The sequence below is a fragment of the Heteronotia binoei genome, chromosome 10 (genome assembly GCF_032191835.1).
Source record: "Heteronotia binoei isolate CCM8104 ecotype False Entrance Well chromosome 10, APGP_CSIRO_Hbin_v1, whole genome shotgun sequence".
NCBI classification, from domain to species: domain Eukaryota; kingdom Metazoa; phylum Chordata; class Lepidosauria; order Squamata; family Gekkonidae; genus Heteronotia; species Heteronotia binoei.
The window spans coordinates 31,773,590-31,845,678 of record NC_083232.1 but is presented as its reverse complement, the minus strand read 5'-3'; the positions used below and the strand labels follow the sequence as shown (position 1 = coordinate 31,845,678).

Sequence of the window (72,089 nt, the reverse complement as noted above, 5' to 3'; positions counted from 1 at the left end):
ACAGGATCCAAAAGTCCAATAATCCAAACAAGGTCCTGGTGTTACTTTGTCTCATTTTGATACTTCATCAATGGAAAATATTCTTGTGCACATAAAGTACATATCAGACTTTCAAAACCATGCCTGGACTACATTTATAAGTTGGACTGTCAAAGTCAGAACCAGCAAAGCCTGAACTGGACAAAACTTCGTGCGGAGGACAAATATCTTGACCGACTGCCAAGCCTTCTGTTAGGGAGTGAAAGTCCTCTTCAAAAAGTCCTTTTTCTTTCTTTTTTTTAAACTAATACACGTAGAGTCATTATTGTGGACTACTATTATTATAGAGTTGCATATATTAGTCCTTTGTGGACTTTTGTTCTATTGCCAATTGGAATGAATGTGACATAGTCTTCTGGATGTCTTGTATATATTATGGTGATGTGTATGTGAGGGCTTGTAAAGTTATAATACGCATTGATTATATAGTGTGATGCACTATTTTTGAGCTAGCACAGTATTTTTTCTTCACACTGGGGTAACTCTCAGACCAGCAACTTGGGCTGCGGTGCCTGGGACCGGGACCCCATGAGGGCTGTCGCTATCCTTGACCCATAGATCTTGCAGCTGTGGTGCACCTCCCTTGAGCCTACAAGACTTGGCCCAGAGGAGCAGGAGCTGTACTCTGCGATGGCTCAGGGCTCCAAGCTGGTAGCCTCCAAGATGTGCAAAAGGGCAGGCCTGACTCTGATGCTTCCCACCCATTCCCACACTGCAGTTGTTTCTGGAAAGGGTTTTAGCAGGCCCAGGTGGCTGCCCTGTTGGCAGTCAGGGGTTCCAGCTGGGAGTCTGGCTGAAGCACTTGGCAGGACATGGGGGGCTACAAGGGTTGCCGTGATGGTTTGGTAGGGTTGCCAGGTCTTACTCAAGAAATATCTGGGGATTTTGGGGGTGGAGCTAGGAGCAAGGGTGTGACAAACACAGCTGAACTCCAAAGGGAGTTCTGGCCATCATGTTTACAGGGACCACATGCCTTTTAAATATCTTCCCTTCATTGAAAATAATGGAGATGGGGCACATCTTCTTTGTGGTCTCTGTGCTTCACACTCATGGGATAGAGCGCCTGCGCTGATCCCCGAATCGGTACCTAAAAAGCCCAGGATTTTTTTGCGCTCGGCACCAACAGGCATGCGCGGGCGTCCCAGTGCATATGCTCGCCGGCGCCAGTGCAAGGATCCCACCAGTTCCTTTCTGACCGCTGCACTGAGAGGATCTCCTTTCATGTCCCCGGTCGGTAAAGTAATCTGAGGATTGCCTTTCTTGTTGTATATAGCCCATTTGTTATTTTCTTAGTGTAGTTAGTTAGTTGTTAGTGTTGTAAAAAAAAAATTGTTGGACTTGCCCTTTGGGGCCCAGTTTTCCCCCGTTTTTCCCCTCAGAGACTTTCTTGGGTGGGTTTTTTCCTTGGCGTCTATGGAAAGACGTTGGGGTTTTTTTAAGAAGTGCCGCTCCTGTGGGAAGAAGATTGCCCCCCCCCCAACGGCCATTGCCTCTGTCTCCTTTGTTTGGGCGAGGGACATTGTGTGGATTCTTGCTCACACTGTCTGAGTTTTTCCAAACAAACTCGCAAGAATCGAGCGACGAGGCTTTTGGCTGCATTGGTTGAGTCGGCACTTCGTCCTCAAAAGATGGCATCAGGCCCATTGGTACCGATGGGAGAGGCCACAGCCCCGATGGTCACATTGGCTGATACATCGCCGATCAGGACCGAGATGCCAGTCGAGTGTGGGCATTCCACAAAGTGACCTTCTGAAGGGTCAGTGGACACCCCAGCTAAGAAGCTCCGGGATGACTCGGGGACCGATCATCCGCACCGAAGAAGGTGAAATCTAAGGATAAGAGGAAGAAGAGATCATTCCGCACTCCTTCCCCGTCTCATGACGCTTCGACATCGATGTTGGCCGCTCCACCGAGGAAGATCTTGGTGTCCCCACATCATAGCCCTTCGGTGTTGAAGGCAGTGCTTCACAGCAGTTGCGTCTATCGGCATCGGAGCAAGAGATCGACCTCACTCAGCACTCCCATTCTTCAGGGTCGAGGCGTTGCAGTGAGAGTGACTCTGTCTCAGAGGTGGAGGTGTTGGCACCGATGGAGCCGTTGGCACCGCTGGATCAGGCAAGAGGTCGGAAAGAGCTGGAACCGACCACCGTAGCTCGCTGCTTCCACCATGGGAGCAGCGCCAGTGGCCTCTCTACGCCTATCCATACCCACCATACCAGTGGTACCCCCCTTGGGAGTTTGCAGACTGGGACCAGCAATCCGAGACATCCCATATGTCGAGGCTTTCCCAGCATTCTAGGTGGCGTCCCTCGGCATCGATGTCCGTCCCGCCCGAAAGATGTGGCATGGTGGTGGAGGAAGTCCAGCCTTGGTCGTCGGTGTCGATCCGGTCACCCTTCAGAGAGTCAACGCTGGTGCACTCAGAAAATTCTTTGAGGAGAGAGTCTTCATCATCGGACTCCGTGGTCAGAACCAACGATCCGGACAGGGCTTTGGAACCTTTGCCAGTGTCTCATACCGCTGAGGATCTTCCCATTTCACCATCAGAGGATCTAAAGTCATATGGGGACCTGGTGAAAAGGATGGCACTCTCCCTCTCTCTCCCGGAGACACAACCACAACCCGTTATAGATGCCACCGTATTCAACATCATGCAGTGGGATATGTCTACAGTGGTTGCCCTGCCTGTTACGAAGGTCATCTTACAGGCAGTGAAGGAGCCCTGGGTGAAGCCTGCTTCTACACCTGTGTCATCAAGAAGGTTGGACCACATGTACCGCGTCCAAGAGGCTGGTGCTGAATTTCTCTTCACGCATCCAAAGCCCAATTCAGTGGTCGTATCCTCCTTGTCAAAGTCCCGCAAGACGCACTCCTCTGCACCAGACAAGGAGGGAAAGAAGCTGGACAACGTTGGGAGGAAGTTTTACTCTGCTGGGGCGCTGGGAGTAAAGGTATCTAACTATGCCGCATGCATGGCTAGATACCAATACTCAGTGTGGGAACAACTTACCCCCCTCTTGTCTTCCCTGAGTGAGGAGAAGAGGTCTGCTGCAAAGAAGTTGCAGAAGGAAGGCTTTGCTGTAGCCAAACAACAACTGGCTGCAGCAAAGCATATGGTGGACGTCTCAGCATGAACCATCACTTCTGCTGTCTGCCTCCGCCGCCACTCCTGGCTCAGGTCAACAGCCCTCCAGCAAGACACCAGGGCCTTCGCTGAAGATCTGCCCTTTGAGGGCGAAGGCCTCTTCAGCTCGACCACCGACAATGCACTCCAGGAAATGAATAAAAACATAAAAACTTCCAGTAACCTGGGTGTCCCGGCGTCTTCCAGAGCTACGAAACCAAAACAGTGGAACAAACCTTGGTCAAAGAAGCCATATCAAAAGTTCTCCCCGGAACAGCAGTGGAGACCTCGCTCTGCCCAACCTGAGAGTAGGTCCCCATTCAGGGGGAATAATAGAAACTGCTACGCTTCTGCACAGACCACTGGCAAGTCCAAGGGCGCTCGCCCTCAAAAGCAGGGCCTTTGACTTTCTGGTAGCACGCGTCACCGTCTCCACTTCTTCTTCGTCTAGCCGCCTCTGCCCATTCCTGTCGGCCTGGGAGTCCATCTATATGGACAGGTGGGCTCTTTCCATTGCCACGGAAGGCTACAAAATAGATTTTGCTCTGATTCTGAGCCAATCTGTGGTAATCACCATACCCCCTTCCCCACCTCTGCTGGCGGAGGTGAGCAACCTCCTACAGAAACACGCCATAGAACGGGTCCCGGTGGAGGCCAGGACGGGAGGCTTCTACTCTCATTACTTCCTGGTTCCCAAGTGGGACAGGGGTTTGAGACCAATCATGGACCTTCGGAATCTGAACAAGTTTATTCTGTACCAGAAGTTCAGAATGTCCACTCTGCAAACAATTCTTCCCCTCATCAACCAAGGGGACTGGATGGCAACACTGGACCTCAAGGATGCCTACTTCCACGTCAGCATCCATCCTGCGTTCAGACGTTTCCTTCGGTTTGCAGTAGGTTCTCAACACTTCCAGTTCAAGGCCCTTCCGTTCGGACTGTCCACTGCACCTTGGGTGTTCACGAAGATGATGAGCGTTGTGGCTGCCCACCTCTGGCTTCAAGGGATAGTCATCTTTCCATATATCAACGACTGGCTCCTTGTGGTGGAGTTGAAGGAAAGTTTGTCAAACCATATTGCCACCACTCTTCATCTTCTTTACACCTTGGGTTTGCAGGTCAATTTGGAGAAATCACACCTTACTCCATCACAGACAATTCAGTTCATAGGGGCTTTGCTGGATACGAACCTTCATTGCGCTTTCCTGCCTCAGCAGAGAGCGATGGACATTATCAACCTGGTCGAACTTCTGCAGAGTCGAAAGTGGGGCACGGCGCAGCAGCTGCAGCAGGTGCTGGGGCTGATGGCGGCGACTACAAGCATGCTGATCTTTGCGAAGCTGAGGATGAGAGGCCTACAACTTTAGTTTCTTCATCAGTTTCGACCATTAAGGGACTCACCTCGAAAGAGGTTTGTAATTCCACCTGTGAAACTTCAAACACTGCAGTGGTGGAAATCAAAGGACAACATTTGTCAGGGAGCTCCCTTCCACCTACCTGTACCAACAGTGACGATTACAACAGATGCGTCTTTATGGGGTTGGGTGGCCCACATGGACGCTCTGTGTGTGGGGGGCCCTTGGCCTTTGAAATTGACTCACTGCCATATAAATTACCTGGAACTGCTGGCAGTTCATTTTGTTCTTCGATCCTTCTGCCCCATGGTGGCGGGGAAGGTTGTTGCTCTGCTTACGGACAATACCACTGCCCTGTGTTACATCAACAGACAGGGAGGGACAGTTTCTCGATGGCTCTGTGTGCTGGCACTGGAACTGTGGTTGGAGTGCCTGGACCACGACATCTTTGTGAAGGCTGCGCATCTCCCAGGGGTGCTCAACCTGCAAGCAGATTCCCTCAGCAGGGGTGCGGCTTCCCCGCACGAGTGGGAGATACAGTGGCGCTTCCTTCAACCCGTGTTTCAGCTCTGGGGGTATCCTCAGGTGGACATCTTTGCCACAACCAAGAACCGGAAGTGTCCTCTGTTCTGCTCCAGAGGGGGCTCGGATCCAGAGTCGTTGGGAGACGGTCTGCTGTTCCCATGGGAAGGTTGGTTCCTATATCTGTTCCCACCTCTGCCACTATTGACAAGGGTGGTCAACAAGATTGCAAGAGAGAGACCATGCTGCATCCTGGTGACTCCGTGGTGGTCTCAGCAGAACTGGTTCCCGATTTGCTCCAACTGGCGAGGGGGGTCTTCATTGGTGGACAGACAGTTTCTGGTGGAATTGTCTTCTGTCAGCTCAGGGCGGTCATGTATTCCATCACAACGTGCCCCACCTGAAGCTGACAGCATGGTTCATCGACTCTGTGAGTTCTCCAGCAGAGTCCAACACGTTTCCCTGAAGAGCAGGAAGCTGTCTACCTGCACTTCTTATGATAGGAAGTGGCGGAAGTTTCTTCAGTTTTTAGTTGATCCTACAGTTTCGCCCCAGAGGGTGGGACTGCCGGTTACTTTTGAGTTTTTGTTATCGCTGGTGGATGCTGGCCGTGTTTTCTACTCCATTAAAGTTTATCTGGTGGCAATATCTGAATTCCATGAACCAGTGGAGGGGCATTCAGTTTTTGCACACCCTCATTCTAAGAGATTTTTGAAGGGTTTCCTTAGGCTTCATCCTCCTTCAAGATCACCCCCACAGTTGTGGGATTTGACTCTAGTGTTGGACAGGCTGACTCGGTGTCCTTTTGAACCGATGGCCACATGCTCATTACAGCTCCTATCTTGGAAGACTGCTTTTTTGGTAGCCATTACATCAGCATGCCGTGCAGGGGAGCTCATGGCTATGCGTTGTGACTACCCATATTTAGCTTTTCAGGAGTCTGGAGTATCCTTAGCTCCTGATATTTCCTTTCTCCCCAAGGTGGTTTCTCAGTTCCACCTTAACTTAGAAGTTTGGTTGCCCACGTTTTATCCTACAACTTCCTCGTATGAGGAACGTAGGTTGCATGCTTTAGATGTTAAGTGTGCCTTATTGTTTTATTTGAGTCGCTCCAAGAGTTTTCGTAAGGACCAGCATCTTTTTGTTTCTTATGCTGCTCCTAAGGTAGGTTCCAGAATCTCGTCTCAGCGGCTTTCAAAATGGCTCACTGAGACTATTAAACTATGTTATTTGTTGTCTAAGAAGCCGTTACCTGGGCCTATTCGCGGACACTCTACAAGAGTGATGGCGACGTTGGTGGCGTTCCTGAAAGGTGTTTCCCTGATGGACGTTTGCAAGGCTGCCACCTGGTCCTCTCCACATGCCTTTACGAAGCACTACGCGCTGGACATGCATGCTCAACAGAGGACTTGTCTGGGAGCTGTGGTGCTGCAAGCTGTTTCTTCTGGTTGACCGTCTTCCCGCCTCCAAATATGTCTTGCTTCCCATGAGTGTGAAGCACAGAGACCACAAAGAAGATAGACAGGTTGCTTACCTGTAACTGTAGATCTTCGAGTGATCATCTGTGCATTCACACTACCTGCCCTCCTTCTCCACTGCTGACGGTCTCCCTCCAGTAGGGGCTTCCAGTGGTCAGGAAGGAACTGGTGGGATCCTTGCACTGGCGAGCATGCGCACTGGGATGCCTGTGCATGCCCATTGGTGCCGAGTGCGAAAAAATCCTGGGCTTTTTACGTACCGATTCGGGGATCGGCGCAGGCGCTCTATCCCATGAGTGTGAAGCACAGATGACCACTCGAAGATCTACAGTTACAGGTAAGCAACCTGTCTTTTCTTTTGGGGCTCATAGAATTGGACCCCCTGGCCCAACCTTTTTGAATCTTGAGGGGTGTTTTGAGGAGAGGCACTGGATGCTATGCTGATAATTTGGTGCCTCTGCCTCAAAAAACAGTCCTCCTAGAGCCCCAGATACCCACGATTGATCCTCCATTGTACCCGATGGGAACTGGTCTCTGTAGGATATAATGGAGCGCCCAGCAGACATTTCCCTCTCCCTCTCTGACTTTCTGACAACCCGGAAGCAGAGGGAGGGCCTCTGAACCAGGGGATTCCCTGCCCCCAACTGGGGAATAGCAACCTTACTGGGGGGGCTTGATGTAGCTGCCTTCCTGCTTGGCTGGCTGGGACCAGCATGGAAATCAGCGGAGGCATCTATCGGCAGCTGGCAGGGTCCAGCTGGAAGTGTGGCAGGGGCACCTGGCAGAGGCTGGCATAGAGAGGCTGCATCTGAAGGGTCACCTACTGATTTGGGGCCTGATTGGTTGCCTTCCTGTTTGCTGACTGGCTGATGGATCCTGTCTAGATGTGGGCCACTCTGCTTCCAGGGGGATCTGTGGCATGGCCTCTGTTGGAGGGGGCTTATGGAGTGGAGGTGGACCGAGCAGCCAGCCAGTCTTCCCCTTTGTGGCAGTAACAGTGCAGGATAAGTTGATTGAATGGTATACAGTACAGCTTAGGTGAGTACCCTGGGGCATCATTGGGACGATTAAGGATTAACCCTCAGACCAGGCCTGGGGCCTTGAGGACAGCAGAGGCCTCGGACAGGAAGCCCTTGAGCAGTGTCATTATCCTTGACCCATGGACCCTGCAACTAGAAGGACAGGAAGTGGCACACCTCCTTTGAGCATCATGAAGGCTTGGCAAGGAGGAGCCTGAGCCATAGATACATGACAACTCACAGCTCGGAACCAGGGTGGTCTTGCCCATAAATCCAGGGATGTGCAAACAGGAGACCTGACTCTTCTGTATCCCATTAGTGTCCTGCACTGCATTTGGGTTGGAGTGAGGTTTTCTGGCCTGCGGGAGCTGCAGATCCCCTTTGATCAATGTCAACATATAAATAGTTGGCTTTTTTACTACCTGAAGGAAGGTGTTGACTCTCATTCAGGGGTCTGCATGCAATGATCTTTTCCCACATCAGATGCCACATTTCCTGTGTGACTTGTTTCAGGCATACCAAATCAGCTGGCCGGACACCTAAAAAAAACCTTCTGTGGAGAAAGACCTACTTAACTTCTCAGCAGTGTCCTCTATCTAAAGTTCAGTCTCATGTTTGTGGGCACTAGGGGAAAACAACCTCTCCTTCCACCGACATTAGTGGTGATGGGCTGTGCCATGGTCTGCAGTTCACCGGGGGGCTTGGGTGGAAGTAAAAGGGAAAGAATTATTGACAGGCTTTTAAAAACCATCCAGAAAGGCAGTCTGCAGCCAGACCAGTTCAGCACATAGGAAACAATTTATGAACCTATAATGTTCCCATCTTTAGCTGAAACTGAACTCTGCCTGTCTGGACAAATCTCTGATTTCAACCACACAAACAGACCTCTTGCTGTGCTGAGAACCGCGATGCACTAAACAGAAAGCTTGCAGACTTTTAAAAAAAATAGGAAACGGAGGGAAATTATTTAAGCAGAGAATCCCTTGTTTACAAAAGGGCAAGTCTGGCAGTCTGAGTTAATATTAGGATTCAAAACAGCATAGATTTAAAAGAGCACTTAAGTGCATTTTTTCCACTCTGAAGCCACTTTGAAGCCTGACTCAACAGATATAGAAATCAGAGATTAAAAATCATAAAAAGTTATGTTTTAGAGGGTTAATTTGGTATATTTATGGTTAGTGCGCTACATCAGAGTTACAGCATTGCTATTAGGGATGCCACAAACTTTGCAGTGAACATGTTCAGGTGAATGTACCATGTTTGACAATCACAATCTCCTTCCTGTACATTGCACTTCTAATCTGTTCTCCATCTGCTGTCTGCCTGGAATGCCTGCCAAACAGCTTTGCAGATGTGCAGGAGCTGCGGTGGTTGACTTTCATTTCCTTGTGGTGGTGGAGTTTCTTTTCCTTGCATTATGCGTTTGCACAGTGGATGAGATCAATTCTACCTGGGGTCACAGACAGCTATAGAATCAGAATCACAGAGTTGGAAGGAATCTCCAGGGTCATCTAGTCCAACCCCCTGCACAATGCAGGAAATTCACAAATACCTCCCCCCATATTCCCCCAGTAAGCCGTGCTCCATGCCCAGAAGATGGCAAAAAATCTCCAGGATTCTTGGCCAAACTGACCTGGAGAAAAACTGCTGCTTGACCCCAAAGTGGCAATCAGCATTTCCCTGGGTGTGTAAGAAAGGACCATGAGAACTAAGCTCCGATGCAAACCCTCCTGTCCTTCTCATGATCTACCTAAGTTCACAGAGTCAGCATTGCTGTCAGATGGCCATCTAGCCTCTGCTTAAAAACCTTTAAGGAAGGAGACCCATTCACCTCCAGGGGAAGCCTGTTCCACCAAGGAACAGCTCTGTCAGGAAGTTTTTCCTAAAGTTTAGCAGAAAACTCTTCTGATTTAATTTCAACCCACTGTTTCTGGTCTGACCTTCTGCAGCAACAGAAAACAACTCTGCATATCCTCTATATGACAGCTCTTCGAGTACTTGAAGATGGTGATCATATCACTTCTCAGTTGTCTCCTCTCTTGGCTAAATAGTGGAAGACCTCCTTCCCTGACTCCTGCTGCTCCTACTAAGGCTTGGTGGAGCAAAACTGGTGGAGCAGCATCGTGCCAGCACTGAAACATCACTTCGGGTGTGAACCTGGCAGTGACATTACTGCTTCAAGGCAATGCTCTAGGATTCATACCAAACTATGATTAAATCATACAGTTTCAGGTAAATCTTAGCGCCTCACCCAACCTCACATGTCACTGCCAGGTATACATCAGAAGGGATGATATGGTGTTTTGTTGCCTTCCCTCCCAGTGTCTCCAGCAGTTGTTAGCACTTGGCTGGTAGCCCTGTGGTTGGGTCAGGCAATGAAATGAAGTGCGGAGGGAACTATGCCTCCCATAAGACTGTGCAAAAATGTGGATGCACAAAACTGTACTGACAGCATAGACTTAACTGAACACTACACAGTATGGCTGTTTTAAGAACACATGTTTATAACTGCTGATAGACTGAGCTGCTCACTGTTCATTTATACGAATGGTTGCTGGGATAGGCATATAAAATTCACTCATGTAGCCTGTTCATGTAAAACACAAATGTTGATGTGAGACGCAATGTACACATTGCTGTGAGTGCTGCAGTTATTGCTGTCTCTGTAGCTACTCCCATACAATCAAGTAGAATCTACACCTTCTGCCTGTATCACAAGTGTGAACTGCATGGTTAGGTACCACCAGGGCTTTTTTTGAGCAGGAATGCACAGGAACACAGTTCCAGCTGGCTTGGTGTCAGGGTGTGTGGCTTAATATGCAAATGAGTTCCTGCTGGGCTTTTTCTACAAAAAAGCTCTGTGTGAAACAATGGTGCTGTCAGGGGGTGTGGTCTAATATGCAAATAAGTTCCTGGTAGGTTTTTTCTACAAAAAGAACCCTGGGTACCACTCTAGCAAAGTCTGCTTCACTAGGAGTCAGGCCATCGTTGTGAAGCATAATCACCCTCTCTGCCCCCAACCATGTCAGTAAAAGATGTAGATCTAGATAGGGAACCAACCAAGAAGAGACTGATTAGCCTTCAGGTGGGGCTTGGAGGTTCCCTGGAATTACAACTGTCCTACAGATACAGAGGTCAGTGACAGTTTTCCTAGGAAAAACAGCTGGCATGCAGGGTGAAGTCTATGACTCTACTGTGCCCTCCCCAAATCTCACCCACCCTTGGCCCCACCCCTAATCTTCAGGAATTTTCCAACCTGGAGACGGCAACCCTAGGTGGTATGGTATGAGCTTTCAGGAGTCACTGCTCACTTCTTCAGATACAATTCTGGAGCAGTGGCTCCTGAAAGCTCATACCCCATCACAAATTTTGTTAAGTCTTTAAGGTGCTGCTGGAGCCTTACTCTTTTCTGCTGTAAACCATCCTGTTTGAAAAGGACTTTGGCTTACTTTGGGGTCTCTAGTTAGAGCTGACCATCCTAGCTTTGTCACCAAATGAGGCAACTGGCTTAATAGAAATATGGTGTTTTCCAGAGATTAATATCTTCTTTTCCAGTATGGTTTTTCTCAACACATTGGGTGCTGCTTGAATGTTTGGTCCAAGTTCAATAGAATTTTCCATTTTTATTTTGCTATCAAGTCACAGCTGACTTCTGGCGACCTGTGGGGTTTTCAAGGCAAGAGACATTCAGAGGTAGCTTGCCTCTGCATAGCAATCCTTGACTTCCTTTGTGGTCTTCCATCCAAATACTAACCAAAGCTGACCCTGCTTAGCTTCCAAGATAAGATGAGCCTGGGCTAGCCTAGGCCATTCAGGTTATGGCTTTCCAGGGGTTGTTTTGTAGAAAAATAGGTGGTGGACCTCATCCAGGGATTGTTATGCAGCTGCACCTACTATTCAATGGACAAGATGGGAAGGAGGAGGTGGAACTCTAATAAAGGTTCAGGAGCTGTGCTCCTGTGAGCTCCTGCTGAATCCGAGGCCTGTGGCTTTCCATTATTAGACTTCAGCAAAAATTTCTTGGCTAATAACTACAGCTCACTTTTAATATTCTGTCTTATCTGATCAAGACAGATTCCGGTGGCTGACCTCAGCTTACACAGAACTTTTTTTTTTGTCCTCTCACACACGTTTCTTGGCTTCTGAACTTTGCTTTTACAAGTCATGCTATTGCCTACAGCCTACTTGTTATCATAAACCTGGAAATACTCCAATTTGTAAGTATAAACCGGAGCATCTTGCTTAGTATTCCAAGATCTCTTAGGTTCTGGTGGACTGAAATTATCAGGATTCTTCCTAATTCTATTTTAAAGAAAACTGGGAAAATATTTTTAATATTAAAACTAGAGCTACTTTATCCATCCTTTCCTTATATCCTGAATTAAGGTCACCTCCTTTGGACTAGAAGACTATCAGTGTGTTCTTATGCAATCACTCCAATTTAAGGTCACTGGAATCAATGTGCTTAGACGGGTATAACTCTGTACAGGATTGCACTGTATGTCAATGAATGAGTAATCCCTCAGTTCATTAACTGTGCTATCCTAAGGAGAATTACATCCTTCAAAATCCATTTAATAGAATATACTGTTTATTTCTGCCATGGTCTTAGCAGAGTCAAAAGAGTACTTAAACTCTTTGTTTACAATGGGCCTAAGTCTGCTTAACTCTGTGTTGGATCCCAATCTTGTGTTTTTAAGCCTAAATATATATTCTAGTGGTGACAGGGACAGTCCTATACAGGGTTTCCAACTCCAGGTGGCATCTGGACATCTCCCACTATTACAACTGATCTTCAGATGACCAAGATCAGCTCCCCTGGAAACAATTAACAACAAAGTGGGACCACAGAGGAAATACAATATCAATCTCAGCAAGAAATGCCCATCAATGTTCCCTTTAAACTGAGTTAGTGTGAGCTAGCTCACAGCTTTTTAGCTTCCGGCTCATTTTTATCTTAGTTCAGGAAAAATGGCCCCAGAGCAAACTAATTTATGTGTTAGCTCATAACTTTAATGCTGTTAGCTCATAAAGCAGAATTTTTGCTCACAAGACTCCATAGCTTAGAGGGAGTATTGGTCCCTGTGCATACCTTCACTCAATATCCAAAATCAAACATCAATAATCAATCACTTATTTATGTATAAAATAATTCAATAATGAATATAGAGAATAATTTATGTACAGAATAATCTCAATAATTTATGCATAGAATAATGTATAGAATAATCTATGTATAGAATAATTTTAACAATAATAGTAGAAAACATGTATATATATCAAAATCTCAACATATCTCATATCCCATATACTTGCTGTATAACAGTATCAAGACTGCTCAAAACAAAAATCTGACTGTCTTTGGTAGCTATAAATCCACAATTTCAGTCCAATGCTACTGGGAGATTAACAATCATGATGACATCAACTGACCAGCAATCGATATTGGAGCCTGTTTCAATGTTTTGTTCAATAGCTGATTCCACTGAAGAGTAATATCCTCATAATCTGTAAAAGAATTTCAGTTTGAGAAACAAATTTGTAATGGAACACCCAAGCCTCTTGCATTTACAGAGGATCTCTCTAGTTAATTTCTATAGGGTGTGCCTATGGCTGTGTTGGAGAGTGGACGCTATGGCATTATATTCTGAGGTCCCTCCCTTCTCCAAACCCTACTCCCAAAATCTCCAGGTATTGCCTTATCCTAGCACTATTTCATACTGCTAGCTATTTTGAGTTTGTGTTTGAGATATATATTGCAGACAAATGCTTTTGTAGCATTACTTGTGCAATCAGTTTGATTCACATGTTGCTTTTGTTTGGCAGATGTGGGAGTCATTTGAAACCTCCACAGAGGCAGAGACATGAAAAGGTAATAGTCTCTTCCTGAGGAACAGCCTGGCAAAAATCTAAACCTGGGTGTGGTAACAAGTCAGATCTGTGGGTTACTGTTCTAACACTATGAAAACTGGGAGAGCTGAAATCTAGAACAATAAATACCTCTGAAGGCTAGCAAATACTAATTTTTATTAGAGTATTTAACAAAACATCATCAAAAAATATACATAACCATAAACATATTGGTTCTCTTCATAAGAGAACCAATCAAAATTTTTCTGCAACAACACCATACCATATATACATAGGATATTTAAGTCAAGACCTGTGACATCTCTCCCGGCAATTTTCCCTTGTCACAAGTGGAGGTGCTTTCCAATACTTCTGCCTTAGATCCTTCTACTGAAGATGCTGGGAGTGAACCTGGGACACTCTGCTTGCTAATACAGGTTCTATCACTGAGCTATAGCTTCTCTTTACCTGAAAATCCACGGTTGTATGCACCTAGTATGCAGCATATTTACCATGCATTTATATTTATCCATGTTTGCTGTTCTCACACTAATCATGTGACGTGGAAGCTAGTTCTGCCAAAAGTCAACAAGGCTTATACCCATGTAACCTGTAGGTGCACAGCTGTAGTTCTAATTTAGGTTCTGTGGCCTCTCTTGTTTGTGGGAATAACTGACAGCTAAAGCTGCCAGATTTGCAATACATAAGCAAATATAAGACACAGGTACATGTACAAGGCAAAGGAAAGAACAACGGATCATTGTGAAGAAAATGGAAGTATCGATCATCACGACATCAGGAAAGTGTTATTCTACTGCTTTCAAACACATAGCTGGCCATCTTGTTTCTCTTACTACGATGGCAGCTGGACATCTGGAAATAGTATGGCTTGTGGCAAGCATTAATAAAGTATTTTTTTTTAAATGCCATTAAAGTAGCAGTCTGCCAGAAACACAATTAAGGAAAATTAGCTGAAACTAATCAAAAACACATAAACCTGAAATAGTAGATTGCCAATGGAAAATTCTGGGAACACACTTATTATAACAGAATAGGAATATATATTTATACATTTGTGAATATTAGACAAGCTGTATTGTATTACCTGGAGTATATAAGGAAAACATTTGGATGAGGGAAGGAAAGAAGATGATTAGAATGTTAGAGAAGGCAGGAAATGATTCACAATGCCGTGCTATGGAATCCCAGATCAGTTGCACTGGCAAATGTAATGTGTTTTCTAATGAAGAGATGATTTAAACATTAAACATATCACTAAAACAACTGCTAATGCTGCGGATTTATGAAAAACCTCAAGAAATAAGAAATTCAACCAAACAGATCTGCAAAGATGCTTCCGTGGATCAATGTGTCTTAAGACACTGTAGCAGGTAGCTGGAACAGTAGAATTAAGTTCACCAAAAATGCTCCCATCTATGTGTAACTGAATCATACATAGGAGGAATAACTATTCATATAGAAGGGTGGAACCCATAAATGTGGAAGGATAGATTTTAGCTCACACAGCATGCTTTTTTTTTGGCCTCCCTTTCCCGTGGCGCAGAGTGGTAAAGCAGCAGTACTGTAGTGCTGTGGTCTGAACTCTCTGCTCACAACCTGAGTTTGATTCCGGCATAAGCTGGATTCAGGTAGCCGGCCCAAGGTTGATTCAGCCTTCCATCCTTCCGAGGTTGGTAAAATGAGTTCCCAGCTTGCTGGGGGGAAAGTGTAAAAGACTGGTGAAGGCAATGGCAAACCAACCTGTAAAAAGTCTGCTGTGAAAACGTTGTGAAAGCAACGTCATCCCAGAGTCGGAAACAACTGGTGCTTGCACAGGGGACCTTTCCTTTCCTTGGAGCCCACAATGCTGTTCCTGAAAGTCTCCTATTCCCTGGGTATACCTTCACAATATTCCACCAAGAAGCAGCATTTTGTTAGGGTTGCCAACCTACAGGTGGTGACTGGAGGTCTTCTTAGATTACTAATGATCTCCAAGCAGCAGAGATCAAATCACCAGTCACAAGTCCCCTGCTTGCACAGGGGACTACCTTTACCTTTTTTATTTTCCAACATGGAGCTCTCATTGTAGCCCTATTTGGGCTACAATGAGAGAGGGAAGCAAGAAACTGGCACTCAACATGTAGCAGTCTGTCCTTCCATAGAAAGCTCTCAGTGATTTCCCTCCCATAAAGATGTATAAGCAGGACTACTCAAACACTCTGCTGAGATACCTAAAACAATAACAACCTTGTAGCTGAGAACAGGAACTTTGACTCTCAAAAGCTGATAACCTGAAAATCTTGTTGGTCTCTAAGGTGCTACCGGACTCAGAGCTTGCTTTTCTACTCCTGACCAACATGATTATCCTCCTGAAACAACCTTGTAACTCTTTTCACCAGATGGTACAAAAGACTGGCTGCTCGTGACAAAGAACCAACGGGAAACTGAACTGGCTGCGAAGTAGGGAATTCAACAGAATACCTCTACAGTCAGGAAACAGCACAGGAATCTGTACAATGTCGCTGTTCTCTCATTTGCAGGGGGTACATAATCTATTCAAGCTGTTGTCCAGAAGTACTTCAACCTGAATGTTATTATGAGGCAGCAGGGAGGTGGTGCTGCACACGGTGGTGATAGCCTGGCCAGTCCCCTTCCCAGTGAGGTGCTGGGTTTTCTGGAGCACAGCTGATACAGTTGGGGGCTCACCTAGGCCCTAACAACACTACCAGGGATGTGAGCAGCTGCCAATCTCTGATAATGTCCAGAATGCATGGGGGGTCACCCTTTTCCCCTTGCCTTGCAAGCAGAAGCCAGCCCATTGGAGAACGGATGGGGAAATGTTGGGTACAACAACAGTCATTTCATGGCATTCTGCTTTTAGACATTACTAAGGGGATGCAGGGAACAGTTGTTGGTTTAGGAAGATACTGTTTCCCCATCTCATAGGATTATATATTAATTTCTGAATTGGAGAGGGAAATTACACTAATATTTGTTTAGATAATGAAAAGTGGAAAAAAAGCAATGGGGGAGTGCATGCCTTTTCGTATTTTGGCACCTGGTGGTTTGGTCTGGAGAATTCTCCTTTTCTTCACTCTGCTTCCTTCCCACCACTTACTGCTGTAGCTGTGCCAGGCTTGGGGCAAGCAGGCATTTGTGTTGCTGTAGCATCCAGTCAGCCAATAATCTAAGAGAATCTCTTCTCTCTTCTCCTGTGTGTTGCTCTGTTTTGAAGCTATCCAAGAAGCCACACCTTGAGCTACCCTGGGAAATGTAGTCCTCCACGTGCCTGAGACTATACAATTATATTCAGTCTCAGCCTTGAGAAAGGCAGTTAATAGTGCCCTACACCCTTCCAAATCCACCAGAGCCAATGGATTCAGAATGGTGTAACTCTGCTTAGTTTTGCACTGTACGACATTTTAATAAATAAATGAATAAATGCTAATTTTTGTACTGGAGTCATCTTTTGCTACTTAGGTATCTAAGCTTGCTACTGAGGCAGCAAGCTTTGAACCTTCACTCTTGTTTACATCCTTCAGCTCTTTAATGCTATCGTTACGGGAATGATCTTTGCACCATCAGCAATGTCCCTTGTTGCATATCACCTCATGTGACAGTCTGCTATTGGTGCATGTTTAAACAAGGTATGTGTCTTCATTATTTTATATAACGTTATTGTGGTTATTCCATTGAATTATTGGTTGTCACAATCCTTGAGCATAACATGTATGATCCTGAAGTTAGGAGAGGAAAAATTTCTGGAAGTGACACCAGTGTGCATTTCTTTGCAGTTACCATATTTATCCTTTCAATGATTCACTGAGAGATTTCAAGTCAAACTGGACTATTTACCAATGAGGAATAACTTTGGAGAGATATGTTCTGATGTGTGCAAAAGTTAAGAGTCCCATGCAGTGTGTGCAAAAGTTAGACTCCTTCTCCACTTTGTTACCTCTGGCTGACTTTTAGCCTACATACCAGATGCCATTCATTAGATCTATCAACAAATGAAACAAGACAGCCTTGGTTTCTGAACACATGTTGCAATGCAGGAGTCCAGGGACTGAACAAGACTGTCAAGACAGCCAGAGGACTCTGTCGCAAGCCAGAGGGCTATATCTGTAACTGGAAGAATTGGGTGCAATTCCATGTGGTGAAACTATAGTCTGTGTTGCAAAATGTCACTGTTATCTGTTCTTAAGCTTGTACTGGCCTCAGGAAGTGTAAGGACAATACAGATTCTATGTCACTGCCTATTCCCACACACTGTTAAAGGGGGGGGGGGGAGGAAAAGCAGAGAGAAAATGAAACATAAAGATATGGGTGGGAATTGATGGGAAATCTCTATAGGAACCCATTTGGTCAAAACTAGAAATTCTCTCTTCTAAGATTGCCAGTAGCTCTAGAAGAAAATGCCCTATCCATTTAATAGAAGGGTACTGTGTAGAAATAAGCAATTTAAACTTTTCATGGCATGAAGGTAAACAGTATCACCTTGTACATTAGCCTGTATTAAAGAGATAGAGATATATTTTCCCCAGCCAACACCATGACCTCTTGCTAAGACTGCCAGGACTCCCACTATGTAACTACGGGGGGAGATCTCCTGGCCCCTGTGCTTCAATAGCTGCTTGGTAGCAGGGCCGGATCTAGGGGGGGGCCGGCAGAGGGGAGTGCTTGCCCCAGGTGCCAATGGATGGGGGTGTTTGTGCCAAATTGGGTATGGAGTCCATTGTATTCTATGGAACCATAAGACAGAATGGCGCATAAGGGGGCACCATTTTTTAATTTTGCCCCCCCTCAAAAACCATGTAGATCCAGTCCAGCTTGGTAGAGCAGCAGGAGCGAAAATGAAGAAAAAAGCAGCATCACAGAAATGCCACTTCTGGTTATGTATTTGAAAGTGGTGTCACAGCATCTATAATATAGGAATTTCCTGACCTCTATGGTTTTTATCACAGAGATTTGGAAAATTCCTAGAGCACCATCACCACAATGTCACTTTCAGATATGTAACTGGAAGTGACATCACCCTGCCCCACCTCTAAAACTCCTGGGGTTTGCCAGCCATCTTCCCTTCCTAAAGTTAGAAAAGGGAATCAATTGCAGTGGGAAACTGATGCATAACTGGTGTGGATCAGAAATGGAATGAGGAGAGAATTTCAAGCACTGAAAATCTTTTCCTTTTCAATCTTCTCCCTTCACACTTACCTTTTTGGTCCTGATTTCCAAGGGATGCAAAATCAATGCTGTTGATCAGCAGTGAGTGAGAAGGTAATGAGGCAAACAGGTAAAAGAGGTGTAGGTGATCCTTTGAGCTTATAGCTATATTAAAGATGTTCTCTTCTACTCTGGATCAATCTCAAAAATGCAGCGGTACAATATACACCAGCCTTCCAAGTGACAATATTCTGCTTTGAAATAGCAGGAGGATATTACCATTCTTGTTAAAATCTAGCTTGGCCTAAGCAATATCACAATATTCCCTTTTTATAGAGTCCTCTTTTCTTTGCATTTATTTTTCTTCTTTCACCAAAGTATGCTGCCCATTTTTCTTCACCTACCTCATACAAGGCAAATTCACTTGTCAGTTCCAGCACAATACTCCAGCTTTGTCCTCAGAATTACAACCTATATTTGTTGGGAACTGAAGGCAAATTAGTACATTAGCTCTGCTACAAACTTTCTGAATGCAATAATCTTATTATTATTTTTTTTTTAAAAAATAAATCTTCAATGCTTTCATGAGACAAGTTGCCATTATACTGAGGACACAGTTTACCTGCAGCCTGCTTGGATCCCAAAGTTGTCAGGTTTGGAACACAAAGTCTCAAGGGCTGAAGTATTATCAAGTCACAGCACTCAGCTGTTCACAATGGTTACAAGTGACTGAACATTCTGTGCTGTGTGCTCTAGCACAGCCTCCTCCCTGTCCAAACAAAACATTTTAGAAAATGCCTGACTTTTTCAAATATTTGATTCCAGAGGGGGTAGTTGTGTTGCACTGCCATCTTCAGGAAAGGGCTGTAGCTCAGCCTTTGCTTTGCATGCAGAAGGTTCCAGGTTCAATCCCTGGCATCTCCAGTTAAAAGGACCAGGCAGTAGGCAATGTGAAAGACCTCAGCCTGAGACCCCAGAGAGCTGCTGCCAGTCCGAGTAGACCATACTGACCTTGATGGACCAGGGGTCTGCCCGTCTGATTCAGTATAAGGCACTACTCCGCATAAGTGTACTGCTCAGAGCTTAGTAAAGTCGCCAAAATTGCAGTATAACTCCTACACCCCTCCCCAAGCTGCAAAATGAGTATAACAGAGACTCTCTATTATGCCACAATATATCTGCTCGCCTTTTAAAGGGCGTAAAGCGTATTAAGAACATTCCGGTTGTCTGCCCTGAACGTATTTAAAGATTTCTGACACGTGCAATACAGTCCTGGACTTTAATCAGTACAAAATAGCAATCAGCGCAGTTATTCTCTCCAGGACTGCGTTTTGACACACCTGGTTAAAAGAGCCGGAGACAGGCCTGCATCCTCCGGTTATCCGCAGCCGGCTAGATTACGGCTCCGGGAACACCTGGGAAAGGGGCGGAGTTACGATCAGGATGGGCAGGCCCGCAGACGCATGCGCGCTGTGGTGTCCGAGGAGGAGCGGAAACGACTGGAGAAGGGACGCATGCGCAGAAGACGTGGCAGCCTGCGTAAGGATTGAGGAGCCGCTGCTGCGGATCGAGTTAATTCGGGCTGCTGTCGCCGGGTGGTCAAGATGGAAGAGGACATTTTGACTACTCTGAAGATACTCATCATCGGCGAGAGCGGCGTCGGCAAGTCCAGGTGAGCCTTCTAGGCCGTGGCCTGCCGTCTGCCGGCCTTCTCCGCTCCACTTCGGGCAGGCCTCGTCCGACTGCCCCGTATGGGCGGGGGGGGGGGGCCCTTTTCTGAGGGGAAAGAGCGCGCTTCGCGGCTTCTCCGCGGTTGGGGTTCGGTGGCTGAGGGGAAGGGAAGGTGTCAGGCCCAGAATGTGACTGGAAGCCACGCCCTCTGCCTTGGGAAGCTGGCCTCTGATGTCACCCTCCCCAAGTCATCAAACAGAAGAATAGTTTTAAATCATGGAAGCTTTCTCTTTTGGTGTAGACTTTGTGGAACTATTAGTAATAACTGCTGCCATGTACTAAAATTTTGTTTACATTTTATTGTTGTTTTATATGGATATGCAGTTTAGTAGTATACCTTTGACAGATTTGTACTTTTTATTACTGATGGATTTGTGCTTTTTATCTGGTCTATAACTGTTACAATAAACACTGACTGATGTCATCCTGGGAGGAAGGTAGAGAGGCCTTGGTGGGTTGGGTGGAGCTCGTTGCCCTTTGTTGGTCACGGGTGGTTCTGTCAACCCTCTGCTGCAGTCGTTTCTCCTTTCAAAAAGACGCTCAGGGCAGCGTTTCCGTCTCTGCCTACTTCAATTCTGTCCACATAGCAGCCCCGAGAGGCTGCTTAGAGAGGGACTCTGTGTGTGGATTTGAACTGGTACGCCCCCTCCCTGCCCCGCAGCCTGACATTCTGATAATAACCCCCCTGGAATGACTCCCCTCTCCCTGACTGTAGTGCCCCACTGTTCAAAACAGGATACAATGCTTAATTACTATAGACCAGGGGTGGCCAAATTGCAACTCAGGAGCCACATGTGGCTTTCTCACACATATTGTGTGGCTCTTGAAGCCCCGCTGCCCTGTCAGCCAGCTTGGAGAAGGCATTTCTCTCTTTAAATTCCTTTGCCAAGACAGCCAGTGGCCTAGAGAATTTATTTAAAGTTGCTTCCTTTTCACCCCTCCTTCCTCCCGCATCTATTTGCCTTCCTTCCTTGCAGCTCTCAAACTTCTGATGTTCATTTTTGTGGCTCTCAAATACCTTATGTTTATTCTATGTGGCTCTTACATCAAGCAAGTTTGGCCACTCCCGTTATAGGCTCAGATGCTGCCCCACACTTTCTGTATGTTTCTCTGGGTTATGAGAGACTTGGTTTTGGAACTAGGGCCAGGTTTTGTTCCTTGCTCTAACCTTTGTACTTATTTCTGGGTTGTAAGTCACTATGTTTAGAGAGCCAGTTTGGTGTAGTGGTTAAGTGTGCGGACTCTTATCTGGGAGAACCGGGTTTGATTCCCCACTCCTCCACTTGCACCTTCTGGAATGGCCTTGGGCCAGCCATAGCTCTCATAGGAGTTGTCCTTGAAAGGGCAGCTGCTATAAGAGGTCTCTCAGCCCCACCTACCTCACAGGGTGTCTGTTGTGGGGATGGAGAAGGTAAAGGAGATAGTGACCGCTGTAAGACTTAGAGTATAGGGCGGGATATAAATCCAATATCTCCTCCTCCTATGTGCTATATCTTATATGTGAAAAATTGCAGGTAAAATGAAGGGAGCTGCTTGCCATATGTGTGATGGAGGTGAATTTGGGAAACCAAGTTTCCAGCCCAACAATCTCCGTTATGTTTTCTTTAATCATTCTAGCTTGGAAACAGTTGGAGGATGGAATGTTGCCTTATTTTCTGCAGCAATCTCAGGCTCTAGACCAGGGTTTCCCAAACTTCTTCTTTCCCGTGGCCCAGTTATTTTTATACTTCTCCTTTGTGGCCCACTAAAATTCAGGGGTGGAGCCAGGAATTATGTCATTTCCTGTGGTGTCACTTCCAGATCAAGGGTCAAGTGATGTCACTTCCAGAGCACACTGAACCAAAACTCCATCAAAACCAAAACTCCACTTTTTCCTGTGATGTCACTTCCATGGTACTCCCCCAAACCTGCCTCTTCTTCTGAAGTAACTTCGTTTTCAGAAAAATCTCTCTGAAACTCATGCTGAGCCAAAATGGGGGTGGAAAGTGGGTGGTCTGCAAATTTTTCATACATTCCCAGGGTCCTCTCTTTCCACCCTCACACCTGCATGCACCTATCTGTTTGTGTGTTCTTCTCCAGCTTGCAAGAACTCCTAATGCCCATGTTCAATTGCCTGCACCACCTACACACCCCTTCCTCAACAGCACTGGCCAGTGTATGCAGTTGGAAGTGCTGTTGCCATTGCCATCAGGAATGCCAATGCTGTGTACCACCCACAATGGGCCCTGGCAACTGCTGTACCTCAAAATATGTTGACACATTTAGTAGGTCTTCCTTCAGCTGCTACTACTGAAACCCTTCCTCAAGCTACAACAAAGCTTGCTTGGTTTCAAGAAAATCTTTTGACAGGTATTTTTCATACTTTTCCTTGACTGAAACACTGGGAAATTGCTGTGAAAGGTAGCAGAGAATTGTACTGCAGTGAATGAATTAATTTCAAGTTATATAAAGTTCATACAAGCTTTTCTGCAGTTATCCCAAAAAAAGATGTTTATGAGGGGCTTGCAGCTTTTTACTGGCCGTGTTTCCCATGCCTTTAAAAGCAACCTGTTGTGCAGATATTTAGCCAGTGAACTCCTTTCATAGCTACATAACTCCTTTCATAGCTACATAACTCCTTTTTCATAGCTACAGGAGGAGTTTAATTTTGGTGTCAAACAGCTGTTAAAAGCAGGACCAGTAAAATGCCAAGTTCATAGTACCATCACTTCCAGGGCTGTTGAGATATACAGCAGTAATCTCCAATAATTTCTTTCTGCCCCACATCTCTCACTCATTCACACAGAAATCTCATAGAAAGGCCAGCTGGTTACAACTGCGGGTGCCAATTTTTCATTGACAGAGCTCTTATGTCTGCAACAACAGTAAAATGAACAGAAAAGTTTCATCCAGTAAAAATAGAAGGAAAGAAAGGGAAAGAATGAAATGGAAGGAAAGGAAAGGAAAAGAAAGACATGAAAAGAAAAAACATAAGAGAAGCCATGTTGAATCAGACCAGTGGACCATCCTGTCCAAAATTCTCTCATACAATGCCCAAAAAGCACCAGAATGTCCATCAGTGGGGCCAGGGCACTAGAAGCCGTCCCACTGTTGCTTCCCCGCACCCCCAGCACCAAGAATACAGACAGAGCATCCCTTGCGGATAGAAAACGAAAGAAGGGGGGACAAAGGGGAAAAAAGCCTTACTCACCATCAGATTACCCCAGCCAGCAATAATTCTGCCCAGGGGTCATTTGGAAAAAAAATAGCTACTGGAATGCCCACTCCCTGCCCCTCCCAGCTGAAAAAAAAAACACACACCCCTTCTTTGCCACCCAGGCCTCCTGGAAAATCTCCCCAAAAGAACATACTGCAAGGCACATGAAAGCACATACCTTGAAGAACACTTCATGGATCTAAAGTGCCAGTGGACTCCAGCTTTTCTCTCAAACACTGGGAGAGGGGGAGAAGGAAGGAGAGGCAGCCCAGCTCCTTTCTGCACAACACAGAGATGGGGGAAGGAAGCCAAACAGAGCTCAGGCTTTGCAGCCTGTGTCAGTCTTCAAGGCTAGCTTTTCTCTGCACAACAGAGACAGGGGAAGGAAGCCAAATGGAGCTCAGGCTTTGCAGCCTGTGTCAGTCTTCAAGGCTAGCTTTTCTCTGCACAACAGAGAGATGGTGGAAGGAAGGAAGCAGAGCAGAGGACATGCTTTGCTGTGGATGGGGCTAGCTTTGGCTTTTCTTGTGACTCGGTAGTGAGGCTTTCGTGGCCCGGTACCGGGTCCTGACTCTGCAAATGGAAAACAGTGCTCTAGACATTTGAGTTTCTCTCAGAAATAAGTACCAAGGTACCATTATAATAATTTTAGTGCCACTGCTGAATAGTGGGATGGTTTCTTAAGGAAACAAAACAGTTTGCCACTTTGGATAGTCTTATCTGCTGTATACTGAGTCTCAGTTCTTTGGATATTTTGTATTTAATTCATTTCATTGATCCGCACAAACATTCTGTCCTTTCAACAATTCTGTGAGGTAGGTTAGACTGAAATGAAGACTGGCTGGAAGTTAACCAAAGAACTTCATGGTTGAAGGGAGACTTGAACTTGTGTCTCCTGACATTCTAAGCACTTCATCACAATGGTTCATCAATATATTATATATACTATGACCGTGAATGTTTGGATACAGTTCATGATGTAAAGTAAGATATATAGCAAAGTGCACCCACTGGAAACCGCTGTTCTATATGGGGAGTTTGGGTTTTTTTGCTTCATCTAAAAATATTCACAACTCCCATCCAACTTATTTGCCACATGCAGCTGAGTCACTTGTTTACTGTCAGGCATATTTAATTTGTTCTAGTATTTTGGAACTTTTTGTGGGGCAGCATTATATATAATTACTGTTAATATAACACTGAATTTGTAAACCTGGTGATGATAAAACCACACTTGTGGCATATTGATACTTTACCCTTTGTACCCTAGCATTTTGGAACTCTAAGATGTTGCAAGAACTTGGTGCTGGCAGGTGTGATGACATCTTCCAGATGAGGTCATCTCTTTAGTATGTGATCTTGGGAAGCTTCACATTCTTACAGCTGAATATTGTTTACTTGTAGTCAGCCAATGCAAGGAGATCATCTTGAATTTTACTTGCCAAACAAAGCAACTGTAATAGTTGTAATTGTAGGGGAAACAAGTTAGATTTGTACTGGCTATATAGATAACTACTCAGATTCTTGGCTGAGACATGGTATGGGATTAGAAGGGAGGGAAGGTGTTGCATTTTATTCAGACATCCTAGTAATCCACTCACCCCCAATAAAATCTGCAAAAGAAAAAAAAAACAGGGCATGTAGGAACTAATAAGAGCAATCTAAATGATCTATGTAGGATATCTCCTACTAGTCCTTTTTTTTAAAATCACTGTTTCTTTGATTTGTTAAATACTAGAGCAGGGGTGTCGAACTCATTTGTTATGGGGGCCAGATCTGACATAAATGAGACCTTGTCGGGCCAGGGCATGTGTGTCATAACATGTAATGCTAGGTAGCAGAGATATAAACTTTATAAAGAACACAGATGAACACAAAGATTTTGTATCTTTTCTGCATGATTGAGGGAACTGGGCAAAGGAAGCTCTGGCTTTTTCCCTCTCTCCCCAGGGGATGAGGAGGGGGCAGAGCCTCTGCCAATAGAAGGAAAAGAGGCTTGGCTCAGTAGCAATGCTGTGCGATTGAGTGAAAGCAAGCTCTCCCTCTTCCTCTCCAAAGGAGGAGCCACATCCATTGGAGAAAGTAGAGACTTTGCTCTGTAGCTCCTGTGTGATTGAGCAGGCCTGGCAAAGCAAGCTGTGATGCAGAAGGAAGCAAGGGAGAGGGAGAAGAAAGCAGACTTGCTCGGGGGCCTGATAGGAGCCTTTCAGGGGCCTGATCCGGCCCTCAGGCCGCATGTTTGACACCCCTGTACTAAAGTTGTAGTCTGTTTGCTTTCCAACAGCACTGTAAGTGCCGAGCAGGCCTAAGTAAATCAACTGGAACATGATGGTCAAGTTGCTGTTGGGGCTGCACACAGGGATCCTGTGTGGAAAGATCTAACCTGGATGTCTGCTTGTTTCTGGGCACACTTCAGTGTGCTGGAAGGAGCTTGGGATTGGAGGACCTGAAGGACCACCTCCTTGTATTTGGAATCTCAAGTCCTGTTGTCTGCCCTTGGAGGTGAGGCAAGTGGCAAAGCGAAAACATTTCCTCAGCAATGTAAAACACTAACTGATTAAACAATATACTTTTGTTTAATATTTACAGCAATAGGTAAATAATAAAGGCACTCAGGTGGAACTGGTGTTTGACTCTATCTATATTGATTTGTACAAGTGCATAGAACAAAGTAGCTAAGGGGTGTTTTGATGACTTCCAGCAGGCAATCCCTGAGAATTTGGAGATCTTTGTGTCTGAGAATATCAGTCACCAGTTTAGGAGGAAGAGCAGCCTGAAAGAAAGCCCAGGGCACAAGGCTTTTTATAGAAAAATAACCCCCTTCATTCTCCAGTGTAGGGTGGCCTTTTGCTTCTCATGCAACAATAGATATGAAGATGGAGTGTGTAAAAAAGAGGTAATGCCTAGAATAACTTCACAAAATATGGTTAATGTTTAGCTTTTTAAATGATAATTTAAAAAATATTTGGTTGCATTTTAAAGCTAAGGCCAAAATCCTTATTCTCAGTGGCAGCACCTTGTCATTGGAATGCTCTTCCCCCAATAGGTTTGACCTGTAGGTTTCCTGCACTGTACTGTCTTTAGCTTGCTGTTTTGTGCTATGTGTTTTTCTCCTCACCTTTATACTAGTTGCTTTATGAATGCTGAATTGAAGACTTTTTGGTGACTGAGTTAATTTTATTTGGATTATATGTTGTAATTTGAATCTTGATTGTCTTGTGTTGTAACTACCTTGAGTAGATTTTGTGATGAGGCAGTGCATAAATGTTAAAGATACGGCAGATTTGGAAAGTTCACTTGGTGTTTATATAGTGTCTTGCTTTAATTATAAATTTCAACCATAAACTCTTAATTTCCAGATAATTTCCTTAAAGCTTTTAAAATAGACTTTCTTAATTTGGATGCGTCACATCTACAGTTTGTTTGTCAGTTAAGATTCTTTATGCATAATTTATAAGGCACTTGAATTCTGCTTTGCACTGCAAATGTTATATTGATCAAATACTTCTCAAAAAGGAAGCAAACTGTAAATATGCACAAGTTATGCAGTCCTGAAGGAATAACAGCAACAGCTCTTACTGAATCCATAATGATTCTAGAAGATTGTAGTGTGATTATGTGGCTCTGTGTTACATCTATGTAAAACCAGTTGTTTCCGACTCTGGGATGACACCAATCGTTTTCGACTCTGGGGTGACATTGCATCACTACATTTTCACTGTAGACTTTTTATGGGGTGGTTTGCCATTGCCTTCCCCAGTCATCTACACTTTACCCCCAGCAAGCTGGGTATTCATTTTATCAACCTCGGAAGGATGGAAGGCTGAGTCAGCTTTGAGCCAGCTACCTGAACCCAGCTTCTGTTGGGATCGAACTCAGGTTGTGAGCGGAGCTTGGACTGCAGTACTGCAGCTTACCACTCTGTGCCACGGGGCTGTTATATGGCTATGTATCTTGATATTTATAAATGTTGGTACTCTGGGTCCATTTCTGGAATGTATTTCATGGTTTATTTTTTCTTCTGTCCCTCCATGTTCCCTTTGGTGCAGCCTTCTATTACGATTCACAGATGATACATTTGATCCAGAACTTGCAGCAACAATTGGTAAGTTCTTTTTTTTTGCTTTTGCTACTTTAATTAAATCTAGAATATCTGTGATGCTGAATTAATATACTGTCCAATAGAAGTGGAGTTGTTGCAGCAGAAAGTACATGCATAGGCAGAGAAAACAGGAGCACTGGCACACATAATCAGAGTTAAGATATTTTGTATGCATGATAAAATAACTGATTTGTGGAGTTCAGCTGTAAGAGGGCTACTGGTTTCATGTGGCACTGCTTGTATGAGCACCTATGAAAACTTGTCTAGCCCACTTTTGTTCAGCTTGCTCTTGGCCAAACGTTATTAATTAAATAAGGAAATGTCTTGCTTTTTCTGGTACAGAAGCCCCTGCAATCAAGAGGTAAGATGCTTTGGAACTAGTGTCAGGGCCTTTTGGAGTTGTGGTCTTGTGAACTTGCAAAACATACTAAATGAGTTTTTCCCCGCTTTCTCCATTTGATTGTAGTCTCTAGAAGTTCTTGCTACATTTTTCTGAACATAATTTAGATAAGCAATAGAACAGTTTTTATTGAAAGGTAGATCTTCTGCTACTGTATGGCCCTGTACCCTATTGTTGCTTCTCTAGAGTCACTGGTTGCCCACTGTGAGACTGGATGGTGGGATACTGATCTGATCCAACAGGGCTCTTCCTACTATATTACAATATTTAATTATCATTCTATGTAGCACTTTATATGCAGAGTGGTCAACACTTCAAATGTGTTCATTCTCACAGCAGGCCTGTAAAATAAAGTCTTCATTCTTTGGAATAAAGTCTACTATAGTAATATATCATTGGTGAAGTCTTGCCTTGGTTTTGGAGAACTGTTCCTCTTATTTGTAGTGTAAATGAGTTCATGAGTGTATTTCCTGACAAGTGCAGTAAAAGGCCCACATATTTTGTTGTAAGATGGATGTTGTATATAAGTTGCTTTGTGGACATCTAAGTTTATATGCTTTGTAAACTTGTTTACTTCCATTCATACTCCCACGTTTCTCACCAGTGGGGACCCAAAGCAACTTTCATCATTCTCCTGTCCTCCATTGTATCACAGCCCTGTGAGATAGGTTAGTTGACTGTGTGATTCACCCAGAATCACCCAGCAAGTTTCTGTGGCAGAGTGGTAATTCAAACCTATATCTCCCAGACCCTAGTTTGGAACTCCAAACACTACAACCAATACATTCAAATGTTCATAGTGGAATTCAGTGAGTGTGCATTGATGTTATAACTCTGCCTTCTCTTATTGTGAGGTACTTGATAATATGTCATTTTTAAAGATGGTTATATAGCAGTACACTATATTCCATTAAAATACGACTAAAGAACTGCTTGGTTCTTGGAATCTGATCATCTTAGAGTGGAGCAAAGCAACTGAATTTCTTAGCACTGACTTGTGAAAGGAATGTTGTCTTCCCAGCTTAGTGCTTTTCAAAGAGGACTGTACAAAAATTCTAATGGTATCTATTTTTGTATTGCACATGCCATTAGGGCAGGGGTATCAAACATGCAGTTTGGGGGCCAAATCAGGCCCCCAGAGGGCTTCTATCAGGCCCTGAGCAGCTGGCTGTCATCTGCTTCATTCTCTCTTTATCTTGCTTCCTTCTACATAGCAGCTTGCTTTGCAAGGCTTGCTCAATCACACAGGAGCTACAGAGCAAAACCTCTATTTTCTCCATTGACTGAGGCTCTTCCCTTGGGGAGGAAGGGGGGAGGAATAGGTTGCTTTGCCAGGCTCTCTCAGTTGCACAACAGAGCTACTGAGCCAAGCCTCTCTTCCTTCTATTGGCTGAGACTCTCCTTCCCCCAGTCCCCTGGGGAAGGAAGGAAAGAACCAGAGCTTCCTTTGCCCAGTTCCCAGAATCCCATGGGAGAAATACAAAAAAAGCAACTTTAAGACCAATGAGTGCTAACGTTTTAAGTTTTTAAAATCTATATTTGTGTTTATCTGTGTTCTTTATAAAAATGTATCTCTCTGCTACCTAATCTTAAATAGGTCATGGCCCAGTCTGACATGGCCCGGCCCAACCCAAAATAGCCCAGCCCAACAAGGTCTCATTTATGTCAGATCCGGCCCTCATAACAAAAGAGTTCAACTCTCCTGCACTAGGGTGCACAAAGGTGGTTTGGTTTATTCAGGAGAAGTTCTATTAAGATTTGAGTTGTGGAGTTCAGCTGTAACAGGAACAGATCTACCAAAGGGTAAAAGAAAGTAGCAGACACACACGAGGCTGCAGTGTTTAAAGTTTACAAGTGGAATTCCTAAATGAGAGAGTGTCCACACCATTACTCCACTGTCATCTAACTCAGTATAAAGGGTTGATATCTATGTCATATAACACTGAAAGAATGGTAGATTCAGTGAAGATATGTAAGTGAAGCTGGGAATGTAGCGGCATTCTTGTTTCTTTATGGAGGGCAGACCGTGAACCCACTTGTGTATAAAACAGTGAATCTCAACATGAGGCATTGTTCCCTAAAAGTGGTGTGGATGTTCTCTAATCCAGTTTGTATGTGGGTGTCCTTATTGTAAAGAGGATACCAAATGAAGCTGCTCTCTTTTACCACTGTGGGACAAAACAGTTCCCCCCCTCCCCCAAATGTCTGGAAAAAATGGGGAAAATTTCATAGTTTCAATACTTTCCTAACAAATCTAAAACTATTTTACTGCTTTAACATTAACTGTATTATTTATAACTTAGCACATAAAACTGTATTATCTGGATTTCTTATGGAATTAAAAGTATAAATGCCTTAGTCTTCTCCAAACAAAATTGCAAATACATCCACACTGTTAAGAAGAAGAAGATAGAAGATATTGGATTTATATCCCGCCCTCCACTCCGAAGAGTATCAGAGCGGCTCACAATCCCCTTTACCTTCCTCCCCCACAACAGACACCCTGTGAGGTGGGTGGGGCTGGAGAGGGCTCTCACAGCAGCTGCCCTTTCAAGGACAACCTCTGCCAGAGCTATGGCTGACCCAAGGCCATGCTAGCAGGTGCAAGTGGAAGAGTGGGGAATCAAACCCCGTTCTCCCAGATAAGAGTCCACACACTTAACCACTACACCAAACTGGCTCTTGTTAAAGTGCAAGAGGGTGGCAAACTGCTGGACCCTGTGCTATCTTAGCACATTTCACCCATTGGGGGAAGAGGGCGGCGTCATGTAAGTTTTGCTTCCCAAAATTTCCTATCTTTCCATAAGAGCAATTGAATGCTGAATGTTCTGAGTAAAACCTTTGTCTTAAAAACATTTTGCTTATTCTGAAGGGGGGAAAATATTCCATAGTAGAGTTTTTAGTGTTTCCCAAACTATCAATTGAAAAAAAATGGAACCCCCCCCTTCCTTGAGAGCGGACATCCCTCCTCTCCTGAGTTCTACTCTAAAACAAGAGGTGGAGGCACTATTTTGCTCCTCTGGTTCTTCTACTGTGAATGCATTTGGTTCTTTGTATCTTTCATTTCTATCTTAATTCTGGTTTTGCTCCTATAACTCTGCTAGCTAGGCAGTGCAAAAAGGTGGGTTGAATGAAGATGAGAATTGTGTATCTAAAGGAGATTCACATAAGGTGAATTTCCTACACTATTATCACTTAGGTAGGAAATTTCAGTAGCTCTATATGCAGCAAATATGAAAAATGCACACCTGTCCATTTTGCCACTTAAGTGTTACTCATGATCAAATATTATTTATTCAATTTTTATCCCACAAGTTAAACAAGTTTTAATTTTTTAAAAATATAATGCAATGAAATTAAATATAATACCACTATAACATAAACTAAAGAGATGGCTACAATGTGGTTAAAGTGCTCTCAAAGAATTTCCATTGCATGCATACTGGGATGTTTCGGATTTTAACAAATGGTAAAATTCCCACCAGTAGCAGCATAAAAGTTATGTCCACAGATGGTGCCAGTGGATGCAACAGGTGGGTGGAGGGGGGGCAGTATAATTTGATATCCAGTGCCTCGACCAAAGGCCTGTTTTGCATGTGTTACAGACTTTGACTTTAATGGTATAGAAACTTGAACAAAGTTATGGCTGAGAAAGGGTCATTCTGTGTTTAGAAGTGTCTTATATTATGCTTCAGAGGAGAAAAAAATGATCGTTTAATCAAGTGATGTGAGGTTCATATAATTGAGCCTGTATAAGGTAGCCACACACTAATGCCCCTATGTCTCTGAAAATGCTTTAATAAAAGTCGTAAAATTGTATTATGTTTTAAGATAGGTAGGATAAGGAATGACATATGTTTTTTAATTTCTAATTCTGTTAGTATATACTAGCTTTTTGTATTGTGACTTGAAGACACTTAACATGCACATACAGCTTTTTGTATTATGATTCTTAATTATTTCAAGAGTGATTAGACTAAGTTCAGATGGGTGTGTTAAGTGCTGTGAGGTCACAGTCAACTTATGGCAACCCTGTACCTTAAAAGATAATATTGGATGATATTTGGCTTGGTTTTTATTTGACATCTGAAATAAGTAAACTTTAGACCTCTCTTATTAGAATAGCTATCTGAATGCAGCCTTGTGGTTTAGTGTTTACCTATTTTAAAAATAATTTTTCCATGTACATGTTTTGATAGTAATGTTGCCCTCCAAGTGAATGGGATAGAACTCCATAACATGTGCAGGATTTCGTTTCCCAGATCGAAGTGACAGTTATATTATTCGTTATATATCTATTTGCAGTAATTCATATTCAACAGCAAGTGTCTTGTGTTGAGTAGCTTTTAAACTAAATCTAATGGCAATAACAGCAATTTTGCTGATAATTTCCACTCATCTCTACAGACTTGGGGATGTTCTGAAAGCTGCGAAAATGCTTTTCCTTACCCCAAACCTTTGTTCCAGAATAAAGGAGTAGAAAGAGTAAAGCCTGAATCTAGCCAGCTTTTTGAATTAGTTTGTGAAGGGTTTTCCCACTGTAGCTGGTTTTGTGTTTCTTCCTTCTCCCTTTAAACTGAATCATGGCTTGTCTGACAGCACTAAATCCTGTTGTTTTCTAGGTGTTGACTTCAAAGTGAAAACAATTTCAGTTGATGGAAATAAGGCAAAATTGGCAATCTGGGTAAGTCCTAATAGTAAAATATGCAATGTGTTCCTTACTGCTATTTAATGCAGGGCTGTCAAACATGCGCCCCGGGGGCCGAATCAGATCCCCAGAGGGCTCCTATCAGGCCCCTGAGCAACTGGCTGCCATCTGCTTCCTTCTCCCTCTCTCTTGCTCCCTTCAGCATCACAGCTTGCTTTGCCAGGCTTGCAAATCACACAGGAACTACAGAGCAAATCACACAGGTGCTACAGAGCAAATCACACAGGAGCTACAGAGCAAAACTTCTATTTTCTCCATTGACTGAGGCTCCTCCCTTGGGAAGGAAGGGGGGGAGGCAGAGCTTGCTTTGCCAGGCTTTCTCAATCACACAGCAGAACTACTGAGCCAAGCCTCTCTTCCTTCTGTTGGCTGAGGCTCCTCCCCCTCCTGGTCCCCTGGGGAAGGAAGGAAAGAGCCAAAGCTCCCTTTGCCCAATTCCCTGGATCTCATGGGAGAAATACAAAGAAAGCACCTTTTAAGACCAATGAGTGCTAATGTTTTAAGCCTGTTTTAGTTTAAGTTTTTAAATAAAATCTTTAATTATGTTTGTCTGTGTTCTTTATAAAGTTTCTATCTCTGCTACCTAATCTTAAATAGGAACACACATGGCACGGTCTGGCATGGCCCAGCCCAACAAGGTCTCATTTCTGTCAGATCCAGCCCTCATAACAAATGAATTTGACACCCCTGTCCCCGACTGCTATTAAATATAAGTATATCTCTGTTTATATCTGAAGGAATTTTTCCACATCTAAGGAAAGTGCTGGCAGAGGACAGCATAGTGCATTGTACAAATAAGATTTCAGTAGTTTACAGTTAGATAAACATGGTGTGCAGCTTTGAAGAGTCATTTGGACCATTCTGAAAATACAGAAGTAAAAATTATACCTGTCCCCAATTTCCTGTCACCAAAGCTGGAGTTTGGGTGTTATTTGTACCTTTTTTGCAAAATAAAAAATAAAAATAAAAATTGATGGGTAGCGATTCATAAAAGAATGATGGGAAGAATAGTTCATATATTTCATGGTTGCTGCAGCATGTGTTATACCATTGGTTCTGTTTTTAGAGGGAAGTCATGTTGGTCCGCACTATAACAGCTAGATGTGAGTTCGGTAGAACCTTAGAGACCAACAGAATCTCCCTCCCTGACAATAGGAGCTTTGAAAATCGAGAGCTTATGCTCCAAAAATCTTGTCGAATTCAAATCTAGCGAACGGCCCTCGGGATGGAGGTTCCCCACCCCTGCACTAATGGAATTGCCGAAGTTGTTGAACTTATATGGGTGGTAGGAGAATACTCTTTTAGGATGAAATTAAACAATTAGAAATGGAGGTAGGAAGGGGTGTGTCTGTTTCTTCAAGTTCAGGAAGTAGTTTGTCAGAAGATTAAAAGTAACTAAAAGGAAGAAAGAATTGAAAATTGCTAAATTAGGGATCTTCTAGCATATTGTTTGAGACTGAGAAATGTGGGTACCTGAATAATTTGTCTTTTCTGTTGGTTTTTCAACTATTCCCCAATTAATTCTAAAGGGAATATTCAGGATTAAGAAAGTGCTCCTTTGATGAAACCTGTAGTAGGAGGAGAAGCTGGTGCAGAGTCCAAATTCTATTTGCAGATCACTATATCCACAAAGATGTTTTCTGTACTACAGAACTATTTTTCTGTAGTAACGAGTTCCAGACCCTTGTCCTAGCCTGAAGACCATCCTTCACATGAAAAAGGCTCCTTCAGAGTAGAAAGCATCCAGTATTGAGATACATTTTCATACAGTATACCTGAGTAGAAACCTCATGATGCTTATTTTCTGATTCTTTAGGACACTGCTGGTCAAGAACGGTTTAGAACATTAACACCAAGTTATTACAGAGGAGCACAGGGTGTTATATTAGGTAAGCATGCTTTTAGTTACTGCTTATTTGAAACGTTCGTAAACAAAAATACTTTTTCTGACTTGTCTTGATTTGTAACTAGATTGACCTTCCTCTCCCCCAAACACCATTCCAAGGGTTGAAGGGAACAGCTGTGGGTATAATATGGAGGCTGCAATGGGAGAAGGAAATAATATATCCTGCCTCCCACTTTCTGCCCACAGAAGCACCCCTAGGCTATTGCAGGTAGTGTCCTTGGAGCAACGGCAGTTATGTTAATGTGTTCAGGAATTCCTGGGTAAATTAAAGGGTGCATTTTGAACTAGCACTAATACAGGGGAAGGGAACCTTTTTTCTGCCAAGGGCCATATGAATGTTTATAACATCATCTGCGGGCCATAAAAAATTATCCACTTGAAAAACAGTGCTCTGCCAAGGGAGAATGATTCAGGCCAGCAAAATTAATGCAAATAATTGTTTTTCTATTGGAAGTCAGGTGGAGAGAGCCTAATCCGGCGTGCGCGCACACACACATGGCCCACCACCCTAGGCAAATGCATAGGTCCAGGGCTTTTTTGTAGAAAAAGTCCAGCAGGAACTCAGTAGCATATTAGACCACATCCCCTAATATTAGCATATTAGGCCACACACTCATTAGCATATTAGGCCACACCATCTGGGATAATCAAGTGCAAACTGAACTGTGACAGTAACTTTTCCAGGCCCCGCAGCAATTCCGGCCAGTCAGCCAAACCCCAGGGAGGCTGCCACACAGTACATCTGGGCCCTGTGATCCCTGCCTGGCCCTGAGGAGGCTGCTGCACAGCGCGGCTGGGCCCCATGATTCTCGCTGGCCAGCCAGGCTCCAGAGAGGCTGCCATGTGGCTCAGTTCAGCCCAGCAATCCCCAAGGGCTACACCAAGTGACCTTGAGGGCCACATACGACCCTCGGGATGGAGGTTTCCCACCCCTGCTCTAATGGAATTGCCGGAGTTGTTGGACTTATATGGGTGGTAGGAGAATACTCTTTTAGGCAGTTATTGGCTGAAACTTGCTGACAAACATATGCAGTTTGGTTTTAAAGCGATTTTTAAAGGTTGCCATCGAGTCACTTCCAACTTTTGGTGACCCTATGGATTAACAACCTCCAAAATGTCCTGTTAACAGCCTTGCTCAGTTCTTGCAGACTGAGGGGTGTGGCTTCCTTTGAGTCAATCCATCTCATGTTGGGTCTTCTTTTCTTGCTGCCTTTAACTTTTCCTACTATTATTGTCTCTTTCAGTGAGTCTCCTCATAATGTGACCAATCTATTAAAGCTTCTTGTATAGCTTCTAGGGGAGAGTTCAGCCTTGATTTGATCTAGAACCTAATTATTTGTCTTTTGGGCAGCCCATGGTATCTGTAAAGCTCTCCTCCAAGACCATGTTTCAAATGAATCAGCTTTCTTCTCTGTCCAAGTTTCACATTCATACATAGTAATGGGGAATACTGTGGAATTAACTATCTTGATCTTGGTCACCGGTGACAGACCCTTACCCTTAAGAATCTTTTAATAGGTCCTCCAATTTTCCCTTCCATTGTCTACCTGAATCCCACAGTTAATGAATTTCAAACACCCAGACTCCTGTTACAGGTAATGAAATTTTGCTTAGAAATTTTTGTAAACCGAGTAAGATAGCCAAGTTGGACAATAACAGGAGACGCTGACCGGCTTGCAGTTCAAAGCCACCCTTTCAGACTTTTGTCTTAAGGCAATTACAGGGTGTATGTGTTTGTGCTATAATTTTGTAAGGGTGTCTGGTTTTTAATCATTCTTAGTAGTCAGTAGTTTCTAAATTGGATTCCTAGCTTCATTATCATTCATTGCAGAAGCCATTGAGCTTAATGTTGTTTAACAAATCATCACAGCAGTGTAAGTAGATTTAAAGGATATTTTTGCCATATTAGTGGGCCATGGCTTCAGCTAATGGTTGATCTTATAATAAATTGTCATACAGGAGGTAGGACAAGAGCATGAAAACAGAAACTATGAGTGAAAAGGCCCAATGTGTTAGCATTTTGAAAAGCATGAATCCTTACGTAACACAAGGCATTGTGAATCTTTATTTCAGTTTATGATGTCACGAGAAGAGACACTTTTGCTAAACTAGACAACTGGCTCACTGAATTGGAAACGTATTGCACAAGAAATGATATAGTTAAGATGTTAGTTGGAAATAAAATTGATAAGGTAAGTAGTTCTCAATAGCAGGTTTTTTGTTGCTTTATAAACCTGTGTTTGGTAACTAATAATTCTATGGTTTCTTATAGGAAAACAGAGAAGTTGACAGAAATGAAGGACTCAAGTTTGCACGGAAACATTCCATGTTGTTCATTGGTAAGCAATCGAAGAACTTGGCAAGTTTGATGTAGGAGGTGGGGGAGGTGGAGGTTCCTGTTGTATGTGTAGTTCTGAACAACTATACATAGTAGATGAGATTGTACTATTGCACCTTGTAATGGATATCTGCTTATGAGTAAAATTTTACACACCATGCACTAATTCTGTCTTAGTACAAAACTGTGACACTGTGAATTTTATTACAAACCTATTAATTGCCTTCTCATTCTGAAGTGATCATTGTGATTATGGCTTCCAAAATCTCATTGGATATGGACTGCAGGTGAATCACAGCTATACGGCTTTTGTTATATGCTGCCTCATTTCGGTGAGTGCAGTCTGCCAGGATCTGTGCTGCAAAATGTTGTCTCATTAATGAGGATTATCCAGAGGAATTGCACACAAATCCTGGATGGCATTGGTCTCAGGAGCTAAGGAGGATCAAACCTGGTTAGTATTCAGAAGGACGATCACCAAGGAGGTGCAAAATTGCAACACAGAAGCAGGCAGTGGCAAACCACCTCTGAACACCTCTTGGCTTGAAAGCCCTATGAGGTTACCGTAAGTTGGTTGCAACTTGATGGTACTTTCCACCCCCACCCATTAAAACGAATGGAAGTGGTGCAGCAACAATTGATCAGAATCCATTGTTAGCCAGTAGATTTCCAGTCAGTAATTTCCATACATAAGACTGAGGTATAGAAGTCTGTGGTAATGAAAACAAATGCATTCCTGCGTCTTGTCCTTCCTTTGAAGAGGGAATGCCATTTCAAGGAGGAAGTTGGCAGCTGCTGGTACAATTAGATAACTTTGTCAGTGATGCATTAGTAATTTGTGTTGGTTTCACGCAGCATTGATTTTTGGTCATATGTGTACCAGAAGAGGTCAGAGGTTCCCCCAAGAGTTTGTGGAGTAAACAGTTTTGGCTAGAAAGCTCTCAGGGAAGCTTGACACCACATAATGACACAGTAATGTAAATACAACAAAATTTAAACTAAAATGACTGGATAGTAATTTTCAACCCTTTGAGGATGGGTTGGTGGTGGTTTAGTGTAGGGAGAATGTATGCCTTCTGAGAGCCATGCTTCCACTTTCCTGTTTTCTTCCCTACCTGTGCATAAAGGTCCCCCCCAAGCTGCTTTCAAACCATGCAGTGGAAAATCTAGTGTGTCTTCAAAAGCATAGTCGTCATCCACATGCTGCAGTAAAGTCTTAAGTGTGGGATTTGGAACCAAGGGTTGGTTCCTTTCCTGTATAAATCACTGTGTCCATTGATGGCATTACATATTCTGAATGGAGGGGAGAGGGACCTTCAACATGAAGATTAATAATGATTGCAATCCTTAAAAAGCCAGCCGGAACTGTGTTCCTGTGCGTTCCTGCTCAAAAAGAGCCTTCAGAGTCCTTTTAAGCTGCTTTCAGTTCTGTTCCAACCATGCTGAATCAATGCAGGAGCAATGCTGTGCTCTACTTAATAGTTCAAACATGGTGGGAGGCAGTAACCTTTCCATGGAACAGAAAACTGGGAAGTACACCCAGGTGCTTGTTTAACATTTTAACTTTCTTCCCTCCCAGAGGCAAGTGCAAAAACTTGTGACGGTGTACAGTGTGCCTTTGAAGAACTTGTTGAGAAAATCATTCAGACTCCTGGACTGTGGGAAAGTGAGAGCCAAAACAGAGGCGTTAAGTTGTCAAACCATGAAGAAGGCTATCGAGGAAGTGGCTGCAGTGGCTATTGTTCCATGTTATAAACTTCTGAAGACTTATCCTTTGGTTTATTTAAATGAATAGTGATGTCCTCTGTACATAAACTCATACTTGCTATTTTAGGGACCTTGCAGTTTGCACATATTTGTTGTATATCATGGCAGAGAACATTTTTTAAATCAGAAAATGTGGTCTGCAGCTTTTCTGGTTGAGAAATGTTATGATAAGCATGCCTAATTTTCAACTTTCAGGTTCTTTTATACATAGCATAAGTTATCCTTTGCAGGAACAAATGCACTCAAACTTAATGACCTTAATTATCATGGAACTACTTAGGAAAGCTATCTCAAATACATTTTGGCTGCATTCTGCCTGACTTCGTTCTTTAACTCAGAAGTATACCACTACTAAAGACACATCTATGAAATAGTTCAAGTGGATATATATAGAATTTGCACATTTAATGGGCAAATGCTTCTCTCCCAGTTAAATATAACACGCACATCCTCTTTTTAGCTTTAAAAAGTCCTTTCCAGCTTGTAACTAATCAGTTATGAATTTGTGATTTTTTGCGGGAGGGGTGCTTCTAAAATTACTCAATTTTACAATCCTCACTCCAGTGAATAGTTGCCTAAAGGCAATTTTAACCCTGATAGATTTATAATGGCTCTATGTGACACTATTGTTTTTATGATGCTGTGTGCTTTGGATGTGGTGAATAATTTCTTTTCCTTTGGTTCTTAGGCTTTCAGGTCTCTCATTGTAAATCACTTTGCCAAACTTTGCTTCTTTCTAAATGTTGTTGATTACTTTGGTTTCAGCAATTCACTGTTGCACATTCATGGCTGACAGGTCTGAATCAGATGACTGTTCTCTTTGTGGCTATTGGTTCTGAAGCTTAAATAATGTGTACAAGCTGTGTTCTGGATGTGTGTAAAGAATGTGCTCTCTTGTTTTTGGGGTTTGCTCTTGCAAACAGCCAGCAGTTGGCTTTGTTTTCAGAGAACTTGTATAGACTAATAAATTTTTTTTCACAGTATTCAGTATTTTCTAACATCCTCAAGTATAGGTGAGTTTTGTAAGGCACAGCTCCAGAATGACTTCTGGAGAAATGACCCTGTAACAGACCACTGATGGCCACAAAATATAACAGGGTGCTACTCTACTGTGCATTAGAAGCTACAGCACAGCTTCTTGTAAATAGATATTCTGATAAATACCTTTATAACATCACATCACTTTTGTACACTGCATACAGTCTCTGGTCTTTCACAGGAATGTTGACAGCTGCATTTTGCTTACAAAAAATCTTTTCACTTGTGAGGAAACGTATTCAGAGGTTTGAGAAGTTATAACCTTATGGCTGTTTTTTTAAAACAAACATTGTACCACTAGGAATGTAAGTAAAAACTCTGTAAATAAATGTTCAAACACTTCATGTGACGCACAACCTTTAGGTGTTTGTTGCTATTTTAGTACAGCATACTTGCTTGACAATTTTGCTAGGGATAAAATTAACATACATCCCCAGGGGATCAAATTTTTATTGCAAAGTACAGGTTTAACATTGGAATAAAATATGGCACTGCAGGAAAATCTACCATTTTCTCTTCCCCACACTCCTCAATGTCCCTCTAGCTTGCAGCAGTCCTCGTGTGGTTAGCACTTTCCCCTCTCCCATGGTTTAAGCGCTGGTGAAACTGAAGATACCTTCTCATGACCAGTTTCTTTACAGTTCCTTGTCCAGTATGCAAGCAGTGTTCTCAAAGCAAACTAAGTGAAGGGGATCTTTTTAAAATATTAAGCTAGCCTTGTTCCTTGTGGTTCTAGTTGGAACCTTCAGTTCCATGCAGTGTTCTCTCTTTGCTGAGTTTCTGTGAGCTAAATCAGTTTTTTAGCCTATAACTCTCACATTTTTGTCTTAGCTCAGGAAAACTAGCTCACAACTTTTATGCCAGTAGCTCACAAAGTAGAATTGTTGCTTACAAGACTCCACAGCTTGGAGTATTTCAGGAAGATTTGTGACTTGTGTCCTACCACTCCATCGAAGTGTGCCTTTCCTTTGGTTTAAGGATTTTGTAAGGTAGATTAGAAGTACCATAGCCCAGCAATGCTGATAGGGTGCTGAAATTGAAAAACACCAAAGGAAGTAGAGTTAATGCAGTGTTTCAGCATAGTGTGCCAGTTTGCATAATCCAGCATTGTGCCTATGCTTTCTGTTGGCTGATGTGTAAGACATGTTTGGTAATTCCCTTTGAATTAAAGCTCACTGAAAACCAAATGATCACTGAAGGTCAGTACCTCTCTCCCCCCCTGCAGCATAACTATAGGTGCAGTGAGAGAACATACCCAAGTTATTGGTGAAAGGTGAAGATATATCAAACTTGTGTGTTTCTGAAAGATGCAGTTGCCCTCCACTCTGTTCTGGACAGAAGTAAAGGAACGGAGCATTTTCTTAATAGCAAAACTGTGAACAGTTCAGGAATGGATGTTTGTAATCCTCCAAGAGGGTAAAAAAGCAGGAATATGAACTAACAGGCACACAAGCACATGTAGAATTTGCTATGCTGAAATACCTTCATACAAGCATTGTTTGCATGTAAGAGTTTTAAAATCTCTTTGTTTGGATCAGATCTTCAAACCTACTGAAATACCTTTCTGGGGTGGTCCAAATCTGGTCAAGGGGTGGCGTTTTTCTACTTTGTCCTTTTGAATGCAAATTTGAGCATATTCAGTTTTCAGCTTGAGTATCTCCAGAGCAATTGTGCTGTGCTTTTCTTGAAACATGCATAATTCATTATAAGTGCATCAGGAGGCTTGGCTACATGGATTAAACATAATAAGCTGTATGCTTAAAGAAAAATGGTTGCATATTGGGGAAAAGATATTTATATAAATGCCTCGTTCCTGAACAGTAAATGATGGTTTTCAGTCTAATAACTTTTCCCGATCTGCTCTTTCTGGATGCTGGGTAAACAATAACAAAACATTAGGGTTTGTAGAATCTTTGGGCTCAAGTGCCGTGTTCTACTGGAGAAAGTTTTCCTTCCAGATGTTTCATTCTCAGCTGCAGAGAACATCCTCAGTGGCGTTGCAACCGGAGCAGGCGCTCTGACCTTCTTGGCTGCTGTGCATTGAGTAACAAAACAGTATAACAAAACAGTAAATATATTTCCAAAGCAGTAAATATACCAAAATGCAATGGTGGATTAGAATATCTGCTTAATGCGTTTTATATACTAAAATGCAATAACATTTGAAAACTTTTGACTGTTACATTTGTTAAGGTGACAAACTGAATATTACACACAATATTGCCTGATCCTTCTAATTCCAAAAGCTTATTATGAAAATGCAGTGTGTGCTGTCATGTCACATAGTCTATACTTCCCTTTTCAATACTACCTTATGGAAAACTTGTTCCATGGAGGCACTGCCTGGTCAACAAGTCTGCCTGGTTTGCTCAGATGCTGCTTATATGTGAGTAGGGTTTTTTCAATGAGGTCCTCTTTTTTAAGTACTACAGACTGCTGTTCAGCTGTGTTCTGAATGGATAGACTTTCAGTCATTTAAGGAATTCTGTACCTTTCTGAGAAGCCCTTTATCAGCTAATGGACATTTACAGTAAGACATACTTAAAAACATGTTGTGAGGAGAAATGTTATATCTATTGACTTATTATTCTTTAGAAACCTCTGGATCTTCACACTATAATAATGGCATTAATCTTTTCTTGTTAAGCAAGCCAGATGCCCATTTTCTATCAGCGCAGCAATCACTGAAAGATCTTTAACAGACTGTAATAAAGATTGGGAAAGGGTAGAAGAGAAATCCAGCCTTCAGAGTTTCTATCAAGAATCCTTTTTCTATGATGATGATCAAATTTGCTATGGTTTGGGACTGAGTTTTTATACATGTGCTGCTTTCATAGTTCTAGCTGTGTCTTGTGATTTTTCCCAGCTGCTTCAAACAACTTTCTGGAAAAAGTATTAGGCAGGCCATAAATAATCTATGCAGGGTTGTATAATGGCCACTGCTCTACAGCAGTCTAAAAAGTATGGTTTGTGGCCATAAAGGTGGGCCACAAGTTATGACTCTTCCACGAGCGGGCTGTGAGGCCAGGAGGCGGAGGAGGGTGGACTGGAAGAGGCCCTGAGGGGGCTGACGACACAGGTGGAGTTTCTATATATGTGCAAAGTACCGTGTAGGAAGCTTGCAAGTCATGAAAAGTAGAGAAGTTAGGACTGCACCCACTTCAGTGAGGTTAAGAATCACTATTGTAGGGTCAAATTCTCAGTTCATGAGGAGCAAGAGCTGTGCCCTGAATGTGTAACTGTTGCCCCGTCCAAACTAAGATGGTGCAGAATGCATCCCAGAATTCTTTGTATTGTGAAAGGATTCCATGGTCTTCAAAGCAAGAAAGGGGAGCCCATATGGTGTCATGGTTAGTGTGCTGGACTAGGGTCTGGGAGAGTCAGGTTTAAAACCCCACTCTGCTATGGAAACGTACTGGGTGACTTTGTCCTGTCCTCCCACTCTTGGCCTAGCTTATATCACAGGGTTGTTGTGAGGATAAAATGGGGGAGGAGAACAATATGAGCTGCTTTGGGTTTCCACTGAGGAGAAAGGCAGAATATAAATGAAGTAAAAATGTAAATGTAGTCCCCTGTACAAGCACCAGTTGTTTCCGACTGGGGTGATGTCACATCACAACATTTTCACGGTAGACTTTTTATGGGATTGTTTGCCATTGCCTTCCCCAGTCATCTACACTTTCCTGCCAGCAAGCTGGGTACTCATTTTTCCAACCTCGGAAGGATGGGAGGCTGAGTCAACCTTGAGCCGGCTACCTGAACCCAGCTTCTGCTGGGACCGAACTCAGTTCATGAGTAGAGCTTGGACTGCAGTACTGCAGCTTTACCACTCTGCGCCACGGGGCTCCTCCATAAATGAAGTACATAAATATAAAAAGGGATCTTTGAGAGACAAGCCATAAGAAGCTAAATTCACACATAATTATATTTAGGCTTTTTTTTTTTGGCCAGAGTTCAGAAGTTTACAGTACATCAGCAATTAGTCTTCTGCTCCATTCACTTGGAACAGAAACTTCTGATCAATATGGAAATATGTTAGGGGAATGCATATCTTGGCACCACGTGGAAACACATGTAGAGAAACAAAAAACTGGCAATGGCATAATTTCTCAGGCATATGTGGGATTGAATTACTGGGTTTTTAAAAAAATCTAATAGAACATGTCATTTTTTAAAATTTAGTTTGAAGAGGTCTTCTGTTTATCTTTCTTTCATCTGACAGGGAAATCTGCCTTTCTAATTTGATTTTTCTCATGATTTCAGTCTTGTCAGCACTCTGTAGTTGAAACTATGTTAGAATGGTGGTGAACAATACAGAGCTGAGTTACACCCATCTAAATCCATGGAGATCAGTGAGTTAGAAGGGTGCAACTCTGTTTGGGATTGCGCTTTAGGTCTTCCTGGCTGCTTAGTTTACGCAGCAGCAGGAAACACAAGCAGCGCTACAGCAACAGCCAATGGCACTAATCATCCTCAAACCTGGAAAAGCCTGAGCCAGCTGACATGCTCCACCGTAGAATATTTATTTATTTATTTTTTATTTATTTATTTATCTGGGATTTATATCCCGCCCTTCCCATCGAGTGGCTCAGGGCGGCTTACAACATATATAAAACTAACATAAAAGTATAAAATTACACTTTAAATTAACAATTCACAATATATAATTAAAATAAAACATTTGTTATAACTATACATAATTAAAACAGCCAGCAGTCGTAAAGCTACACTTTACATATGTGCACCCACATAAATAATTCCAGAAGTTGTTGTATGAGTGCAAAATGATACAGCATACCAGACTCATATTCTCAGTTTGTTTATAGGATAATCTCAGCGCAGAGTAACTCCATGTGCTGAGTTGATTGTGCACACTAATTTTGCATGTGGCTGTTTGCATGGATCAGTTACTTGCATTTGCAGTGCACACTTCAGAAGGTTAGCAGAAAGCTAAATCCACACCAAGCTCTGCCCATAGGATCTCCAAGTGATAATGCCTGTACATTTAAATGCTTTCAGGCACTGAAACAAAAGGGAGCTAACTGTAGAGACTGTAGCTGGGAACGCTTAAAACACGCTTTGGTTCAGCTCACATTCCACTTACCACTTACGAACAGAGCTGATTTTCTATGAATCGTTTTCTATGACTATTAGTTGATTGGTTCATGACTGTTCAGTGGATTGCTTTACTACTGTGTTCCTTCCTAATAGTGCAGTAGAGAGTAAAATACAATTGGCTTGTCTTGAAGCTCTGGCTGCCAGTTTCTCTGCCATGGACTAGGGGGCTTTTAAAGAACTTTTTAAAAATTGTAATTGATGTTGCAAAAATGTGCACTAATGATCTTCTATAAGCTCGGAATTTCCTGTGTTCCTTTAAACAGGGCTTTTTAAAAAAAAAAAGTTTAAAAAGCTGCAGAGTTCTCTGTAAAGAAAAGGATTTATGTCCCCTCCCTTAAGAAAAGCTGGGAATTTGATTGTAGCAATAGATCATTAGAACATCAGCACATGCCTGCATAATAGAATGATCAATTTTTAAGAAACCTGACACTCATAGCGAATGCGGGAACACCACCATACGATTAAATCAGTCAAAATAATATAAATCATAAATGCTGTCTACAACAGCAATCATACTATTTGGGTTCTTATCTAAAGTAGTCTTTAGTAATGGTAATGCCTGATCTGCTTGGACTGGCAGAGTTTTGGCATATGCTCAGTTGAAGACCCCACTCTCCACCTCCCATCCTGCTGCAAAGCTGTTTGACAGGCATTCAGGTGGTTTGATGTGAACGGAACAAACAGGTGATCGGCTTATCCAGATCTCCTCTGGCTTCTGGGGCAGCATGATGTGGTGGGTGAGTCCATGTACTGCTGCTGTCATTCAGGAGGCAAAACACCTTGAACCACCAGTGTCATCTTCCACCTGTTGTCAGGCAAAATTAGAGTGGTGATAGTATTATCCAGCCATGGTTGAAATTGTGTTTGTAAATCTATCATTCTGAATGGTCCAACTTTTTCTTAAAAATCGTCAACGATTCTCTGGGTTTTTGTTTCAGTCCACCTTGCTTTTCAGTCACTCATACACGTCCACAGATAGAAACAGATGTTTGAAGGTCTTTTTACAGTCATTTGTGGAAACACCCAAAGAAGAATCAAGTCTTATGACCCTTAGATGACCCTGGAGGTGCCTTTCAACTCTATGATTCCAAGAAACTTGCCTAGTTTATCCGGTCTCATGCTTGGAGTACTTGCTCCAGATCAGCATTGACTGAAATCTAGCGCAGATGTCAGGCAGAGCTGTTATTTATAGGCCTCAACTATTTTTCAAGGGCATTTGCACATTACAAGCAAATTCACTCATATTGCTGTGTTTAAAGTAGCTCTGGGAGGGCAAGTGCCTGGTGTATTCTTTACTCCAGTGAAATCCCTCCCCCTGCAAACTTTTATGCAGGCTTAGCAGAGGCCATTGAAGCTTGCCTGTGTTTCTTGCCTCCTTTCATGCTTTTATCTTTTAAAAGGAACAAATGAAAACATACTTCTTTGCCTTGATAGAACTGATTTTTTAATGAAGTCCTGTTGAATCTCTTAATCCCATTTTGGTGCTCTGGAGCAATTTATTTCTGCCCTCAAATCTCCTTTTTTATGTCTGCCAAAGAAAACACGGGGCACAGGGCAGCCCAATTTTAAAATGAAGTTGTTGTTCAGAGGAGTCTGCTGGTAGTAAAGACAAAGTTTAAAAGTACAAAGTCGCCCTGTTTTTCATATATTTTTTAAAAACCCTCCTTTTTCTTTTAATGTCTTGATTACAAAGCCTAGGTGGAACTTCAAGCTAATGTTTCTTTCATACTGAAATATTATATTGCTTTTTAAAATGAGACCTGGCACTTTCTGGAATTCTTTCATTTTTCTTTAAATTACACTGTTATAAAACACTGGCACATGGGTATAAAGAGCATCTTGGTGACCTATGAGTAGGGGTCATTTCATAGAAAAAGAGGTGCAGGAGCTCAGCACAACTCATTTGCATACTCCACACATCCCTGACATTACCAGAAGGTACACTAAATTATATCAGATCAGCATCTACCATAAAATGCTTCTTGAAGTATAATTGTCATAATAAAACCTTCCTCTCATCATACTTTTTAAATTACTTTCTCCTAAGCGGCCGCAGTGGCATGATGAAGATTTCCATCTGTCTGCTTTATGTGTTTTGATTATTTCCCCATTTTCTGTAGGAAAAATATTAGAACATTTGTCAAATCTTCAAGTTCAGCAAAATTCTCACAGAAACAAGTATTTTTTTTGGGGGGGGGGTAAGAAAGTAAGAGCACAATAAAATTTAGAGGTTCTGGAGCTCTGTTCTTCTGAGCTATCCAAAATGAGGCCTGCCTATGAGAAAGGAACACCAGGCCTGTGAGCTTAAGGAGTTGAGGGTTAGAGAAGAACCTGTGGCTTAAAAACTGAAAGAGAATGATTGAATCTTGGCAGTGAGATGCAACACAAGTGTATACCTGCCAACATTTTAAAATCCTAAAGTGGTAGACTTTGACTCTTGGGCGTTAGTTATGTTCAGCACCCTGTGTCCCCCTGCTGAAGAGAAGCCAGCAAAACTCAGTGCTGTCTGGAGGAAGAATGTCTCTCTGGTGGCTGTGAAAGTCTGCTGAAGGAAGCTGCCACCTGCTGGAATTCTCTCTGCTATGGAAACGGTGAAAGGCGCAAGATCCCTACTTAGTTTTGAATCCCACAGCCCATACGTTTTACTTCTAGAAAGACAAAGCCATTTACTCTTAGTACCCAGAGCTAATGTAAAAATACAGAGCTGCAGTATTAGAAAGCAAGCATTGCCATCCTAGAGCAGAGAGACGTCCTCCAAAGTCAATTGAAATCAATGGGCATCAAAGGTTGTAACTGCTGGAAGGTAAATATAATTTTCTGCAGAAGCCACTGGGCATATCTCTGTGGTTGGTATTATAATGATGTTGCTGTTATTGGGATGACTCCCTCCCAGATCAGCTATCTTCTCCGTCTTCCTGTCTGCTTTCCTTGCATCACCCCCCAAATCTGCTCCTTATGATCCAGTGAACTGGTCTACGGTTGGAGTGGAAAACTGTGGAAATTGTCTCTCCTCTCCAACAGAAATGTGCCTTCTGGTTTCTCAAGAACACCTTTTGACCCCAAACATGGTTACTCTATTAGTGATACCACGGTTAATCTAAAAGGAGTCGGCAGCCATACAGAACAGGTCAGAGAGCTGTTTTTGTTTTAAGCAAAGTGTTTTGCAACTACGCTTCCATAAGATGGCAGCAGTTCTTTAGGTGATTTCCAAGAGGATGACCACGTATGAAGATGTCATAGGGAGAGCTGCTGGGAGTCAATTTGTTAAAAACACCAGAAAGAGGCGTTTCATTTTCAAGGACTTTACTTTCATTTGCTTTGTGACTTTCCAGCCATCAATAAGTCAGGTATCTGACATTTTTATTTCCTCTTTCCCACTTCGTCTCAGTCTTCCTCTTGGGCTGATAAAATATCAGCCACTTGTTGCAGACTGTTCTTATTATCTGTTATTCAAAGTTGGTTTATCAGTTCTGGGAGAAAAGGACAGGGCAGCCTGAATTTCATATTTTTGCAGAATGCAAAGTTGTTTAATTGATTTGAGATTATTTATTGGACTGGGAGCCATTCATTCAAACTTTGTGGAAAACTGTCACTTCTGCTCTCTGTCACACCAACGACAACAGTAATAGGGAATAAATTTCTGTCTGTTTAAAAACAATGTTAAGGATTTTCAGTGTCAGGATAGAAAATTAAACTGTATTTCTCCAAAGAAACACATCTTTTGTTTTACACACTTTTTATGGTTGTTCCAACATCATCATCAGCTTTTCCCCTCAATAGTTTTTACGGTGTAGCACTCTGAAGCTTCCTTACCCTTATTATTTACTCAGTTATTTTGTTTCCATACAATAGATGGAAAGGTGATATTCTTCTGAAACTAGAACAGTGTTGATGTTGTTTTTAAAATAATGTATAAAGTGCTGGTGGGTCATCATATGGAAGACACCCAGATAGCCATGAATAAAATCGGCATTTATTTGAGCTCAAAGCATCTACACATTTACTTGAGAGCCGATTGCTGGCAGGCTACGATCTTAGCCAAAAGGGTTTAAAAGTGTTAGCATTATTTTTTAAATAAGTTTATGCTTTCTGAGTTTACTGACTGGTTTGTATTGCCTCTTCTGTCTTGCTGTGATCTGTTCTAACCTAGCGAATGCACAGGAATTGGTTTTAGATTAGAAACAGACTACAAATGTCAAGGGTGCTTCAGTTGTATATATATAACTAATAAAATCTGATCATTTATTTTGAGAGTGGATTCTGATAAATTTAGTTTTGTTTCCTAAAATTATATCCTGCCTTCCTATTTTATTTTTTAAAAAACCCACAAGGTGGCTATGGCAGACTTCTCAGGCTTTTATAGCAACAGTGTCTCACAACAAAGAAAATTATATTGTATATCATAGAAACATTGGATATAGAACATATTTCATGCTTATTATATGTACACATGGCCATGTAATCAATGTTTTTGCTATCTTTATTCAAAATGCTTGAAAATAAATAATAATAAAATGAAGAGGCCTTACAATTTATTAGACAAAAAGGAAAGGGGGGGGGCTAAGGCTGTTGTAAAAGCTGGCATATTTACAAAAATAATAGATATTTGTGCTCTATAGTTAAATTCCTCAGCTGCCTTACTGACAGATCTGAAGAGCAGAGAAAAACCAAAGGGATGGTTGCAAAGATGGATATTGTGGCCTGGGAATAATAAACTACAGACCTGCCAGTAACTAAACAAATTATGAAGGAACATGGAAATGATTGCATTAACACAAGGGAAAACAGGCAGAAGTAGAAATTGCTCTTAGGATAAAGAGCCAAGTTCATAATTTTTAGGAATACCATATTTATGTCAATAGCCACACTAGGTTGGTCTTTCTTTGAACATTGTAAGAATATGTGTTTGTAAACTTTTGTAACCTGAAGAACATAAGAGAAGCCATGTTAGATCAGGCCAATGGCCCATCCAGTCCAACACTCTGTGTCACACAGTGGCAAAATTTTTTATATATATATACACACACACTGTGGCTAATAGCCACTGATGGACCTCTGCTCCATATTTTTATCTAAACCCCTCTTGAAGGTGGCTATGCTTGTGGCCGCCACCACCTCTTGCGGCAGTGAATTCCACATGTTAATCACCCTTTGGGTGAAGAAGTACTTCCTTTTATCCGTTTTAACCTGTCTGCTCAGCAATTTCATCGAATGCCCACGAGTTCTTGTATTGTGAGAAAGGGAGAAAAGTACTTCTTTCTCTACTTTCTCCATCCCATGCATTACCTTGTAAACCTTATTTTCCCCTTCTCCTTAGAGAAAAGAAACACGAAGAAAAAATTTAAAGCAAATCCTCAGCCATTGCATTTAGATATTAATATAAAAATACCAATTATAAATGGCCACAATCCTTCCAGTGTTAACATTTCCATAGTTTTCAGTGGGAAAGTTAATTAGGTGCTTAATTTTTTTTGCCAGTGAAATAAATGGGACAAAAAAAGCACTTAGTAATTTTAGCTACTCATGCTCAGTCCATCCCCAGATAAAATGGTTCAGAGGCAAAATTCAGGGTGGGGACTCATGTAACTGTGTACTATGTTAGGTTCCTAGCAGCAAAAATACTTAAGGCTTCAGTCCTAAACACACGGCTTTTTTTGAGCAGGAACACACAGGAATGCAGTTCCAGCTGGCTTGGTATCAGGGGGTGTGGCCTAATATGCAAATGAGTTCCTGCTGGGCTTCTGTGTGAAACAATGGTGCCATCATGGGATATGCAAATGAGTTCCTGCTGGATCTCCCCCCCCTCTAGAAAAAAAGGCCATGCCTAAACAGGCTTCCAAGAGAGTAAATCCATTGAGCTTAGACTTCTAAGCAGGATTTCACTGTACTTTAGTTAGGTTAACAGAAAACAATTAAATATTTAAAAATTTTATTTCAATTTTTAATTTAAAAAAATCATTAAAAGGTTCTCATTTTGTGCTTATGGCTGTAGTAGCCCACCCTCTTGAGCATTCTGTCCCTGAAGCTATCTTAAAGAAGTCAAACTTTTAGTTTATCTAGTTCAGTCACAGTGATGTCAATTACTCTAATTGGGAGCAGCTCTCTAGGGTTTCTCTCCAACGCCTTTGCCTGTAGTGACTACAAGATCCTTTAAGGAGAGACATGAGCAACTGAACTTGGGACCTTCCACATACAACCCAAATACCACCAGGGTCCTTCATGTGTTTAGTCAACTCAGAAAGTGCTTCTTCTGTTGAAGACCCATTAACCCTTGTAGGTATAACAGGGAATTATGATTTAAAATGGAACTCAAATAACTTGATGAAAATCTTCCTAGTACATTGTTTAGTCAACAGGCCTTGATAATATATTACATGAGAAATTACCATCTCTCCAAGAAGCAAGAGGTTTTTCATTGGAAAATAAAATTGGTAAAAACTGCAACAATGAAATGAAGTATAGCAGGGGTGGCCAATGGTAACTCTCCATATGTTTTTTGCTTACAACTCCCATCAGACCCAGCCATTGGCTATGCTGGCTGGGGCTGATGGGAGTTGTAGGCAAAAACCATATGGAGAGATACCGTTGGCCACCCCTGAAGTATAGCATGACCTTTAGATAGTACTCTAAAATCAACTTTTAAAACTCCTGTAATGTATGGATGACAAAGGAGACAAAGAGAAAGACAGAGGAAACAAAGTGCCCATGTAGCTCATGCTCAATCCTAGGGTGAATTCAGATGTGCATGGCATCATGATTTGGCACATATAAATCAAGTGACAAGGTTTGTCACATATAAATCAAGAGATAGAGAGCCAGTTTGGTGTAGTGGTTAATTGTGTGGACTCTAATCTGGTAGAACCAGGTTTAATTCCCCACTCCTCCACATGCAGCTTCTGGTGTGACCTTGGGTCAATCACAAGTTCTCAGCAGAACTGTTCTCTCAACAGCAGTTCTCTGAGAACTCTCTCAGCCCCACTTACCTCACAGGGTGTCTGTTGTGGGGAGAGGAATGGAAAGGAGACTGTAAGCCACTCTGAGACTCTGAGTGAAGGGTGGGAGATAAATCCAATCTCTTCTTCTTTATTCCTCCAAGCAACTCAGACAGGTGAACATGATATTCTTTGCCTCACAAAAGCTCTGCAAAGTTGGGCTGAAGAAAGATGACAAAGGACCAAATTAAATGTGGTAGCCATGGGGAAACTACTTTGAAGATATTTAAAAATGCTGACTGGGCCTGCAGCATGGTGCTTTTGGTTCCTCTGCTTTTTTCAAGTGCCAAAACACCTGGGAGGGACTTATTTTCTCCCCTGCATCTGTTTCAGCTCTTGTAAAAGCATGCACACTATGGACTTGATCAGGATTGGGCCTTGGCAGACATTTTAAAATGTCTTTAAAATAGGGGTGGTGTCCTCTTGGGGGCCACAAGGTTGCTGTCACATTTACTTCAGCCCTCACTCACTGAGTTTTAAGATTGACGGGGCCAACTCAGTCCTAATCCAACACTAACCAGTACGTAGGTTTCTTTAGTTATTTACATTTATAGTTCACCTTTCTCACTTGGACACAGAGTGGGTCAATATAAACAGTAGGACAGGACATTCAGTGAACAGTACAATAAAATTAGGGTTGTAGAACCAATTGGAAATCTACAAACAAAAGCAAAGCATAAGTATTCACATGAGACACTAAATGATGCAAAAATTACATAGTATGATCCAGTTTCAGCAAGCGAAACACTAGTTTAGACCATGGCCCCTAATCATTTATCCAAGTAACTTTGAATCTATTGCCTGTGTGGAAAACCCCTCCTGAATAGTTCAGTCTGACTTTGTTTGCTGAAAGCCTGGAGAGTGGGAGCCTTCTTGAGGCAGGCTATTGCACAAGGCGGTATCCATAATGGAGAAGGAGGCACACATATATGTAGCTGCCCATTTGTAGGTTGGCACCTGTGGAAGACCTTGTTCTGATGAGTGAAGCTGTCATGGCAGTGGGGGGTGGGGGGAGGCGGCCTCCCAGATGTGAGGATCCAAGGCCCTGAAGGGCTTAGAATTTGATGCCCAATACATTAAATTGAGCTTGGTAACTGATGGGCAGCCAGTTGAGTGGCTAGATATTAAGATATGTACACATATGTTTGAGTCATTATGAAGCATACAAATTCTGAAATTGACCATGGTTCACCTCATTTCATTTCTCCCTGAATGACTAAACTTACTCATGTTGCACCCAGCCATGAATGTGGAGGAATCAACTGAAAAAAGACAGTACTTGAATTTTCTGTCCAGTAATAGGTCAAAGTACAAGCTGAGAAATCTGATAGATAAACTGAACATCGCTTCTTGAGAAGTTAAAGACAATAATTTTGTAGAACAAGTGATCTTGAGCAAACTGTTATTTTGTACTACCACATATTGTTCCATGATTAATTTTATGGTTAGGCCACAAAAGCAAGATCATGGCAATTTGAGGGTTGATAAGGTCCCAATTGAAATCACAAGTGCTGGGACACACAGCTGTATTCAGCCTACCTGTATATTTTTTGGTAAATTTTATACTCAGCTCAAAGCAGTGAATGGAGATGAAAGCTGGAAGGTCATCCTAAAGGAATGCATATGCACAGTTTGAAAGAGGAAAGCAAGCCATGGAAATAATTTGCAATTTCATGTAATTGCCAATTTAGAGCCTCTTTACATGATACCATGGCAGTTCTCTGTCTTTTGCAGCCCTTCTTTTAAATAGGGGAAATTTATCCTGCTTGCTGCAATACACAGGTTGCATGTATTTGTTAAGTACAGTGAGAGTTTGTTGATATTTTGTTATTTTTTTAAAAGGAAACAGAAGGCAAGTGGAAAGAATAAATCTCTTTGGCAGGCTGTTTGCTGCAAGTGTGCATAGACCATTTCTCTTCTTGCTGTTGTGGTTTACAGGTAGGAAAATTTATGTGTACAGTGGCTGATGAAGTCTCTTTCATTAATATTGTTAAATAGCAGCCAGTCTGTTTTCAGAGACTGAAAAATAAATATATAGGGTTGGATCCCATAGATCTATTCATTTAGTGGAGATACTTTCCTCCAATGGAAGGCAGTTTCTTCTGATTCAAGATGCGTGTCTGGCATTGTGGAAAGGCTGGAAATCTATCAAAATGGATTCATGGCTTCTGACCCTTAGTACTGGCAACATGAGATTGCACTCTTTGTGATTCCCCTCTGAAACACACGCAATTCAGAATGTCTAGTAAGAGTGGGTTTGCTGGCATTCATTCCTTAGCCCCCTTTCTAAAATATATGGTGAAGGGGTTGGGGTGGGATTACACAAGACTAATTGATAGACTAATAATAATACTGGATTATCTCCTTGAGGGGAATAATAATAGTTTTCCTTTCAAGAAGTTGGCTATCGACAGTAGACTAGTTAAAATGCATATTTTCATACTCAGTGTCTAGCCAGTCTATAGCTAATGGACAGAAAAAGCAAAATTCTTTTGTGTAGCGGAAGGTATGCACTGGGGGCTAAATTTATTCCACTCAGTAAAACACATTTGCTATATTCCCTGTATTTATTGAAGCCAAACACACTACCGTCAAATTCACCTAAGTCTCCTCCTTCATTGGAGGACAGGAAAAGAATTTGCTCAGCTAAGTTTGGGGCTGAATATGGAGCTTTCCTTCAGCATAAAGAGACTTCCTATGGAGGAAGATCCTCTTAGCTGAAGAAAGGCTTCTTGGGTTGGAATAAACATTCACACACACAGCTGAGCAGGGTGGTAGAATATAATGGAGGATACTGAGATAATATTTGTTGGATTTTTTCTCTGGCTCCTTCAGGACATCCTTATATTTAGTTGCCATTCCCAAAGAAATAGACTCTTTATCTGCAGATCTAATCTGTCTGTTTCTACCTATTTATTTGGTTAGATCCAAGTGGGCAGCCGTGTTGATCTGAAGCAGTTGAACAAAGTAGGAGTCAAGTTTCACCTTTAAGACCAACCAATTTTTATTTAGAACGTAAGCTTTCGTGTGCTCTTAAGAACACTGATGAAGTGTGCTTAAGAGCACACGAAAGCTTATGTTCTAAATAAAAATCGGTTGGTCTTAAAGGTGAAACTTGACTCCTACTTTGTTCAACTATTTATTTGGGTTATAAATTATATTTTGCATTAGATAGCAAAATTTCTTAGGCAATCTGTAGATAGCTTGATTTTTTAGTGTTAAATTTTATCTTTGAAAACTTTTAGTTCCAATTTGTTACAAACCTCTTCTGCACAAGCTACATTTAGTAGATGAGAGTTTTGAATCAGAGGATATTTTATGACACTTTCATTCGTTTCCACTGATCTTGAATGGAAAAAAAAGAGCTTCCACTGTGGATTGTATTCATTATTACATACAACTGTGATAGTATTTTAATCTAGTGTGAACAGGTGAAAACGCAAACAGGAACATATGACCCATCTATTGTGATGGTATGTAGAATCACCACTGCTTTTATTAAAGATGGGAATTCTTTAAGGAATTCACATGTATCAATAAAAATGCAATTTATGTACCAGAAATAACTACATATGTTACATAATTGCAATACCTGCAAAAGCTCTTGAAACGTTTCTCGGCTGGGCATGCTTTTAATCGAGCATCATGTCTTCAGATTGTGAAATGAAATGTAGTTCTCTGTACGATGTTATGAGAACCATCTGGAGTGGCTGGAAGACCACTTAGCTCAATTTTAAGAACACTGCTGGGTGTATATTGTGTACCTTTCTCTGATACTTTAATCCGTGATAAAGACAGATGGCTCATTTTGGCAGAGTTAAAACCATATTTATTAGCGATAACCTCTTTAAAGAAGGGGGGCAGGGAAAAGAAAGTAAATCTGAAGCAGAAGAAGCTGTTCACATGCATTTCTTGGAAAAACTTATACAGAGTTCGCTGAACTACATATGGCTAAATAGTAACTGTTCAGCTACCTAATAATTGAAGAAGATAGCTGATCCCAAACTGATACAGATTTAAATTATAGTGATTTATTGCCATAGCAAGAAATTTGCTTCTCTTTTCTGTTATCTGACCAGATTTGATTTACATTCCCATAAATGTTGGAGAGAGAAAATATTTCAGTTCAGTGCATGTTTCTTAAATTGTAGAATTGGTTGAAATGCAGGTAGAGAGGCAGAATTTTAAGTCTGTAATCTGTCTTTTACTTTAGGGTCAGGAGGTTCTGTATATTATATTGTAATATACATCAGAATGCCTTTAAACTAGGAAACTTCAGAAATAGAAAATTCTTGTATATTCTTGTCTTATTTTTGTCCTTGAAAGACGCATTCCAGGAAGACCAAATTTGAAGCAGGATATGACACAAGAAAGAAACCTTGATTGATAATTAGAGAGTACTCATAGGCTGGTGTTCAAAGCCTTTATTTTTGTAGTTCAGAACTTTCAAATGAATATTCATGCATCAAATGATGCTTGATGTTTTGCATGTGTGGGACAGATTTTTTTGTTTTTAGATAAATAAATTGGCTTTATTATTGTGGGACACTACTTCAAATACATTTTTAAAGGTGCATTCTTCTTTAGACCACATATGATTTCTGTAAGTTTATAAACTAACTTTTTGAAACAGATTATCAAATAGTAAACAGTATCAGGTAAAAGGGGGGAACATGAATACTGTTTCTAATTAACACCAAAGGAATCTGTTCTCTAGTGAAGCTGAGGTGATTTATTTATACAAAGCTTGCTGAATTTTCCCTCAGTAACTAAATGAAGTTTAACAAAGACTCTAACAACGAACTGTCAGAATGGGTATGCTGTTTACAGTATGGAAAATAAGGTCCTGGAAAAGTTTTAATTCAGAGACTTCCTTTTAAAAAAAATTGTTTTTGACTAGGTATGAGTTGTATGAGGTGAATGTTAAAATGGAGTCTGTTATACGGCAATGTGCTGTGGTGGTTAGAGTAGGGCCAAGGAGATTCACAGCCCCATATTACCATGAAGCTCAGTGAGAGAATAATTCTACACAGGGCTATTCAGAATCCTTCCCAATGGGGCTCATTTCCAAGAAAGGATTGTACCGTGAGCAGCCTTGAGTCAGCCACTGGCTTTCAGCATAGCCTACCACTGAGGTACCTTGAAAGAAGGGCAAAGTTGCCCTGACCTGGATAGCCCAGGCAAGCCTGATCTTATCAGATCTCAGAAGTAAAGCAGGGTTGACTCTGGAAAGTACTTGGATGGGAGACTTCCTTGGAGTACCAGCAGCTGGGAGGGCAGGGGCAGGCTTTATTCAGCCATCTCTCTGAATATCCTCCAGGCCTCCAATAGGGATTAATCACCAGAGGTCAATATGACTTCGAGGTGCAGACACACACACACACAAGCAAAAGAAATAAAGAGCAGTGTTAAAAATGAAGCACACTATTCAGGATCCTAATTGTGTGTGTTTCAGATGGGAGCTACAAAGAGTGCAATTCCATGTTGCCAGTACTGTGTGTCCCTGATGCAGCTGACAAACTGAAAGCAAGGACAGAAATCTATCTAGAATGGTGTGTGAAACATGTGGCCCTGGGGCCAAATCAGGCCCTCAGAGGGCTCCTTTCAGCCCCCCCAAGCATTTGGCTGTCATCTGCTTCCTTCTCCCTCTCTCTTGCTTCCTTCTGCATAACAGCTTGCTTTGCAAGGCTTGGTCAATCACACAGGAGTACAGAGCAAAGCCTCTATTTTCTCCATTGGCTGAGACTCCTCCCTTGGGAAGGAAAGGGTGGAGGGAGAGCTTGCTTTGCCAGGCTCTCTCAATTGCACAGCAGAGCTACTGAGCCAAGCCTCTCTTCCTTCTATTGGCTGAGGCTCCTCCCCCTCCTGGCCCCTCGGGGAAGGAAAGAAAGAGCCAGAGTTTCCTTTGCCCAGTTTCCTGGATCCCATGGGAGAAATACAAAGGCTGATTCCGCACTAACCTTGCTCTGCGCCAGGCTTTTGTTTCTCTCTGGAGCAAGCTAGTGATTTCACACCAGCTGCTCCACACTGCCATTTTGCACCAGGGCAACCTGCAATTTGCCACTCCACGGTGTAAATCTGAAAAATCAGGTTTATGCTGTGGTGCGGCAAATCATGGGTTGCCCTGGCACAATATGGCGGCACGGAGCAGCTGGTGTGAAATCACTAGCTTGCTCCAGAGAGAAACGGAAGCCTGGTGCAGAGCAAGGTTAGCGTGGAATCAGCCAAAGAAAACACCTTTAAGACCAACAAGTGCTAATGTTTTGGGCATGTTTTATTTTTTTATTATTATTTAAAAAAAATCTTTAATTGTGTTTATCTGTGCCCTTTACTACGTTTATATCTCTGCTACCTAATCTTAAATAGGTACACATATGGCCCAGCCTGACACGGCTTGGCCCAACAAGGTCTCATTTATGTCAGATCCGGTCCTCATCACAAATGAGTTAGATGCTCCTGTTCTAGAATATAATAAAAGCCCTTTCATCTTGGCAAAACCGAGCAACCTGATAGGTTGGGACTGGGTGGACTGTGATGCATCAACCTTTGGTCTATCGAAGCATCAATCAACTGCTCTTGCATCACATTGGCTAACTCTACTCTCCCCTACTTGCTGCTGGCTCCAGGAGGATTGGCCCTTTGTGGAAACTGCTAGACAGTGGCCGCTGCTAGATAGCTAACTTTTGCCTAGGGCACCGGCCTTCCTTCCTTCCTGCCTGCCTTGCAACTCTCAAACATCTGATGTTCATGTCTTGCAGCTTTCAAACATCTAACATTTATTCTGTGTGACTTTTACATTAAGCAAGTTTGGCCACCCCTGGTCTAGATTGACCTTCAACTGTATTTTAAATTATAGGAGAAGGGGCCATGGCTCAGTGGAAGACTCTCTGCTTTGCAGGCAGGTTCAGTTCCTGGAATCTCCAGTCAAAAGTATCGAGTAGGCAGTGATGTGGAAGACCTCTGCCTGAGACCCTGGAGAGCCACAGTGTTGACCTTGATGGTCTTATTCAGTGTAAGGCAGCTTCATGTGTTCGCAAGTCCAAATATACAGCTCTAAAGAAAAGGATTGATTTCCAGGATGTAGAAAGAGCAAAATGAGTTTGCTCTTGCCACCCGTATCCTTCTTTGGTTCTTTTATAACTTTAGCTGAAAATAATATTGTCAGGGCTCTCTACACCCTGCAAAAAATAAAATAAAATTTAGTTGTCAATGGTTATTGTACCCAGCATCTCTGGGGTTTTCAGAGCATGACTCTGTATTTTAATGAGAAGATTTTTTAATGGATCTGGAGGAATTTTTTTTAAATTGTCAGCTGTTGTGGATTATATAAAATAAATACAGAGATAGATGAAAATATCCTTTGACAATGTACCCTTCTAGAAACATAACCCTTCCCTGGACCTCATGATTATGAATACAGAGGAAATACTTAGGCTGTGGGGCTGAATGAGCTTATTCAAAAGTGCCAGTGTCTTTGATGGTACTTCCAGGAGAAAAGAAGCCTTCAGCATCATAGCAGAAGGACTGGGGTTATGTGGTTGTCAAGAGGAATCACTATTTAGCCTTAGCATGGAAGTGAATGTATTGCTGGAAGATTAATGCTGCATACTAGACACCAATCATGACATTGACACGCTGGCATTTTTTCTGTTTGTAGGAGCAAAGGGGTTCAGCGGCAAGTGGATGTACAGGACCGTGGCTCCTTGTCATTTCTACACTGCTTTGATTTGGTGACAGCTAATTGGTCTCAGGCCAAGGAGAACTCTCAGGACCTTTGTGCAATAAGTGCCAAGGCAGGCCCATTTATTTCCCCCCATTGAAACGTTGGCCATTTGTTGATATATCGGAATATATGTTTCTTGTCCCTTGGGCTTGGTGGCCATTTCTGTAGTGTTTGGCAGTAGAAATGTACGTGCTCAGAACATGAGCTGTGGATGTCCAGTTCTGAGATGCCTGTAGAGAAGAGAGGGGAAGATGTGAAATCAACACTCTGCCCAGTTGGATTTTGTTTCTTTTGCTGTCTTTGGAGTGTGTGCACATTGGAAATTGGGCTGTCTGGGGCTTTGATAGGCCTGCAGTCCTCCCTGTCTTCCTGTTGATGCAGGTGCTTAAGCAGGCAAGTCAACACCGTGTTTGTGTGTTCACTTGAGAGGAATTTAAAAGGGGGCGTGTAATGAATTTGAAGTAGTACCATGCCACTTGGACAGTGCAAATATAACCCTGTAAGGTACAACTTCAAGCACAGTAAGGAACAAACTAGTTCACCTGGAGAAAATGGCCACCGTGGAAGTTGGACTGTATAGCATTATATCCCCTTGAAGTCCATCCCATCCAACCCAGAGCTTTCAACCCTAGCTCAAAAGGCAGACTAAGGAATCAAAAGAATTTTAAGTTCAAAATGTTTGAAAAGTATACGTTCTTTCAAATTACTGGTGCCATTATTACCTGACCCGCTGAGGACTTTTTGAACTTCATAAACAACCATGCTTGAGACAAAAGCGCATTTGTATGCTGGAGCTGGACCAAAGATCTGAAGGCCATAGCCTTGTAGCATCATTTCTCCTGGTGAGCAAACTGCTTGCTACAGGCATGCATGTGGTTGGCTCTTGAGAAGCAAGAAGGGAAGAGCTGGAGGGAAGAGGCCAGCTCTCTGTAGTCAATCAGGGTTGCAGGATTAGATGCACACCTAGAATCATAGAGTTGGAAGGAACCTCCAGGGTCATCTAGTCCAACCCCCTGCACAATGCAGGAAATTCACAAATACCTCCCCCTAAATTCACAGGATCTTCATCACTGTCAGATGGCCATCTGTTTAAAAACTTCCAAGGAAGGAGAGCCCACCACCTCCTGAGGAAGCCTGTTCCACTGAGGAATTGCTCTGTGTAGGAAGTTCTTCCTAATGTTGAGTCGGAAACTCTTTTGATTGAATTTCAACCCATTGTTTCTGGTCCTACCTTCTGGGGCCACAGAAAAGAATTCCACACCATCCTCTATATGACAGCCCTTCAAGTACTTGAAAATGGTGATCATATCACCTCTCAGATGCCTACTCTCCAGGCTAAACATCCCCAGCTCCTTCAACCTGTGAAACATGTGAAACCTGTGAATGCAGATAAGGGTGCAATTAATAGGCTGACTCTAAGCAACAGCTAAGCATTTGTTTACACCCAGGGTGGTGTATATGCTTAACATAAGACCCATATAGAATAAAGTCAGATGTTTGGAGCTGCAAGATAGGACAGAAGGCAGGGAGGGAGGGGAGGTGGAGGTGGAAAGAAAACAACTTTAGCTTTAAAGGCATACTCCAAGCTGCTGGCTGGCTTGGCTTGGAGAAGTGATTTAAAGAGAGAAATGGGGCAGCGGGGGCTTATATTTACACACATACACACACATATATGCTATTTCCAGTTTTGGTGTCACTTGTCAATTTCCTTTTAGTCTTTTCCAGGTTTGGTATATGAACATCTAGCTTCTTCAAGATTTCTGCACGCTTCCAGGCCTCTAGTTTACCATAAACATCAGCATCTTTGCTTCCCACAACAGCTGGCTGCCACATTGGGGAGAGATTACTTTTTTTTGCACTTGCAACTTACTCTGACATATTCAAAGCCTAGATTTCCCTTGGAAAGCCTGGCTATTTCAGGATGCCCCTCCCCCAATCAACACGGAATCTTCCAGAAGCTGGCAGGCTTTCCTGTAGTGCTTGTTATTCTCCATGTCTCTTCAACTTGACCTGTAATTGAAGACAACTGCGCTGGCTGCTTATTCTCGGCATCTGTGAGATGAAGTTCTACGAAGTGGAGGATAAATGTTTCCAGACATGGCACCAACTTCCTCCCAGCCCTACTGGGAGCCCTCTTTGCCATTGCAACTCGTGTGCCTGGAAGGCAGGCAGCCTTGAGGGTATTGCTGTGTCTGAAATGGATGATCTGGTCTTGAGGGCTCAATTAAGAGGGTGTTGGCCAAGGCCAAACACCACTTTTCTGGGCCTGGTACAAATGTTTAGCATGCTTCACCTAAACTCTCCCACTTCCCATCCAGCCTTGTACTATAACAATATATATTATACACAAAACAGAGCTATTTTGGTAGCAGGAACTCCTTTGCATATTAGGCCACACCTCCCTGATATAGCCAATCCTCCGAGAGCTTACAGTAGGCTCTGTAAGAAGAGCCCTATAAAGTCTTGGAGGATTGGCTATATCAGGGGTGTGTGACCGAATGTTCAAAGGAGTTCCTGCTACAAAAAAAAGCCCTGATACAAAATGATACAATGGACCAAATCATGCTAATCAACTCATAGCTACTGCCCCCCAAGAACCCACATCACAGTAAACTGTACCCATTTCCCCGTTGTGCTGAAACCTTGCAAGAACTAGATTCGCCCCTCTCCCATTCCTCCCCATTCTAGATCATAGATGCCCCCCTCTCTCAGTCCTTGCCTCTTCCTTTCTTCCTCTTATCTGTCCCCGTGGAATGCTGGAGTTCTGTTCAGGACCTGCCTGTTGCCCAGGTGGACATGCTTATGCCTCTAGCAAAAGATGACTGTTCCTAGCAGTTCAATCCTAGGCATACTCACTTGGAAGTAAGCCCTGCTAGCTTCAATGAGGATTACTTTAAGTGTGCATTGAGCTCCAGCCTGGTCTGTTCAGCAGCGGGGTGTGTGTGTCACTTAAGTGAGTCAGATTAAACTTGTTGCATTGATTTCAAAGGGAATTGAAGCATTGCAAAGTTTCTTTGGATTGAAGCCCCATGAGCCAGTTCCTGGACAAACGTCCCATCCTTCAGAGAGTTGGTTGGCCTTAGATGCACTTCCAGCATAAACATAAATGCGGAGGAAATTCCCTTGTGATGGTGCAATCTTGCATACCAAGAACCGACCCAGCTCCCTTGCTCCTTTCCAAGTGAGTCCTGTATTCAAAGGGTTTGGTTGATTCCCAGACCTCAAGGCTTGGCATTGGTGTGAAATTGCTAGGAGCGAGAAGAGCTGTCAGATCCTCTGCATACAAATGAACAGCCAAAGCAAGCCTGTCTTTGTTCTAAATCCTCATGTCATTTCGCCGGGACACGGGATGGTTTTTGTTTGTGATTTAAACAGGGCAGAGTTGAAACTCCATGATGGTATTTGGAGGCGTGAGACGGGGGAGGGGGGTGATTTTGTTGTTGTTGTCGCAAAGGGCAGATGTTCCAATAACAAAATGGCAATCATGTAGCTGTAGAAAAGCAAAAGGAACCGGGATTGCCATCAGTCAGGGGGATGGGGTAGGGCAAGGAAGAGTGGTAGCCAACTGGCTACGAGTCAGCCATTGAGTTTTGAAGAGAATGTAGTCACAACAAGATGTGTTTCTCTGCATACGAGGAACGGCTGCATGAGACACACAAATGATGGTTGGGACACAGTCCTGACATACACCCAAAGACAATGTCTGCAAATTGTTACTCTGCTTCTATCATGTATGTTTGTGTTTTACATAGAAACAGAAATGGCTTATTCCTGCAGTTTATGGCTGTTTAACCTCAGAGTTCACAATAGTTTTCCTCCTGTATGTGTGTTTGCAGGTTTACATAATGTATTTCCACAAAAGCTTATGGCAAAATAAATCTGTTTCTTTAAGGTGCCACCATGCCACTTACAGGTTAAAAAAAAGCATTTTAATAAATGAACTAGGTGGCTGATGAGGAGAATTTAATATGGAAGGGCTCGATCTTGCAAAAATCTTTTCCTGTACAACATCACAACAAACGTCAGGATGGGCTAAACAAAATCACATATGTGATTGCTCCAGCATATGAAAATCTCAATCTCTCTCATTTGGTTTGATGCCAGCCTTCCTCTAGGGAGTTGAGGATAATGTTTATGATTACTCTCTCTTCTGAGCAATCCTTTGTGAGCTAGATTAGGCTAAGAGAGTGATTGGCTGAAGTTTATCAAGTGAGCATCATAGTTTTGATGGCCAAGTACAGGGGATTAGCACCAGAGGATGGGCATCATAGTAGAAAGACCCTTTTAAGTCACCTCCTTGAAACCCATCTACTACGATAAATATAAGGTGCTCTGCTAATTAAGCCACTCATTTTGCCAATATGGCAACTCTTGTGATTTTCATTATTTCCGTCTCCAATGCGCAAAAACACAGGCTGGCCAATGTAAGATTTGAAAAGTATCTATTTGTTGGGTAGAGATAGACCAGAATGTGGTGTGTTATGAAAGAATTTGAACGCCAGAGACATAGTTGTGGTGGAAATGGGTTGATTGTGGAGTAGAACTAGAGTAGAATTTGATGGAGGAGAGTCTGGTAGAATCCAATAGATTTGGGAGTCAGTTTGGAATGTCATGAATGCCTTTGAGTGTGGAACTGACCTGGCTTGATGGCTGTGATAGAGGTGAGCCAATCCCCAGATTTGTTTGGTTTTTCTGCAAATGACTTGAACAACTTGTGAACCACTTTGCAGCTGCACCATACCTGCGTTTGCTAGCTTTTAGTTGCTTGACCATGCAAAGGTAGCCAAGTACAGCAGACCTTGCTCATGATGCAACTGGCTGCCTAGTAGAAACTACATAGTACAAGGAAATGCTTTTCAGAAACAGTCTGTCCTTCATTATAAGGATAGTGCTGGAGATTTTTTTTTGCCTGTGTACTTCTGTGGTGCCAGTTTGGTGTAGTGGTTAAGAGTAACGACACTAATCTGGGAGGACCAGGTTTGATTCCCCACTACTCCACATGCAGCTGCTGGTGTGACCTTGGGTCAGTCATAACTCTGTCAGAGCTGTTCTCTCAAGAACAATATCTGTCAGAGCTCTCTCAGCCCCACCTTCCTCACAGGGTGCCTGTTGTGGGGAGGGGAAGGGAAAGGAGATTGCAAACCACTCTGGGACTCCAAGTGAAGGGTGGGGTATAAATCCAATCTCCTCCTCCTCAAAATTATATTTTACTTTTTTTGGAAAGGATGCTTCTCGAGACCGTCTCCTCCCATATACACCCTGGAGGTCGCTTTGTTCAGCCTCCCAAGATCTTCTGATAGCCCTGGCCCAAGAGATGCCCGTCTTGCCTCTACCAGGGCCAGGACTTTCTCAGTCCTGGCCCCAACCTGGTGGAATCAGCTCCCTATGGAGATCCAGGCCCTACCTGGCTTGCTGGCCTTTTGTAGGGCCTGCAAAACGGAGCTATTCCGCCAGGTCTTTGGATGAGGCAGCGGGCGTCTATTTATCGATCGGTTGGCCTCCCCCCTACTGCTCTGCTGCTCTACTGCACTGTGATGCTGTATTGCGGTACTATTTTGGGCCATACCACCTTGCTGTCGTGCCATCTTGCTAAATCATCTTGCTGCACTTTGATGAATGTTCTAATTGGCTTTATTATGATTTTATTGTGATTTTATTTCTATTTGCTGTACTATACTCTGAGCCCCCAATGGGGGAATGTGTGGAATATAAAATAATAATAATAATACTGTACAGATGCATTTATTTATTAGATGTGTAAAAGACATGGGGGGGTGACTGCAACTTGCAGGTTGCATGAAAAATTATGCACACGTGAAAAAACTCCCAATCCAAATAGATTGGGAGCCATTACTGTTGCTAAGGGATACAGAAAAGAGCAACAAATGGATTGGATAAAAAAAAAATACCACTGATTTGCCAGCCATTTATATGCTTGATGATTGATACAACTTTGTGTTTTAGCTGCAAAATGAAGCAGCAGGCAACAATGACTAAAGAGAGAACAGAGCTCCATCAGGCTGTGTGACAATGCATATGCTCGAAAGCTGATCGTGCTGTATTGAGCATTGTGGGAAGGAGTATAGCAACCTTTTGATCAGCCACAAATGGGTTCTGAACAATTGAACTGACCAGAGAAAAATCAGCTGCTGGACTGGGACTAAACGCAATTGAAAACAGCTGGTGCTTGAGCATCCCTACTTTTGAGTCTAGTGACTTTGATCAACAAAAGTTTGTTCTTTGTCATGCTCTTTCATAGCTTTTTTTTTTTTACCTGGAAGTACTCTAAAAGAAAAGAAGAGTCATTAGAAATTTGGAATTGACTATAGATGTGATGTAATTGAGTTTTTAATACACTGCAGTCTTCTGTGAACCAAGAGTTAATGCCCTATTGCTCTTTTTTGTGGAATGGTTTTATACTGAGTGACTGGGAAAAATGGGAAATCAGAGTATTGTAAGCTGAGATCTTTGGTGTGCGATCCATGCTATCAATTATAGAGGCTCTGAGATCAGAAAAAGGTCTGAGTTGAAGTAGCTGAGATGCCACCTGCATAGAATGGCAAAAGTTTATTCAAGGTATGAGCTTTTGTGTGCAGGCACACTTCCTCAAATACATAGAAATGGAAGTGAACATTTCTGCACACTAAAGCTCATACCTTGAATTAACTTTTGTTGGTGTCAAAGGTGCCATTAGACCCAAAATTTGTTCTACTGCTTCAGACTAACATGGCTGCCCACTTGGATCTACCCAATAAAGGAAATACCAATTAAATAATTTCATAAAACTAAGCAGGTTAACCTGCCCCCAACAACAGTTTTTGATGTAGAGAAAATCTACAATGCAAAACAAAACTATATTAATTGATAATATGAATTACTGGATCAACAGGAATTCTTCAACCAGAGCTTTTTTTGAGCAGGACTGCACAGGGACGTAGTTCCGGCTGGCTTGGCATCAGGGTGTGTGGCCTAATATGCAAATGATTCCCAATGGGCCTTTTCTACAAAAAAGCCCTATGCAAAACAATGGTTACATCAGGGTGTGTGGCCTAATACGCAAATGAGTTCCTGCTGGGCTTTTTCTACTTGAAAAGCCCTGACTTCAATGATGATCAAAACCTCTCTCACCCTCTCCTTTTCCTTTCTCCTTTATCAAAAAGAATCCATTAAAGGTGATTCTGCACTAATAATTTCTTGCAGTCAGTGTTTATTGAAGCCTGTAATATATGTTGTGCTTTGCTAGTTAGTCTAACAATTTGCTTAATAATTAAGAAGACGTTTGTTGCAACTCATATGTTAAGTATACAAAAGGTTGCAGCTAGGTCAAAGGCCTTGGAAATTCCACATTGCCTGAGAGTGCATTAATGATCTTCTCAATAAACCCCACACTTTCTCCCAGCAATTCTTCATTAGTCAGACTGGGAAGGAGTTGACGTCATATCTGGCAGCCTTTACAATGTACCAGATGCTGGTGATGTGTATACCGTTTTGATGGACATCACATCGAAAGGTACAAGCATAAAAGCAAATGGGGAAGGGATTTGTAGATGCCAATTTCAAATGCACAGCCAACATACATCTGGAAGAAAGGACCAAGGTATTCTGTAGACATTGTTCAAAAAAAGGGTTTCTATGTTAGGTTATCAATGGAAATGCTGGCTAAAGAAATGTTAGGTAATTTTTGGAAATGTAATCAAGCTACAGCTGACGGGGATAGCCCAAGCTATTCTGATTTTGGCAGACCAAGTCCAGCAACACCATGCAGAGGCAGGCAATGGCAAACCACCATCTCTTGCCTTGAAAATCCTTGGGGTTCTCCATGTCAGTTGCAACTTGATAGCACTTTACACACAATCAGGGATGGAATTCTAGCAGGAGCTCCTTTACATATTAGACCACACACCCCTGATGCAGCCAATCCTCCTGGAGCTCACAAAAAAGAGTCTTGTTAGCTCTTGGAGGATTGGCTGCATCAGGGGTGTGTGGCCTAATATGCAAAGGAGCTCCTGCTAGAATTCCACCCCTGCACACAATCAAGCCAATGCAAAATTTATGTTGGACTTGTAGAGATGTGAGTTTATATGGAATAGGCAATACTGTAACAGTTAATGAAAAACAATGATACAAAATGCCATTGGACACTTTAGAAGTCCTTCCAGAACTTTGGTTGGATCCAAGGAGCCATGTGTAGAAAGAAACAAGCTGCTAATGCAGTTCCGTAAGCCTTGGTACAAACATTCACATAGTTCTATGGTCTCTTGGACAGGTCTTAAAACAGTAGGAACACCAGCACTCCCCACCAGCTCCCTCTTTTACAAACAAACTTCTCCTTGTGAAAGGGGAAGACTTGAAGCAGGTAAAATTGCCCAGCAATAGTGGAGCCTCTGTGACCTTACCCTTAAGCTCAGGACAGTTTTGCCCAATCTTGGGAGCGCCTGTTGCCCTTGAGAAGCTTGGAATGTGGGATTCCTTTACTTCTGTCCCAGTACTTTGAACCAGCAGGAATTATGAGCTGGGCCTGAACTTCATTGAAGTTGAGGCCTGGCTCATAATGGATCAAAGGTGGCCTGAACTGTTGAAGAAGCCATTCAGAAGTCCCTTGCCTCTCACAACTTCAGCAGCATCACCAAGAGATTAGCATTTTTGTTATTGTTTTGTTTTTGTGTTGGTTTATTTTAAAGACCACTTGCAGCTGCTAGAATGGCCTTGGGTTAGCCATAGCTCTTGCAGAGTTGTCCTTGAAAGGGCAGCTTCTGTGAGAGTCCCTGTTGTGGGGGAAGAAGATAAAGGAGATTGTATGCTGCTCTGAGACTCTGATTCAGAGAGAAGGGCAGGGTATAACTCTATGATCTTCTTTTTCTTCTTCTATAGGATAAATGTACATGTTGCAGTTATCATTTGGAAGAACCATTCTTTCCTGTGCAAGAGAAAGCAGAATGCTTCCTCTAACACACTATCTACTGATTTTTGTAGCTACTTGTATTAGTCAAGCATTTCTTGAAAATTGCCATTCATTAACTGAACAAAAGGTTTGCAGCCTAGTCAAAAGCAAAAAACATAGGTTAACCTTGAAATATACTGGCAGGCTGATTATTTGCCAGAATGCAATTCTGCTGGTTGGACCAGTAAAGCAATAGATTGTAGACAATCCCAGCATGGTTGAATGAGTCCTTCTGCAGATTTCCCGCCATAGAACGTTTTTTTTGTAGCAGGAACTCCTTTGCATATTAGGCCAACCTCCTCTAATGTAGCCAATCCTCCTGGAACTTACAGTAGGCCCTGTACTGAGTCCTGTAAGCCAGGGATGGCCAAAGGTAGCTCTCCAGATGTTTTTTGCCTACAACTCCCATCAGCCCCAGCCATTGGCCATGGTGGATTGGCTACATCAGAGGTGGCCTAATATGCAAAGGAGTTCCTGCTACAAAAAAAGCCCTGATACAAAATGATGTAATAGACCAAATCATGCTAATCAACTCATAGCTACTGCCCCCCCAGAACCCCACAACCCAGTAAACTGTACCCATTTCCCTCTTGTGCTGAAACCTGAAACATGCAAAGGAGTTCCTGCTACCCACCACTGACATCCACCATCTTTGTTATTTCACATGTTGCCTGTCTGCAATATTAATATAAAGTTTCTTTTTTCTGTTTCAGGACAACAACAACTAAAAGAGAGACATCTTTTAAAAATCTGTTTTTATTTACGCAAATATTTGTGCGCAATAATTAGCTTGGCTTTCTGATTTATGCTCTTTTGTTGACATGCCCTGATTTGTTGTTGAGGAGGGTGTGCTCCCATGTGTCATTAGTTACTAACCCGCACAGCTGGAGGCCTGTCTGTAAAAAGTGACAATTCTAAGCACACTTAATTGTTTCTAGAAACCAGATTTTCAGATTTCATGACAACGTGAAAAAACACATTCTCAGCAATATTACCGTAATGAGTGCCCTTTGGAGAACAATAGGCTATGCTGTGCTCCTCTTGGAGACACTCAGAACTACTTTGAGGTCAGTAAGTAATAACGTTGGGACATATATCATAGCATTATTAAAGAATCAAAACTAGATAATTTGGGAGCTAGGACTATGTATTTATTTGCTTATCTACTTCCTTTCAGTCATTTTCACATGGGCTATCTGGACCAGATAGGGCTGTTAGGAAGTAGGTTAGTCCACCCACCTCCCTTCTCCACAGCATCATGGTGCATTCATGCACCGTACTGGATTTCCCTAACTTTTCTTAAGTCTTTCTAAAATCTGCTTTTTTTCTGACATTTTGAAACATTCTCAGTAAAGCCTGGATGGAAGCCATTTTCCCTGAGACTGTCCCTGTGGTAGCCATTCCCCCCACCCCACCCCATGGGGTTTTTTAAAGCCAGTTTGATGTAGTAGTTAAGAGCACAGATTCTAATGTGGGAAAACTGGGTTTGATTCTCTACTCCTCCACATGCAGCTGCTGGGTGACCTTGGGTCAGCCACAGTTCTCTCAGAGCTGTTCTCTCAAGAGCATTTCTTTCGGAGCTCTCTCAGCCCCACCCACCTCACAGGGTGTCTGTTTTAGGGAGGGGAAGGTAAAGGAGATTGTAAACTGCTCTGAGACTCCAAGTGAAGGGTGGGGGTATAAATCCAATTTCTTCTTCTTCCTTTTCCTTTTCCTCTTCCTCCTCCTCTTCCTGCTTTGTTTTACAATTGGCATTCAAATACTGGTATATTGATATATCATTGTAACAATATGTGTAACAAGTTCTCTGACTTCCCAGTTCTGCATTTAACTCCCTGTTGTTATTGCATTTTATTAGCAGCTGCACCAGCAATGGGGAAACCACAAAAGCCCATCCCTGTGTGGAACCCACACTACTCTCAAGGCAGATTATGCAGTTTAAAGCAATACAATCAGAGCAGTATATCAAAAGTACAATAAAATGGAATAGCCAAATTAGAGCAGTAAACTAAACAATATGCTACATGCAATAAAATTGTAAAATGCCTATAATGCAAATAGCAAACAAGGACATAAAACTGGATTACAAAATCAGGAAACTGCTAAAAGTATTTGTATACAGCAAACAAAGCAATCAAAACTACCTAAGGTTCCAAAATGTAATGACCTAACAATGGTACTAAAGCTATTAAAATATATCAGGCCATTTTATTCTTGAATTATAATCATCACTTTTCGGTATCTGAAATATATCAAACCATTCCTTTTGTGAGTGTAACATTTTTCATTTCCAGTGTTCAAAAGCTAGCATAATTGGAGTCTCTACTGATACATTCAGAATAAAGATCTCTTTTTGATTTGTCTAGATCTTATGGCTTTGCGTTGGCGGTCCAGATCCACCATGGCAGATCTTTCTCTTCTCTGTGGACTTGTCACCAAAAGGAACTGAGCCCCATCTGAAGATGGCTCCAACAAAGAAACCATACTTTAGTTCCACTAAAATAAGTGGGCTGCTTAACTGCTGATTAATGCAAAGAACTACCAGGGCCTGGAACACATGGGACGCTTTCTGGATTGTTAAAATAAATGAAGGCTGTATTTTTCTGTGGATCAAAAACCAGCATTGTATAATATTGCACTATCATGTATCTCATCTATTACACAATACGCACTATCTAGCTAACTTTGGAAATACAATCGTTTTGTGAGCAGTAGTTTAAAACAACCTCTTGTTTTAAATATGCGGGAGAGAGAGACACACAGAGAGAGAGACAAGAGCTATATGGTGTTGTTTTTCCAATAACATCTTGAATGTGTAATTCTGCAGTATTTCCTTTCAGTCATTAATGAAATCCTTAACTGTAGAGATGGCCTTGAAACAGAAGATGGAAGGAAAAGCAGCTGTCTCTCTGATTTCTTGGCCTTCATATTCCTCAGCATGTTATTGTTCTATTTTCATATTTGAGGGAATTTTCTGCTGCAGTCAATCATGTCGTTTGACAATTGGAGAGGTTATGCACCTCTGGACTACCTCTCTCAAACGTTTTGGCCGTGACATTGCAACATCTCAGCAGGAGGACAAAATTGCTTCAGAAATGCAAAGCGTTTTCCTGTGTATATGGCGATGCATGCGGATGAAGTATTCTGCCACAAATATTTGACTTAGAAATGCTAAATGGTTTGGAAGAGACTACAAAGAGCCACTTATCAGAATCAAGGCCTGATCTGACCTGATGAAAGCAGGCATTTTCTGCAGTGGGATGAGCAATTAAAACTAGAGGAGTCTGGTTCTTACTTATTACTTTAGTTTGGAATAAATACAATTTGTTGAAACAACTGGGGAAGACTTGGAAGATGGGGGTTCTCCTAGGCAGTGATAGTGTAAGCCTGCAAGACCTTCCTTTTTGGGATGGCCTTCACCTAACTGAACGATTGATAATTTGCCTTAAGTGATTCCGCCATAGTATTTGCGCCTAACAGAGTAGCAGTAGGATTGTTAATTTTAATTGGAATGTTTTAAAGTGAATGTGATTTTAAAACCTGTTGGATAATTTATTGTATGGATCGATGTTGTTAGCC

At 42.4% G+C, this 72,089-nt stretch overlaps 1 protein-coding gene across 1 annotated transcript; it reads left to right on the top strand.

Annotated features, from left to right (window-relative positions):
- The first annotated feature begins 19,925 nt into the window (after window positions 1-19,925).
- On the top strand, window positions 19,926-39,681 carry RAB18 (RAB18, member RAS oncogene family). The gene is made up of 7 exons (XM_060248294.1): window positions 19,926-20,222; window positions 27,527-27,582; window positions 32,602-32,663; window positions 34,504-34,576; window positions 36,667-36,785; window positions 36,866-36,932; window positions 38,511-39,681. The coding sequence occupies exons 1-7, from the start codon at window positions 20,155-20,157 to the stop codon at window positions 38,684-38,686; spliced, it is 621 nt and encodes a 206-aa protein (XP_060104277.1). The 5' UTR covers window positions 19,926-20,154; the 3' UTR covers window positions 38,687-39,681.
- Window positions 39,682-72,089: the final 32,408 nt, after the last annotated feature.

Coding starts and splice junctions, on each gene's coding strand:
- RAB18 (XM_060248294.1), top strand. CDS start 20,155: ATGGAAGAGGACATTTTGACTACTCTGAAGATACTCATCATCGGCGAG. Junction 27,583..32,601: donor AGAACTTGCAGCAACAATTG/GTAAGTTCTTTT, acceptor GTTGTTTTCTAG/GTGTTGACTTCAAAGTGAAA. Junction 32,664..34,503: donor AGGCAAAATTGGCAATCTGG/GTAAGTCCTAAT, acceptor CTGATTCTTTAG/GACACTGCTGGTCAAGAACG.